This window comes from Colias philodice, chromosome 7 (genome assembly GCF_061535455.1).
Source record: "Colias philodice isolate Cphi_HAF_F1 chromosome 7, ilColPhil1 Martin Lab GWU primary, whole genome shotgun sequence".
Taxonomy (NCBI): Eukaryota; Metazoa; Arthropoda; class Insecta; order Lepidoptera; family Pieridae; genus Colias; species Colias philodice.
The window spans coordinates 5734928-5795875 of record NC_143092.1 but is presented as its reverse complement, the minus strand read 5'-3'; the positions used below and the strand labels follow the sequence as shown (position 1 = coordinate 5795875).

Genomic DNA, 60948 nt, shown 5'->3' with positions numbered 1-60948 from the left:
ATGATATACCTAAAAAACAAGGATATTTCTTAAAATATTAGTTTTGAAAATTACCTTCGGCAAAACTCAAAAAGGTCAATGTACTGCAAATTAAAAGCATCTCCTGGTATAACGCCATAATGGTTGAGTCCTCTTATGGACCGCTACGAAATGGGCCTTGTTCACACCAGGAAGATTATCTGTTAGAAAATGTATATAGAAAAACGTTATTAATATTTTCATTTCAGGTATTTTCGGGTACCTAACTACACGGTTTTACTCCTAGATTAAGTTTTAAATAATTTTCCAAAATGAGCTTTAAGCGTATGAAATGGCATTGATTCTTTATGATTTATTATTTAATGAGCCAAAATAATATCTCAATAATTATAAAGTATTTATTTGTCGTACATAATCTAATATTCAATATACAAATAATTATTACGAATAAATATAGTGACCAACCACTTGAAAAAACAAAATCGATGCGTGCAAACCCGCGGATATATGCTTGTACTAAATAAAACAGGAATTCTTATATATAAATACTTCTCGTCCAGCAAGAAAGGTTTCCTGTACATGACACCTGGAAAAATCTATACATATAATAAATCTGTAGAAGGGTCAATTCTGTACATTGAAAATATTGAAAAAATAAATAGCAGGGGGTGTTACTGGATCGATACCTAACCCAAATATGTGATTAAAAAAATTTTTGTCTGTCTGTCTGTCTGTCTGTCTGTCTGTCTGTATGTGAAGACATCACGTGAAAACTAACGGTTCGATTTCGATGAAACTTGGTATAATTATACCTTATTATCCTGGGCGTAAAATAGGATACTTTTTATTCTGAAAAAATACGAAGAAAAAAAAATAATCTTAATTTTTCAGTTTTATCCATAGACGTTGTTCTGTAGAACAGCGAACACACGTTGGGTATTATTATAGGCCTAGCAGTATTTGAGTCCAATAGATATTTATAAGATGTTACTGTCAGAGTTACTCAAAATGGAGAAATAAACCATCCACGCGAAGACCGACATCCGCGCGGACGGAGTCGCGGGCGGAAGCTAGTGTTACATAAACTTTAATATAAAACATTACAAGTAAGTACCACTTACTTTATTTGCAATTAATACAATAATTTATTAATTACAATTACGACCGGTTTCGAGTTTCGATGCATCATCGTCAAAACTTCAGGATGATTTATGAAAGTCGATTTTGTAATTAATAAATTATTGCAATTTATTTCAAACGAAATTAGTAAAAGCAGTATGGCATGTTTTTTTTCTCTATTTGCAAATATGTAGAGCAAACTTTTTTACTATTAATTATAAAGTTGAATGTTACACATGTTTGTTTGTGATTTAAAACTGATCTCTATCAAGTTTCGGATGCTATTATGAATATCACCGTCAAAAAAAAATTACGAATGTGCAAAAAAAATATTTTCAATACAAGACCTAATTGCCTTACAATATGTAAAATTAATAATTATTTTATAACAGAATGATTGAATATATTATGTACTAGCGGTTCGCCCCGGCTTCGCCCGTGGTACATAATATTTACGTTTTTTCTACATAAAAACCATCCTCGTACTTCAAGGAATATAATAAAAAAAGAATTATCGAAATCGGTTCAGCCGTTCTCTAGTTATGCGCTTACCAACACATTTTGCGATTCATTTTTATATATAAGATTAAAAATAAAGAGTTGCTAACCCTTACAGCTGTTTTTCTAATGCCCATTATGGCGTTTTCAAAACATGCGGATATTAGCGGACAACTCTTTTTGCATTTTGTATTCCAGTATATATTCCAGTTTAGCCATGTAAAGAAATATATAGTTTAGCTGAGGTTGCAGTACAGCATTCCTGACAAGGCAGACGATGTTCGTTGCTCCGGCTTGCTTCAAAGAAATAAGAATACACCTTTAGACGTCAGTTTGAAAGTATACTTACGCTCGTCCGGACGCCGGCTATCGTAAGACCGACGCGCACTCTTCGGCTACAGTTCCAAATTTAAAATTTTATTTTTTTAATTTTTTTATTAGTGGACAGTGTGGACGGAAAAAAACTGTTTTGTGATTTTGACTTTTAATTGGATCAACTATTGGACACTGATTGGATTGTTAATTATGTACGTATACATTTTGAATGTATAATATTAGTATAAGATATGATGATATCTTTGCACACACTATAGTAACATTTCATAAGAATATACAGCTAAGTTCTAATGAAAATACCGTAAATAATTGTACATATTTTATAGATTAAGACAAGAATTCAATTTAAACAGTGATAAATATAATCATTTGTTAATAGCACTTTAATTAAATTTGCAATTACTCTATCACTGCATATTATTATTTTAGACTTTCAATGCAAGGTGTTTTTGATTGGACAGCGATGCATAATTATTATCTTTTCTTTTTTTATAAATCTTGACGAGGCAGATGTTTGAACCAGCTTTAGTATTTAAGTTATTGACTGCAGTCGAACCTTTTTGGGGTATAATGAAGTTTTTTTATCTTTTTTAGTTTTATATTTAACGTGAAGTGATATGTAAATTTAAATAAATACATATAAATTATAGATATGTATAGGTAACCAGTATAAAAAAGCAGTAATATAGTTATAAAATTGGTTTAGGTTTATCTAGCTTACATTATTTTAGAATAAATTAAATGAATACAAATTATTTATTATAATATGTATTAATTTTGTATATTAATTTATAACATAATAAGATTTTGTGAAAAATAAATCCTGAAAAATGTGTGAAAAATAATGAAAATACCGTAAATAATTGTACATATTTTATAGATTAAGACAAGAATTCAATTTAAACAGTGATAAATATAATCATTTGTTAATAGCACTTTAATTAAATTTGCAATTACTCTATCACTGCATATTATTATTTTAGACTTTCAATGCAAGGTGTTTTTGATTGGACAGCGATGCATAATTATTATCTTTTCTTTTTTTATAAATCTTGACGAGGCAGATGTTTGAACCAGCTTTAGTATTTAAGTTATTGACTGCAGTCGAACCTTTTTGGGGTATAATGAAGTTTTTTTATCTTTTTTAGTTTTATATTTAACGTGAAGTGATATGTAAATTTAAATAAATACATATAAATTATAGATATGTATAGGTAACCAGTATAAAAAAGCAGTAATATAGTTATAAAATTGGTTTAGGTTTATCTAGCTTACATTATTTTAGAATAAATTAAATGAATACAAATTATTTATTATAATATGTATTAATTTTGTATATTAATTTATAACATAATAAGATTTTGTGAAAAATAAATCCCACACTAGGCACAATCATAAAAAAAACATTCTATGAAATTTTCTCTACAGAGCAAAATATCTTATTTATATCTCCGTATCTTATAAAAAAGGAAATGCCTGAATATTATTCTTCCATCATCCAGGTACGTGTATTTTCTTAAACATGATTAAAAAAAAAGAAACATTTCAAATAAAGAACAATCACACTCACATTTTAATCCTTAATTTTTTCTTTTTAAAAACACATTCTGTAAAAAGCAAAGAATATATTTTATCCATGGCAATACCCATAACATTCGTCTTAACTCTATAGTCTATGTCTATTTCCCGCATTCCCAAAGTTTTGCATGCCATTAAATCTGTTTACAAAAGCGATTTCTCGCGGACGATCGGCCTACATGCGGTTTAAACATGCAACTGTGAAAATGTATCGTGAAAATTGCTGGCGTATCATGTTATAGAAGCGCTTTACTAGTGAATTTGAATAACCTACATTCTATGTGTATACAGAATTCCAAACAGGTTTATATGCCAGATGATGTTGATATAGGGACCGTCGTAAATCATTCGATACATCGTTTAGATTCAGAACATCGTCTTTGATACATCACAAAATAACTGAAAAAGTATGTCGTATAAACATAATTTTAAACGCCTGTTTTATGTAAACGTCTCACGTGATGTAACCAGAGCAAAATATTTTGAATTCATTTTCAAATTCGTACTTTCAGTATTTTGCAAGTTATCTATAAATATTTACCACAAATTGTATAATACCTACCTATACTTAGCAGCATGATTGTGACTCAATCTATTTTTTCATAAATTTAACGATATCATAAAAAACACACTTATTCAGGTAAGTTATTAAATAATCTCGTTTACAATGTAGTCGAAGTGTAACAAAAAAATTACAATACATTCAACAGATGTTTGTAAAATTTGGCATAATTGCAGCGATTATGTTTAAATGGTCAAGGGAAGTTTTTACACAAAAACATGTACGATTAAAAAGATTAATCAAGCACGTTCACTAATTAGTTAATTGTATGTATAGCTTTCTAATATTCACAAGACTGGCTTGTCGTGTTCTGTTATATACTTTAGAAGTTAGTGGGTACGAACGGTTTCCAATGAAGTTATGCGGAACGAATAAACTCAGTGAATGTTAGTTATCTATCACGAAATACAAAGTAGACACTCGATATGTTAGGAAAAGTGTAAATTTTACGCATTCGGTTCCTGAGAATGCCACTTGTTTTCCATGTCAATAGATAAATTGTTATTAATATGGATGTTTATTTCTGCAGCATTCTTCGTATTGTATTGGTCGTGTGAATCTTTTTATTGTTGAGTGATTTAAATTAATTGTTTATTTATTCTTGACTCACTAATAGTTGTCACATTATGTATATCATGCGTCAGTTTACAATTTAATTAAAGGAATTAATCTATACTTAATATTATAAAGCTGAAGAGTTTGTTTGTTTGAAAGCGCTAATCTCAAGAACTACTGGTCCGATTTGAAAAATTATTTCGGTGTTGGATAGCCCATTTATCGAGGAAGGCTATGGGCAGACCAACAGAAGCGGAGCCACGCGGGTGAAACCGCGGAGCGCAGCTAGTATAAATATACTATATCCAAGTGAGCTCTACATCTACTTAGTGTAGACATATTATTATAATAAAAAATGGAGTAAATAATTTATTGTTATCAAAGAAATACAATAAAGTATAATTCGTTAATAAACACACCACATAATTATAAATGTAAAGCTCATCACAAAACATAATCAAAGCATGATGCCACATGAATATGATGTCACTCAACGATTATAGCTGATCCTTATGATATTATACATATCGTTAGTAATATTATATCGTAACCACTTACAAAGTAATGATTATGCAATTAGCGAATATTTTTTCAATATGAAACCAGAAAAATCATTTTTACTCATATTATAAAGCTGAAGAGTTTGTTTGTTTGAACGCGCTGATCTCGGAAACTGCCGGTCCGATTTGAAAAATTCTTTCGGTGTTAGATAGTTCATTTATCGAGGAAGGCTATAGGCTATATATCATCTCAGTAAGACCAACAGGAGCAGAGCACACCTAGTAAATAATAAAGAATAACGCTATGTAATAAAAAATTAAGTTTATTCCACATGTACTATAAATGATAACCTCTATGATTATAATATCAAGAAAAAATGTTTTTAAAGAGTTTTCTCTGATTCAAAAAGTCACCAGAATTATTTGTGTCGTCACCTAACGGCTTAAAATTATCATACTTACAATATAAAATTAGCACTTATGCTGTGCTCTACAGATTTGTGTACAGGATGTGAATTAACTGTACTCCTCTCATAGACTCACATTTAAAACAAAATAAACAATACCATACCTTATCCTTAACAATACTATACCTTATCACCAATACCATACCTCTCAATATTTCAACAATATGCTTATAAATATGATCTTTATATTTTAAAGTGCTTATATATAAATTTGAAATAGTTAAGTTTTACTCAATTTTGATAGAGACAATAGCATTCGTTAACAATTCTTTTTTACAGTATATTGCAAAACAAAACGTTACTTATTTTCAAATAATCCAAGCTCGTTAGTACATTAGTAAATTTGAGAACAATACCTTCTATATTCATTACACGCCTCTCCGTAAGTTGTGCGTTACGACTTATGTAAGTACCACCTATTTCCTGTTTCCACTTAATGCCTAAGAAACTATCCGCTGCATTTCGTATTTATTATATAATGGATGCAAATTAAAAAAGTCCGAAACGATGTAGTGAATACTGCTTTTAGTATAGTTAAATAAATATTGAAACGCATATATCATAATTAGTAGTAATTACCTAAAACATGTTTTATTTCGCATATGTATTTCCTTTACAAAGTTTTTAACTCCTAAATGTGTGTTTATATACGTGTGTTATATATATAAGGATACAATTAAGTAAAATAAATAGTTTTTTAACCACTTAATAGTTTCTTGTGACATTTAAGAAGTCAGCCATTTTGAATTTCAATTTGTAACCAAACAGTTTAAGTTTGGCAATAAATTTTACATATCAACAAGTTTTTGTGGACCATGATGTAATGGACTTTTTATTAACTTTACTTGTCTTTAACATGTTTTCCTCACGATAAATATTATATATATATATATATATATATATATATATATATATATATATATATATATATATGTAATAATGTACCTACTCTACTTAATATTTAAGTATTACGTTTTACGAAATACATATTAAACAAGTTTGTCAACTTAAATTATGTTTTTTATCATCCCTCCTTAACAGGTCAATTAATTATCTGTTATTCAATAAGAAGATATGTATATTAGTTATATTAATTAAACTAAATATCAAGAAAATTTATTTTAAAATAATTTGATAAAAATTAATTAAATTTATTAGTAAAAAACCATTTTAAAATGTCTTAGATAAATGTTTTTCAGAATTTACATCACAGTTACTTACATCAATTTTCGTATTATTTATTTGTTACAGTATTCGATTGGATAATTTTTAAACTTTTGTAATCAATACGATGGATTCATGTAACAAAATAAATAAAAACGAAAGGTGAACGAACTCGGCTAAAGTATCGTATAGTAATGCAATGGCAATAATTGACAACATTTCTAAGTTTTCTTTTTTGCAGTAATGATTTCGTAACTCAGGTTTAGCTTTCGTTGTATAAGTGAGTGGTATTTTGTTAAAATATTTCCTGTAACGTGACTTTAAGATTTATCTATAAAAATATACTATTTTACAATATTAAAACGTTAACAAATAATTTAACTTCTTACAAAATTGTGTTCTTACAACTTGTGACACATGAAATTTCTTTTTTTGGAAAGTTGTCAATTAAAAATATAGCGTCACTTTTGTAGTTAATAATGAGTGAATAGCTAAATTGCTAAAAATATAATATTTACTTATTATTTGAAATCATAGCTTTAAAATATTTTTGTCATAGCCATTTTCAGAAACATACCTACAAGATACGAAACATAAATACAGCGGTATTTTCCAGTGTTTAAGGAAACAAATGAAAATGTTAGCTTTGTAAATTCGGGGGTATTGTGGTTTTTAGTCACGAATCACGATACGTATACCTACCACATTCGGTGTAGCGGCCAAACAATAGAAGCCTGACGATGTTGTGTTTTCGCCCAATAAATACATCCCGTGTTTAGAAACATTTCGCATTGACACTTTGGTAGAAATAAATGGTTTATACCGTCTTTTAAGGAAGAAATTTGAGTTTTATAATTCGTTAAACTCTTATAAACCTACCTACTAATATTGTAGAGATTTTGACCAATAGGAAATGCCGAAATGCAGGGTTAGAAAATGACTTGTATCTACCATAGATCATTTATCTTATATAAATAGTAGTAAGTAGTTGAAAAAAAGTATAAAAAATCCCTTCATATTACAATATCTGTGTACAACATTGTCAAATTGCAATGCACTGCAATTAAACAATTCAACCATAAAACTTTCACTATCGTCAATATTTACCAGTTGTTTCACAACTTTTTTGTATTCACTAACATCCTCGGTTTCAAAACAGTGTAACACCATTCATTAGCCGTGCACGGTTCATTAAGAACCGACAGAATGGTCACGGCCTTTAAAACAACGCTTCTGGCTCGAACAAGGCGTGACTGGTGTACAAATTTAGTGTTTTTTTTTTTTGAAAACCATTTAAACGGTACCGCAATCCTGTCAATGTTTACTTGAACACCGTGGAATGAAGTGAGTGTAAAAGTTCAAATAACTTTAAGTAACAACAAAAAAAGAGCGTGTGTACCGAGCACACGTGTCAGAAGTGAAACTTTTTTGACAAAATTCAAAGTTACACAAAATCGTCGCCTTACTCCATGACGTGACGGTATTGTTATGACGCGACCTTGAAATTTTACACTCAACACGCCTAAAAAGTTTCACTTCAAAATGTTCTTTACTAACGAGTCATTCTTCATTTTTTGTTGACAACTTTAATATAATTCTGAAAACAGTGATGCAAGCACATTTTAATCTTGTACAAATATTTGAACTTTCACAAATAACGTTTATACTAAGAAACGAATAAGAGACAATTTTATCTACTTTAAATTAAATCATATGTATAAAACTAGTAACATAGGTAATTAGATTTTAAGTATACTTTAAATTGGGTAAAGTAGGCCAAGGCAAAAATAAAGTAATCCACTGCTTCATTTTTAATCGCGAAATATTAATTTGCATGAAATTACTTGGTAAATCTCTCAATTATTTTATTAGTGTATAATTGCGAATTTACAACATAAATATATTCTGTTAAAATTGAGAAAGAATTGAGGAACCATCTTAATTTCACACACCGAAAAAATGTAATTAACAAACACACAATCAAGCAAAAAGTTAAGGATACATAAACACGCATGATTGAAAATCTCTTACTAAAAGACATCGCTCCCGTCATCATCGTGTGAAACATTCGCAAAGAAAGCCAGATAAAATGCAATATCAAGGACGGTTAATCTTTTTTCGGCTATCCAACTACCGCTTAACGACGCGAACGAACAGTTTTTCGGTTCATAAAACATTTGCCGTGAGAACTCTCCTTTTAACGTCATGTTAGAAATTGACATTGCAAAAATCGTGTTTAGTTTACGAGAGAAAATGGTTTTATTTTTATTACAATGTTTAGTATGGTTTCACCAACATTTTAACGCACGCGTGTTGCATTACAAATTCACATAAAGCTCTACAAACTGTAGTTATCTGTCACTGTAGAGAAATTAGCAAAAGAATAAATGCACAAATGAATTGAGGAAATGCTCATGTTTACACATTGTAGAATGCGCGATCTAGATAATCTAAATACATAAATCTTTAGTCGTCTTTCCAAGGAAAGTAATAATTTCAACCACGTAGAGACTAGAGTGTTAGATTCTATATGAACGTTAGGGTCAATAAAAAGCTCAAATTTCATTTCAACTATACACTCTCAAAACATCAGACTAGATGTAAGTAGGTATACAAAACAAAAAACGATCTAGAAATAATTAAATTTTAAATTTCTCCTTTATATTAAGTATTATTTTATTTTATCTTTAAAATGTTTATGTATTGTTTAAAATTATTATTTACATATTTTGTGTCAGAAACATTTTATTAAAACCAACAACAATCTCAAAGCTTATTACGTAATCGCTCAATGAGGTATCGATAGCGGTAAGCGTGGAATGTTTACAGTCGAGAAAGCGGAAAAGTTGTCACCGCGAACTGCGAAGCGAGCCTTATTGGACGTGATGCCGTTCAGGATGTTACTGCGAAAATTGTCTATGCGTAGAGTGCCATAGATACTGGAGTTGTACTTTTAAAAAAGAATTCTGTAGATTGGTGATATTGTCTATGCTAGATTAGCTTTTTAAATAGAGTATCGTGTTTTTTTTTTTTCATTTATGCCAGTGAATCGTGTTCAATAGCCCGGTTTACACGCACGCTCTTTCGCGCGCGATTCGGCTTTCACGCGGGAAAGAGCGAGCATTTAAACGATGACAGAGAGAACGAGATTGCGCGTCGAGTTGCGCGTCCACTCCGCACACACTCCAACGCGCCACGCTTTCCTTCGTTCAATCGCGCGCGATTATCGTTTACACGCACAATCTTTCCTCTTTCCTCAAAAACGCACGAATAATCGCGCGCGAAGGAATAAGTGCACAAAAAAACGTGACAAAACAATCCCTCGCGATTGCGCGCGCGTGCTTTCCCGCGTTCAATCCCGCGCACTCAATCACGCGGTAAAGAGTGTGCGTGTAAACCGGGCTAATAGGTGACATTGTCTGCGTTAAGCATAGATTAAACTATAGTCTATAGTTGTGAATAAGATAATTAAAAATTATGCAATTTATTAGTTGGCTTTCACTTGTTTAGATCTAGATAAGATGTCTATTGATTAAAAATCATTCATATTAATTTATGACATTACATAATGTATATGTGTATGGTAATAAATGTAATGTTTGACGCTAAAGATATATTTTGGTTTTAAAACTTTTTTTTTACTTGCAAAGTACCAGAATATTTTGAAATATTTAACCTGCAGAACATTTAAATAGTAATGTACAGAACTTTCAAGTTCAAGTATTAATAGAACCTTCGATTATAATTAACATCATACAAGTTTACACTTTAAAGAATAAATAATTACAAATAAAATCGAAACTAACACAAACCACGCCAAAATAAATTTCCATCTAAATAGGTATGTACAATTCAATTCACATCAAGTATCCATAACATACCCGGTTACAACATTACGGAAATGAGCAAGGAAATCCACTTGGAAAACGCAACTAGAAAATTAATATTTCAAACATATATATGCTGATATGCGAAGTAGACCAAAACTTTACCGCGGTTCAATGAATCTCAATATCATATTTTTTTCTTTCATCTGTCAATCGCCTGTACAGGATTTGCATTTTTTCTATCATTTTTTTATAGAATTTAAATTTTTTCTATTCAAATCAAGGCAGTTTATTACAAATATTGTATATTCAGTATTCATAACATATCACGTATTGTAACATTTATTCGCCTTCAAATAATAACATTGCAAAATATAACGGCCAAGGTTACGCATATAATATTTATGAAACAAAAAGGTGCGTAGCTAATAAATATAATACTGCATTCCATGCATATTGTACGTTAGATATTTCAGTCGAAACAGAATTAATAAAAACAATATTCTTAAATACGAACAGCGTTTCTTTTCTATAGCATTTTGAACAGTAGGTACCTACTACCTACCAACTTAAAAGTTTGCACACCACGTGCGTCTTTTGCTAGTTTTTCAAACAAGAACTGCTAGCAATAGAACCTTCATTTATGATCATCAAATAATATTTAATAATAAAATATCCACTCATTAGATAATCTCATTAATTTTACACGCAAAACCTCTGAATATCGTTAAGAAAATTTCAGTGGGACCGAGAGAGCGGAACAAACAAGAAAACAGACTTTCTTATTTAATAATTGTGATTAGCTTAATTAATTATCTGCCGGCTAATATAGTGAACATAAATAAAAGGAAATAGTGAACATTACGCTAGACATACATGGAGTTAAGAAAGGAAATACGTTTTAAACCTCTATAAAACGTGCCTCGATAACTGACGAAGAACAAATCCTGTTATTCAAATAACCCCACCCATATCATGAATATTAATTTTGTGTATTTATTAATAGGACGGCCGTTTATTTTTATTGCATTCTACTTTTGTTAAAGAAACTAATTTAAGCTATTTTATTATATAAAAAATGAAAGAGTTAAAATTGAATTACGTAAATTCAGTTTGTTAACAATATAATTTAAAATATAGAGCAAAAATCTTATATCATAATTTGAATTGAGAAAGTGATATAAAAGTAACTGAATTTTTTATTACTTGCTTCTCGTATCGCACTTTACAACATACATATTAATAATCAGACTATAATTTTTAAATAAGATTGAATTAAATATGAAAATTCAATATTGTTCAATATGGATTTTTCATTTCGTTTTCTTGTCTGTCTTTTACACTCGCAAATATAAACTGAAACAACGTTATATTCTTCAGCTATATAAATGAAGGGGATTTCTTAAAAATAAAAATAATAGACTAAACATTATCTGTGTACCAATTAAATCCGGACATAGGTAAGTATCTATAGCATTTGAAAGCCCAGATTTTTAAACGAAAAAGCATTCTAGGCCAGCCTGTTCGTAAGTCGCACAGTTCAACCGTGGTGACAGTAATGGCTTGATACCGTCTGAACGTGACTGCAATACGCATCGAGTAATCCTGTGCATTCAACCGTAAAGTCTAGTCAATGTAAGTACTTAGTACCTACTTATACCTGCAGTTGTAAGCCGCTGGGTTCCGCTTTTGTCTGGCCTGATTATTTTTTATGACAGTTTAGGTGTTATTTTGCTTGGATATTAGAAATCGACCAATATTTCTGAGATGTTGAAATAATAGGGAAAGTACGAATTACTGGATAATATTTAACTCAGCTCTTAGAAAAATTGTGCAACCTTTATCTGCTCTGGTGACTGAAAACTAAGGTTTTAACTTGTATAGATATTAATGAATATTAAAACAATTTTAATGTACCCCCATTTGAGGTAGATATGTGTATTGTCTTTATGTTCATGAATATGCAATTACATATGAATATTAACTCCCTCGTGCCCTTTTACAGATAGAGCATAATTTTCATAGCAATTAGGAAATTAGGCCTGTTCAACTGAAATCGACTTTACATAGCCTCTACCAGACTGTAACGTTCATATAAATGCTTTTATGAGTTTAATAAAGAATATTTTTATACACATAGCTTACTATGTATTATTATGTCGTATACTTATTTAAATCTATGTAGACTTAAATGAATAAAAAATGATAGAATAGAGAATATAGAAAAGAACTAAAATAAATATTATAGGATAGAATAAATCAACTTACATTAAATGAGTCGCTTTTCCCCAACCTGTAGGTATTTCTATTTTTGGATTGTAGATTGGAGCAAGTTCAATTTAATTTACCATATTTTTATAAATAACTGAATCTTCTTCATTTTAAAACTTGCTTTTAAAATTAGTTAATTGTGTGCCTAAGCTTGCGTTTTTATATAAACTTCCTAAGAAACAGTTTAAAAAATATATTGATTCCTAAATGTTAGCGACGTCTAGGTACGATAGAGCCTTTATACTAAAATTGTCCAGACAAAAAATCGCAAGGTATTAGAAAGAAAAACGAACACACTTTCGCATTTGTAACATTTATAGTTTCGTAAACCATATAAATTGAAGTCGTGATTTATGTCTATTGAAAATGTTTTTCACTTGTAGGAAAGCATTCCACTATCATTAGTACGTAACGCAAATTGCAGTAGATACCTATATGTAAATACTTACGCAAAATTTCGTGCCGACTGATGCTCAGCTAAGATTGTGTTAGGCAACGCCTAACAACGATTAGTTCTTATTATTGCGTAATTGTATTAATTATTTTTGCAAGCGGTTGAATCAAAAGCTGAGAATTAATTAGTATAATGAATAATCATGAATCTATTTAAAAATGTTCACTCCTTTTTACTAAATACTAATTTATTTTTTGCGTAATAGGTACATTCTTTCAAATTTTCGGAAATCAAATGTTACCTACTCTATTAATGGTTAAAAAAAATCAACACACTATATAGGTATATTATATATTTTTTCTTTATTACCACCTACTCAAATGTATTTAATTTTAATATTTTCCGCAGGAAACTAGTAAAATAAAACGCATTTATGACTTGGTCTCCAACAGATTTTTGTCTCAAAACGTATCAATTGATATTTAAATTTATCATACTATCAGTCTATCAATACAATACATATACATACATAGAACGCGTGATGAATTCACTGCGTGCCGCAAGCAATTTATCTTAAACAAAAGACAACCCACGTGCTTCTAAAGATTCACGCTTCAAAGACTGGATTAAGTGACTCATCACAATACGGTATGCGTTTCATGAATAAATGATCTTAAATTATTCCATTGCTTATGTGTATTAAAATATTTCACGCTATTTGTTCGTTCGTGCGTTCAAGGTATTTTTATTTAATATTTGTGTTTTTCATTTTCGAATGATTGACGACAAATTGTTGACAAATCAATCGGAGTGGACGTGTTACAATGTTTTCCATTTACAATTATTATGAATTTGTAGTGAACAGAGAAACTTTTATTCATTGATTATAATAGGTACGCAATGGTACCTATACCAAAATATTTACAGGCTACACTTATATTCTCCAAACGAACTTAGCACTGCTCATAACCCATGACCCTTTCTATGCATAAATATTCTGAATACGCTTTTATAGCGTTTCCACTTTCCAGTCTAATAAACAAGTTATATTTTCGAAAATTCATTTATTGAGACCAGAATTGAGACGCTAAAAAGATGTCATTGAATTAAAAATTGCATCAAGAATTTATAAGTTCAGAAGCAATATTAGAAAGTTATGAAAGGAATTTTGAACCAATGTCCTATTAGGTATAATACCGCTAAGTATACCAAACATATTAATATCTAATGCTTTATACAGTTTTTCAACTGGCACACTTATTTTTCCAGAACATTCTCTTTAAACATCAAAGTCAAACATGTTTGGAACACGCACGCAAGCCAGACTAACTCGTTTTCATTTTAACCGACGTTCATGAAGTTAAATCATAATAATATAATCACGCAAGTGTTAATTTAATTGCATAAAATCACATTAACAGGTTGTTAAAGCCCTTGTTATTTCAACAAAATTGCTTGCTTGTTAAGTTCAGAAATGATTGAGAAACCAGGGATCTGAAGTAATCGTTTTTAATTGCTTGCTATTTCGATATTTTATATTAAGTTTTCGAACCATTCAAGTTTTCAGCACCACACATATGACACAAGAAATTAGTTTTCTTGAGCATCTTTCATTAGATTTGTTTTGTAAACTTAAATTAAAAAAAATTCTCTATTACTAGCTTTCCGCCTGCGGCTTCGCCCGCGTTTTCAAAAAAAAACCCGCATAGTTCCCGTTCCCGTGGGATTTCCGGGATAAAACCTAGCCTATGTCACTCAGAAATGATGTAGCTTTCCAACAGTGAAAGAGTTTTTCAAATCTGCCAAGTAGTTTCGGAGCCTATTCAATTCATACAAACAAACAAACAAACAAAAAATCAAACCTTTCCTCTTTATAATATTTGTATAGATAAGCTTTACGGCAATTATAAGCTTTAAGCTTTGCGGTTTCTGTAATAAATATTAAGGTAATTTCATAAAATGTTCAGTCTATATATTAAATCAACGGTTTAAACTACACATTTAACAATACAGCAATAAAGAAGAGAAATAATATAAAATGTAGAGTCATATCTTGAATCATGCATGTATTGATTTGAGTGAAAATTTTAAGTTAAAAAAAAGTTTAAATAGCTTACTTTCAACATATCATGTCCACCATAAATATATGATAGGGATATAGGTATTTTTAAACTCATAGCTAGCTATTATTTACTAACACAAAGTCAAAACTGGGTCAATCGTGATGTCTTGTGTATAATTTTACTGTACGTTAAAACTCACACTAATAAAACTTTTTATGTACCTACCATACATATAACACACACAACATCTTACATTTTATCAAAAAAAATTACAGATGAAGTAAAAAGGCATAGCTTCTCCCAAGAAAGGGGCTTTCTGAAAAGAAGTACATAGTACATAAGTCAAATGAAAAATATAGTATATTTAATTTTTATTCAGTCGTTTTCTAATATTACTGATTCTGTGCCAAATTAATAATTTTATGATTTCATTTCATGATAGCTAGCCAAAGATTTTAAGGAGAAGCGACACATAATGTTTAATTCTTTAAATAATCTTTGAATTTTAAAGATAACTAAATCGTATTCCTAAGAACTAAGAAAAACAGTTACCTTTGTTATTATAATTTAAAAACACTATGACCTTCCTTGACCGCTACGCTCCAAGGAAGACGGGCATGTATTTATCTCTACTAATGATCTCATTGGATTAAAATAACAAAAACACACCATTATCCTCACACCAAAAAGTTCACACATTTAAAACGTTTAAGAAAGGTTCGTCTTCATTTTAAAATATTCGTCTCATTTCAATACTTATTTAAATAAAAAACTACGTTGTAGATATTTGAAAAGCTTTTGAGCACATATTTGTAGTTATAAATAAAAGTAATGATACTATTATCAACTTGCCCCAGCCTTGCCTTAAGCAATAAGCAAAATCTGACTTTCGATGATCATTGAAACATCACATATTTTAGAATTATAATTAAAATCACACTACTCAAATTAATTACACCCTACCTGACGTAAACGACTGTTAACAACTATTATTTTTCGTGTTCAATCCACTTAAATGTTATTTATATTTTCAGTGTACAATATAATAACATCCACCAACCAAACGCATAATTATCCACTTTAACAATGGCATTAATCAGGTTTCGCTATTAATACAATAATTACCGAAAAACTACACAGCGGATGCAATTTAATTTAATTGGCCGAAAATTTGGTTTACGTAACCACATGAAATACAATACAGTACATTTTAACATTCTTCGACAATTGCCTACTGCTAAAATTTGTTTTAGAACATTTCATCATTGTACGATTACGATGGTGCAATCTAATTAAATGTTCTAAAGCTAATTCTATTATAGTGTAATTACGTAAAACATTTTGCAGGAAATTTACATTTTTCAGTAGCGGCAGTACTTATTTTTAATACAATATACAAAAACAATACTGCTGTTAACTGATAGTGGTGTTGAAATATTGAAATTTCAAATCAATATTGGTATTTATATTGAAAGATGAATTGAATGTAACCCAATTTTTTATTATTTACTCAATAAATTTTGATCCTGTATGAAGATATATATGTATGAAGAAAATGATGTAAGTGTGCATATTTCACTCTAAAGATTTAAGTATTCGTGAACAATTAGGTACTATTGGCTACGTCCATTTAACTTCATCTTCTAATGTTAGGCATTAAAAGAATAGCTTTTAAACTCTTGCTTGCTTCACTCTTGATTTACCGTCGATAAGAATAGGCATCAGCATCTAGCTGAAACTAAGGCTATAAACGCTCAAAATAGACGAGTGAGCATGCAGAATTCCTTTTGACTCATTGCCTGGATAAATGAGACGATATTCCAAGTGATTGGGGATCGATGTAATGCGATTTCATCCTTACCCCTTCGCAGCACATTGCATAATAGAACCAGCAACTGTAATGAATGTCTATTTTCATCGTTTGGCGAATAATTGACACGGTCCACAAATTACTGAGCTAAAACGTAACTTGTTACGAAATATCTATGTGTAATACTTGTAATCATACAGTGATAGTTTTATATTAAATTTCAAAGATGAAGATTTGTTTTATTAAAAAGGAGAAATTTAAACGTGCATGCAGTGTACGTGGTTTATCTATAAGTAATTTTATCGTCGTAAAGTAGAAAATCATCAATACGAAAGTCGATTTCTTATCTGCAAATAGAGTCGCATAAAATTGTTAATTCTAAATTTAAAATTAAATTCTGATTCTAACTCTTTAATATTTTTGTTAAACCACCTGATTGAATTTATTTTAATTTGTACACAGTAAAAACAAACAGTCATGTTCATTATATGTTCAAGATGAAAACTTTTTTCATCTAGTAACAATTTTTAAAGATGTCTATTAGCAATAATGAGTTGATTTAATTAAAACTGCGTTCCAATTTAAACTGATTTGATCGACAAATCTCAAAGGTCCAACGTCTTATTAATTGATAAGCAATGGCCTTCTTAACTCAATGGCTGCTATGTGATCGGGTTTATTGTGAATAACAATGTCTACAATCCCATTGTTATGCATAGTAAGCATTCGGCATTGTATCAGACCATTTGTGATTTGCTGAAATAATAACGAAGGTATGTAGATTCATTTCTGATTAATTAGTCAAATAAATTACTAGACTATATTAAACATTCAAAGTTTATGTCTTTGACCGACTGACTTTAAAAAAGGACATTTTCATTTTTAGAAATGTGTGATATGTAGCATTACTGTAGTCACAAGACAGTTTGGTGTTATCCTAATTAAATCGTAGATTAGTTTTTTACATATCTAAATTCAATCTATCTTCCTTGATTTATTTGTACTGCATACAGAAAAGACAATATGTTCAACAACAAAACCATCGTAATAATTTATAAGTCAATAAAATCGTCCTTAACTGTCGATGAATTTATTAAATAAGATTGATATTTTATATGTACTTATCGCATTCATTGATTAAAGAGGTCGTGCATGGTAAGTCAAGTTTCAGCTCCATAATAACGTACCTGAATTTTTTTTACAAATTAAAATTTTATTTGGCATTTTATAATAGGTACGAATAACACATCATAAACCTTTTATTTCTTAACGCACTAATAGGCACTACTTATAAAAAATATCTCAGAGCATTGATGTAAAAAAAATAGCGGTTTCAGAGACAAAAAATACACTCAATTGTTCCGTTGCATGTAGTTTTTCGCTTGATTAAAATTGCTAGCAATTTCGTTCGACCCCATGTCATGACTCATGACAATCAACATTTTATGCCCGAAGCGACAGGTTATACTTGATTTGTAATGATATCCAAGTACATGTGTTGTAATATATTAAAGGGTTTATTGCGTATATACTACAATTGGTAATTCGGACAAGGTCTTGAATTTGCATATCAATCTTAGATCTCAATTGGTATTTCGCTGATTAGGACGAGTCGAGATGAGTCTGAGAGATTGAATTAATTATAAACTCATCTATTTAAAGGATCGTTTATTTTTTCTCCAAATAAAATATCAGTTTGATTATATGTAGTCGAATAAAAGGATTGAACTGACGCGCAATTTTTTTCTGTCATTTCCCTGATTTTGCAAAATAAGTCGAGTTGCGTAGTGCTATGAATAAGACAGGATTATTTAAAATATATTGTAAGTTCCTATTTAATTCAGTGATTTCTTAAGAAAACTTATTTCACCGAAAACTATACTGGCATTAGGCATAAAACATAAAACATTGAACTAAGTAAATTAACTCTCAGTAAATCAAAGAATATGTTTTTAAAAATTAAATCAGTTATGAATAGGCGAGACCTTTAGGAAAATATCTACCTATAATCGTTGCGGTGTGAAGGTTTTACAAACGTGTGTTGATTATTACAGGCCTTGCCTTCAGCTTTTTGATGATTTAACAAGGCTTACATAACGCACATTGCTATGTTTATTTCTAACACCAATATTTATTTAATGAAGACGTGATAATATATATTAATAAATTATAATTCTTCGAGTGCTACATAATAATATACATTTTTAAAAGCTTGTTATATCAATTGTATAACAGCAAAATACTAGGAACTAGAAAGGAAAATTTACGAAACGAGGAAAAGCACGCAACATGTAATTTCCTTTCAGCAAATTGGAAGGTGGCGACACTCAACGTTTACCGTTTCGTGACTTTTACCCCAGGAAATAATAACTGTTATATCATTTTATTATCGGATATATTAATAACACTGTTGATATTTTTGTGAAAACAACACGATGTTTGTTTTACAAGCTAATTATTTTATCCATACTGCGCTAACAGGTTATTTGGAAATTATTGATTTATCTGAGTAATTTTCGAGGCTTTTATTATACCCATTTCAAGTTGTATTTCGTTTAAAAATGTAAATAAGACATATTTGGACCCAGTTATAATTATAATGAAATTACGGAAACAGGTTTTTTAACATTTTCCTAAGAAATTTTTAACGTTCTTGAAATTGAACTCGTTGCTTCCCGTGATAGGTATTATTCGCATTTGTCTAATATTTGTACAAGTAAAGTTGTCAAACATTATACAAAGCGTGCTACCATTAAAATAACACATGCAGTCGGTTTCACACAATTATTTCGCATTCAAATTGAAGCACTTTTTCTTACTTTCAAAGTATTATACATTTGTGCATTTGTGAAATTATCATGAAAATAAGTCCCAAATGTTAACGCTAAATTTAACTTTTTATCGTGTTTTCAGCATTTGCCCTAAACTTATTTGGAATGATTAATTTACATGTAAGTAGGTAGCACATATAGAAAAAAATAATCCATCCGATTTTTTCTCTTTGTAAATATACACTATACTAGCATAATAAACTCACATTGAAAATGTATTTTATAAATAAATTTCTAAACGATTTCTCAAATGATTGCAAGATTGAGTTATAATAATAATCGCCATTAGGATGCTGTCAGTAAAAGAAAATCCTATCTATAAATGTCATTTAGTTTCTTGAGATTGAGGTCGAATAAATGCCTTGCTCTTAACAAGTAATCACTACTAAATTATCTGCAGAAGTTATGAAGTTTTAGGTTCAGTTAATGTCACGAGTCATAAGTTCGTTCTTAATGTTAAAATAATTACCTACACGTGAGTGAAAAGTGAAAATAATAATTATTTATTTAATGTAAAGACTTGTTAATAGTATGTACTTTCATGTCGTTTCTTTTAGAAATTATTTAAAAGCAAAGATTTTGTCAAAAGGCTCTTCGAGTGTATCGTAAAATTGTTATCAAGGGAGCAATACCATCTTACGTCCGTGTTATAAATATCTAAAGGTAAATGTAGAGTCTCAAAGAAAATTAAATAAAATTTTCATCCTTTTTCTAATTGCGTTTTTTGTTAGTGTAAATGAAATTTAATTTATAAGCCTCATACACATGTATACCTGCCATAAACATTGTATACACTTTGTCACAAGAAAAATTGCTTTCCGTCATTGCAATGCAGAACGCTTGCAACGCAATCAAAATCTTGTACAGTGCATTGATACCATCAGCGGATGCAATTAGCCCTCCTCACACATAGTGCGTATGAGCACAGATTAGATGGTAGGTATGAGTAACTGTATGGCCTTGACTCCATATTTATAATAATTATAATTACACATAACCTCCCACGAGTTATAGCGGTTACAATATTACTACGGTCGTTAATATGTATGAATTTGGTCTATTATCGTCACGAAATAGAATGTAATTGTTGCATGCTGCGGTCAATTGTCTTTTTAAAACGCATTTACTTATAGTCCAACCTCGGACGTAAATTAATATTTTCCTGTGTGATTTCATATGCTTCTTGCTGAATAGATAACGACTACGAGTCAAGTACGATATCAGTATGTGAAGGCAGTTCTCTACTATATCACAGGCAGTTATAATATATCTTTCTTTTTGTTTGTCATAAAATATTTCGTTTATTTAAGATAGAAATCGAGAGTAGGTACTAAATTTTAACTGAAATGTGAATGTTTATTACAAACTAGAAACTAGAAAGTGGTACCAAATTACAATTTAATTCCACATTAAATTATAATACAATATTATATTGCAAATTATTTCCAAGTTGTGTGAATTGAATATAAAATCGTTTCTCCGTTCATAATCTATCACTTGATGGGAAATCTTGTAATAAACTTAATTAAATACAATTCAATTCTAATACAAGCTTAGCTTCGCTTGAAATCTGTTTTCTTTCCTCTTAAAAACTATGCTTATAAAAACAGACTTCGCGACATTCCAAAGTTTTTTTACTTATATTAGGAAAATTGACGGACGTGAGTGTGCGGTTGTCTGACTTATGACCTGAAATGACACAAAAAACATTGTATCTGCTATCTCCCATCTATCTACACAAAAAGGCCACATGATTGACTATTTAAAACACAAAGGCCGCGAGTGTAACGGTAACTATGTCAATAAAAACAAGCCGTTATTATTTCCTCCAGCGCCCACGCACTTTTATATTCATGTTGGACCTACATAGCTTTATTTGCTATGGATTAGGTCCAAACAAGTTGCCAAGTTCAGTCGAGAATTTCTCTCCAAAACAATTCCCAATCCGATACTGCTATTGAGTCATCGAGACTGGACTATGATTGTATGTACTTAGTTGCTGAGGAAAAGATAGTGTATCCAACAGCATAATTTTAATAGAATTCTAGCTTGTTACAATTGTGATTACCGTTTTTTTTTTCTGAATAATATACATAGCAATAAATTTTTACAAATCTATTTCATTCTTCATCTACAAGTATATATTGGGGGTTAGGTTTTATATTATTATCTAATTATATAATATATTGAATTATTCTCTAAAATATGCTCTCTTTTCTATAAAAGGAACTTCGACCTAAAAATCTGTATATTGGTGATGGTAATATGATAAAGATGAAAGTAAACATGTAAACCAATACCATAACGATTCGACTAGATGCCTTTCTGTTTGCATACTCAATACTCAAATATATAAGTACCTATTTGCATATTTTAATGAATTGCGCTTCATTTGAAAAGTGTTTTATAGGTAATTATATTTAGAATATTTTACAAAATCTTATTTTAATACATAATTAAATAAGCTTCGGCGTATAGTATAAAACGTTGAGTACTGGAGAGTAGATAGGGGAGACCGAGGGGAGTTGAAACAATTTTCACGTTTTGTTTAATATAACTCAAACTATAATCAGAAATCTTGAGGTACTAGTACCAATCGATAGGTTATTCTATACACTTGCGAATGGTTAGCAAAAAGAAACTGTAAGCCTTAAAAAATGTGGTGAAAAATCGATTTAACCGTAACAAGTCAACTTGTTTCAACTCTCCTCATACCGAGGTAAGATGAAACAGAGGTCGAGGAGAGTTGAAACATTACGATTTTGGGCAGTAATGGGAGCTGCAAAATAAAAATGATTATTTGATTTAAAGGTTTTAATTAAAATCAATCTTTTCAAGTAATCAATAACCTTTTTAGTAATATTTTAATGACATATCAGTCAAGTAGGTCTAATACAAATAATAAACTCGTTAATTACTAAAAATTAACATGACGCCTTTATGCGTAACATCAATTATAATCAGTCGAATCAACAAAATGTTTTATTGCAATCTTATATAACTAAATCTTTGACATAAAATAGTTATTAACTATCAGTAATTTTTTTAAGTATTACAATCAGTGCTATAAATTATTTAAGTAAAAATACTCGAAAAAAATGTCAAAGATCAACTGGAAACACATTAATCTGACAAGTAGTTTGAATATGGCTCCATACAGCAAATGCAGCAGGATTAATCCTCTTCTCCTTCATCACCTTCTTCGTTTCCTCTCTTTTTTTGAGAACCTTAACCTTTTTAGTTTTACTGCCTGGTTTTAATCTTTTTCTTGCTTTAGTTTCTTCAGTAGGGATGTTGAAACAAATAAACACATTAAATCAACAATAAAATGCATTAATCCTTGTACTTTTTATTTCTTAGCTATAATCAGATGTTAAAAAACCGAGGAGAGTTGAAACAGTCTGTTTCAAAACACCTCAGTGAGAAAAAACCTCCCAATTTTTATTCAAATCACGATCAAGCAGTAAATACACAGAAATCAAATTTACCAAGTATATTTCATGAATCTATAGATAATGAGATTTCAAAACGTATATAACTCAACCCAAAATACAAAACCACTAATAAAGTACGAGCATCGTAAAAATTCGTGAAATACTTACTTTTAGCGATTTTCGGCACATGTCATTCAGAACTACACAACTGCATAACTGACGTCATCGGCGTAAACTGACGCGATAGCGGGTTGTGGGAGGTGGTTATAAAAAACGATTCCAGATCGCTAACGGTTTTAGGTTCCGAGAAATCGGGACTGTTTCAACTCACCTTTGTTTCAAAACCCCTCGGTCTCCCCTACATATTTTCTCGAACCAAAAATTGATTTATTTTTATTTTTTTTACATTAGGATTAAAAGCACGATTGGTATAATACATTAACACATCAATGTACAAGCGCCAAAAACAAAAGCTCAATATGTTAAAAATCACTTTTTTATACAAGTACTATCATTTTACATAAGCAATAAGCATAGTGCTGACAAATGTAAGCAGATAGTACATCGCAGCACTTTCACAGTGACAAAAATAATACTTTCTAAAGATTGTTAGTCGTCCCGCAGACCCAAGGCACGTAGCGCTTACAAAATATCCAATAAATTCACTTGGAACGAAACGGCGGAACAATTTTATCACATAATTCCACAGATTATGGTTAAATAATAGCTTTTCCAATACTTTAAATTGTTTAAAAGAAGAGCGGGTACTGGAGAGATGATTACAGATTACACTTTTCAAAATATGATTTGAATAATACTGTTTGTACAAGAAGAATAATAATCAATGAATCGATAAAAATAACAACAGAGTAACTATTATTATATATATGTATATAGTATGTGTAACTCTTTTAACTGGTTCAAAGCATAATACATTCGCGCATTTCAATAATTTATGCATTTTAGTAAATTTGGTTTTATATAATCCATAATTAACCTTGTTTTAGAAGTATTAGCATTTAGCAGTCTATTACATTATTAATTAAACAAATAAACTAATAGTAATGGGACACTAACAATTATATTAAATGCATTTAGACATGAACTTGAATCCGGTATGCAAATTTAATTATTGCTTTGCAAATACCATGTTTTGTGATGACTAACTACAAATCTATTTTGCAACAACTCTATTACCAAGTCAAACAAAGTTGGTCTATCAAGTGACATTTAGTTGAATAGTGTTAACACTTAACTTGTTGTTTATGAGCTATGATAATATATTACAACAACTCTGGCACATTATACGAAAACTAAGTACTTAGTGCACTATGAAAACTTTGTTTATTTGTGCGATACCAGAGTTTTCAGTAATAATTTGTACAAGTTTTAAGAGTCTATAAGAAATACTTTTATATACACTAAAGTGAAACTTCTCTCTATAAAATGATCATAATTAAACACTTACATAAGCACTAAAATAAAATATTATTACATGTAGAAATATAAATTCGAAATTATTACATTTTATTTCTTAAATTAAAATATATGTTAGGCAGTTCGTTATTTTTATTTGATTATTATATAATAGACATAAATCATAACATCGCTACTTTCACCGAACGGTACTCTTGAATAGTTTTTGTGTTCACATCTACTATGTATAATTAAAATGGCCTAACTGGTATAATATGTTATAAGTTATTATATCATTGTAATATAACAGTTATTTGTTGACCGTTATTAGATATTAATTAAAATCGATCAATTAAGAGATGCAATATTCGTTTAGATTAATTAAGTATCAACATTAATATTTATTACTACCAGCTGTAGAGTTGTCTTAAATATAATTATGAAACAGGCTTGCAATACGAATGCCGCAAACTCAATGTGGGGTCTCCAATTGGTAATTTGAAGCTTTATGATTAAAACTACTTTCTTTTAGCACACGATTTATGAAAATATTTCACTATATCATATTGGCTCTATATTTTCCTCAGATAACTACAATAATGTTATAAATACGAGAACATTATAAGAACTCAGTAAATTAGTTCTCAAATACTCAAAGATAGAGATTATATAATACCTACCACATTTCCATAACAGGCATAATCAATTCTATTATCCATTTAACATATAAAAGCGCCAATAAAAACAACCTAGCAGTTCTCCTTCTGTATGTATGTCATGCGAGCATTTGGAATGCTAGGAGTGGCAGAAGCAAACAGTTCACTCACGAATTCCATTAGATATATAATGTCTCAGCATATTAACCACGTTAACACTTAACATCAGTTATATTGCTATGATTCGATTTGGTTGCGTATAACATGTTGCTAACTGTAATAGCGTTCTATTTCGCCGAAATTTGTGTTTATTTTGATAGAGCAAAAGTTACGAATCTTACTTTTCGTATTTGATTCTGATAATTAGTAGATAATTGAATATAACATACAAAATGAAAGCAATGAAATACTCGTAAATTGCCATTCATATATTGTTATTTCTATGGTGCCGCTAACTAATAACAATTAAAAATATTTTTGTTAAAACTAACCTTGTATATTATTACGCACAGAAACGTTGAAAATAAACATGCAATCATTGAAGCATTTGTTTCCTTTACCAATTGTTTATTAAATGCGTTAGTACAATAAACATCAACGATTAAAATAAATAAACTTGACGGTTTCTATTTAATTTGTTGTTTCCCGTATTATATAGATATTATACTAAGGTCACAGACAAAAAGGTCGATTAAACTATTTTAATTACAATAGTTTCAGCATAACCAAGTATGTAATTGATATAAACCAAATTACTTTTAAATCTAACATCAAAAAATGGATAATATAACAATTAACAACCATTTAAAGATCACACTAATTAACATGGTTTAAATGTAAAAAGAATAACATTAGTTTGAATGTTGTTATTCTTCTCAGAAGTTCCCTCTAGTTGTTAAAAATGCGTAAAATTAAGTACTTAAACTTATCCTTTGCCCGCCAAACTAGAATTCACATTGACAAATTATAATTAAATTTAAGTTAACAAGACACACCGCACACGTGACGTGAATTACAGGGTTGATTTAATTTCATTGTTATAAGGAAAGGAGAAATCCTATAAACATGGTAAATAATTGAGTCAGTCATGTTGCCTAGAAAGCGTTTAATATACAGAGTCGTATTATTGATTTTGATTTATTAGATCTGTAATAAATTTTTACATAATTAATACCGATATTATTCCCTAAACAAGAAATAATAGAAGTGAAATAAAAAAAAATAAAAAAATATTATATAGCTGTTATGATCGCAAAGTGTTATGTATGTTTTTTTGTTTTAAATCCAAATACTTTGTAGTGTATTCTTTACTCGAATCATTAAACTGTTGAATTGTCCACCGCCCGCAGGTGATTCGCGTCAAATAATACGTCTGTAGCATTTTAATTACAATTCGTGACTGGGTGTGGCATATATCTAGAGGCAGTATTTGAATGAGTTGTTTTTAAATAAATAAATAAAATAAATAAATAAATAAATCGTTTATTTGCAAGTAAACATGGTATACACAGGTGTTAAGAATAAGATACATTATTTCAGCATGTTTAAGCCTCATCTTTATATAGTTTAGGGATCCAATATTTAGAAACATTTATTAAGTAATTTGAACTTATTTATAGTGATGAAAATATGTCAAATTTTCATCATATTCGACCATAGGGCAAACATGAAATTTTTTAAACTTGTAGACTAATATTTTTATTTAAATCTATAATATATTATGTATATCACAGCTTACTTCAAAGATTTTTAATATAATAAAATTACAAAATCATCATGTCACAAGCCTTATCGGAACATAACAATTTACAGTTGATTGTACCAGATTTGCTACAGTTTGTTAATACCACAAACGGCCTTCAAGGTGAGAATTAATTCGAATACGGCCCTGTTTTTATAGCGTAGATCTTGCTTGACTGGATCATTATGCGCCTACGATACACCACAATTTCATGGTGTTTGAACTCAATCGTATGGCAGGAAAGCGATGTTAGTTTACCCAGTAATGTTCATGGTTGGAACTTATTGGCTTACATTATGTTATGCGTGAAAATTGTGTGGATGTGTTGTGATTTGCATGAACGGGACATTGTAGGAGAGGGTAGAAACACCTTTAACAAACATAGGGTAAATCAAGAAAATGTAGAGTCTTATTTGAGACGTTCAGTTAATCCCATCTATGTATTTATTCGTTTTTGAATATGTATAATCTGTGATGAAATAATAAAATAATAATATATCTACTAAGCAATATTTTTAGGCTGTTAGAACACCATACCCTTTATATATTTGAAAGAAACAAAACACCATCTTCTTTTTACTTTTAAGTGGGGAAATCTTGAAATACTACTTTATTTTACACTGGCTTCTGAGAACTAAGTAAAACTAAATTTAACTTAAATTCAGTAGCAGTGCCTGGGCTTACATTACTCGTATAAATTAATCTAAAGCATTTGTAAGCAATTAGCAAAGGTCTAACCGTAATTGGCTATAAATGGAGATGGTTAAGATTTGCTAATTGAGTATTTGAATAAAAAAAAATTATTGATTTTTTTATGTATTTTGAAACTTTATTATTAATAATATTGATATTTAATGCAAATAACTTCAAAAAATTTTTTTTCCGTTAATTATAAGCAATTAAAAATTGATGAAATTTAAGTTAGAATCACGTGACTAAAAACGCGCCATGACTGGTCACCACAGTTGTGACGTCATAATGTTATAGCTATTATTAACTGCAGTACATAGCGTTTACATACGATTTGTTAGTTGGTTCCGAATTAGTTAGTTAGTTACGAATAATATTCTTGATGTTGATATATTTATGATCACCGATTTTTGTCAGGAGTTGCCTTTGTAGTATTCGTACATAATGGTACAAAACGATAACTTTTGAGGTTCGCCATTTTTAATATAAATTTAAATAATATAATTAACAATTAATATAATTAATATGTAATTTAATAATGACAACAAAATTAAATAGATCAAAACACTGTATTTATTATTAACACGCTTTTATTAGCTTCACCTGTATGTTTGTATGTAACCGACTCCTTTCGAAGTTTCGACTCGATTTTGACCCACTTAAAACCGACGGATTTTGTTCAAATTTTGAACACTTATCAAGGTCCGATGACAATACAATAATATCATAAATTCATCCTGATAAGGATCGCCAGGATCAGCTTAAAACATATGTTTGTAAGTAACCAATTCTCCTTTCGATTCGATTTAGACCCACTATAAACCGACGGATTTAATTTAAATTTTGTATACTTATAAAAACCCGGTAACAATACAATAATTTCATGAATTTATCTTTTTATCCTGTTTATTTTTTCAAACTATATTTAATTTTCTATCAACTGCAATGAGTGAAAACTAACATTATGATTTATGACGTCACACGCGCTCGGGTGACGCTTCGGGAGTTGTCGGCGTGTCTTCGGTACTGGATTCAAAGACTAATTTTTATTTTGAAATAACTTTTGAATTATTACAAAAAAAATAAAAATAAAAACAGTTTTGTTATAAAACTAATATATAATCTTTCCATTTATCACAAAAAAAAATTTAATTCAAATACTCAATTGCTCATTCGTTAAAATTACTTTCTGTATCTTTATTTTACTACAGAATTAGACTGAACTAATGTGCTTGGAAAACATTTAATTTATTAATATATGAATTATTTATTGAAGTTATCTTATGATGTCTTTGAACGTTATGTTTTAATAGGTACATAAATGTAATTAATTGTACATATTCACTACCATTCAAACAGAAAAGGGGAAAGTTTGAAAAGAACTATATAAAGTTGTTAAGGAAGTCATAATCGTTATGCTGATTAACATATAGAACATCCTTTTCTACTCACTTTGATCTGATTGTAGCGTCGGGGGTTTTAATACCAATTTAGGATCTTTGTACTCATACTTTGTATCATGGTAAAAATAAATCAAACATAACTTTTATGGAATAAAAAAAAGTAAACACTGCAGTAAAGCTTTCGTTATAGGGACTAAAAAATTACTTACACAACTAACAATCGCTTATTACAATACTCATTCTAAAATATATATCCAAAAAACTCAAACAACGAAAATATAACCATTTCTTACATTCAAAAAACCTCAAGAAAAGTCCAAGTGCTCTTATCTCAATGAACAATAAAGTATAGCTAATACAAGCTATTCAATTCTCGATTGCTTCCTCTCATTCTTTGAACACGCCCAGAGGACAATTACCTCGCCAAGGTCTTCGTACTGTATATTATTGTTAAACTAAGCTTGGTTAAAATTTGTTAACACTCTCGTTCTACAAAGAATAATTGTCATACATAATATTCATTATGGTAACATGTTTTTCACATCACGATGGACAGCGTTTTTGGTTAAAAGATTTAGACAATCTGAATCCTCAAGTCAAATATAACACATAAGGATGATAGTGGAGGATACTATTTAAACCTTAGAGTATGTATTAGTATCTACTCTTTCAATAGATACCTTGTTGAGTAGCCAATGGCACTTGATTATAGACTATAGTTTTAAACTTGCATAATTATTATAAGTTATTTTTAAAATTTTGTGTATGTAACTGTTCGTTATAAGAATGTTTTACATATATTCAAATAGTACATTCGGAAGTTCACTTCATTAATCCGGCTAATATATTCTATTTTACGATCCGGATATGACAGAGTTTGTGCCACCGAATATGAACAGCACCTTATAAATAACATGATAATAAATTAGTAAGTTCTTTGAATAAATTCACGTCCATCAACAAGACTGTATAAATTTGAAAGTATTAACCAAAATTATTCTTACAATAGCAAGTCTATTGACAGGTTAATTCGACATTTACTTTAATATATTGGTAACTAGCTTTCCACCCGCGGCTTCGCCCGCGCTGTCAAAGAAAAACCCGCATAGTTCCCGTTCCCGTGGGATTTCCGGAATAAAACCTATCCTATGTCCCGGGGTAAAAAGTAGCCCATATGTCCTTTTTCTATACCAAATTTCATGCAAATTGGTTCAGTAGTTATGGCGTGATTGAGTAACAGACAGACAGACAGAGTTACTTTCTCATTTATAATATTAGTATGGATTACCCTATTTTAAAAGGCTCTAATTCTCTGAATCAGTTTTTAAAAGTTCTATAATTAGCATGTATTATGAAACTTTTTATTAATGTCTTTTGTAAAAACCATACTCATGTACTTACATGAAATATAATAATGATATGCATTTATTTAAATAAGAGACAATAAAAATGAGTAGCCAATAGACAGGTCACTTTCCACTTTCACCAATCAAACACTTTGTTGGTGTAAAATAAATAAACCACAGAACAGTAAAAACATATAGAAGTGCTGTAATGTCTAATTAGTATGAAAACCAGTGTCGCCATACCCACACATTTAAACCGATAGTTATACAGTACACTACAAGTAAACTATGCCTTTGATTGGACAGCTTAATTTGAGTAAAAACTGACTTAGGTTATAAATTCAGCATTTCAATATGTACCCTAACGCACCATGTTACGGTTTATTTTAGTATAACATCCCTAGGTATATTAGCTGTTTTGTTTCTCATTGCACAGAAATTCCAAATTCGAAAACATTCAGCTACTCCACAACAGAGGGCGTTAGTTTTCGATAGATATAAATTTGAAACGCAACACATAGAGATAAGGTTGAAATTTGTGTCACTCAACATTAATGACATTAACTTGATATTTATCTGATGCTATGCTCTGAGGGATGTCAGCCTTGTTATCGATAATTCACAAATAAATATTTTTTGTGTATTTTTTTTTCTTTCTTATATGAGTATAGTATAATGCGTCACATTTTGGAGTATGTTTATTACTACTAAGTACGTCTTTTTATATTATTATTATTAAATAAAAAACGGAATAGAATAGTATTAATCTATATTTACAAAATACAAACAGAAAATATGCATTATTTTAAATCTTGGAACTGCAGTAGGTTTGCTGTATCGGTGGCCTTTGTAAGACTGCTTAGTGATGTTCGGCATCCAGTTAACTCGTCACGTTGCATTTATCCATTTCTCTTTTAAATTAGCCTCTTTGAGAAATCTATAAATAAATTGGACAAATGAAAGCTAAGGAAAAATAAATAAAATTTAACATTTATAATGTTTGTCTTTTCTAAAGTATCGATACTGTCGATATGCGGCATAAGCATCACTAAAGCGACATTCGTTTGTTTATTGCAATAATATTCCAGAAAGTCTTGTTTGCTGTTCAATCTATAATAGTACTAATTTCTTACGAATTAAGGTTTATTTTGACTAGATATTTGTATACAATTTTGACAATTTACGACAAGCGAAGTTATAACATAAAATATAATTAAAATAAATAAAAATAAGACTTACCGATGGTATGAAATGCCTCCATTGCTGATATTATTTCGTCTGCTATCATTTTTGCACTCTAATACCGAACAACACGTCCTAATTAATGAATAAATATGGAAAAAAGGTTTGACAGCTGACAACCGACTCGAATATTTTTCTGCGCATAACTGAGAGCAAGTTAGGTGATCTTACCTAAAAGGCTTATTACACTACGCGGTATTCAGACAGTCTTACTAAGACTGTCTTAAAATCTAACTAGACAAGCTCGCTATTACACTGTGCTGAATATCGCATGCTAACTCATTTGCAAGGCGTACGTAGTCGGTGACGGTTGTCGCGCGATGGGAAAACTTTCAAAGCACCAGAAAATCGCCATAGCTCTTCATCATCATTCATCTATTAATTTAAATACAAAAAAGAAAAGAAAAATATGGGTGAAAGAGTATTTACTTTTACGAGAAAAATTATCAAATATGCAAATACTGAGTTGTTAGAATTTGGTTGGTGTTAGAAATTAGGTTGATTAGAATAATCTTTATGACTTTTCTGCCATAAATATGGCATGTCTCGGTACAAATCGAGTACATTAAAAAGCACTTCTTTCTCTTTCGAACAAGCCATGGTGCACGCGGCCACAGCAAACAAACATACGATCGACTTTGCTCTGCGGCTGCCACGCGCTGACTGAACGGTCTAAGCGTGCTAAGTCTTATTACACTACGCGGTATTCAGCAAGCAAGCAAGTAAGAATGGTCGAACCCATTCGGTCGGTCTAATTAGACAGGCTAACTTGCTAACTCTTATTACATTATGCTAAATCTTAGTAAGACTGTCTGAATACCGCGTAGTGTAATAAGCCTTTTACTAGTGACACGTGGGCCACGCCCACATCACACTTCTATCTACTTTACTGTTCTGTGAAATAAACAATGGCATTGCGTCATGCATAATCATTACCGAACGATATTACGCGGCAAAACATTTTGATTGACAGTTGATTGGGAGAATATATTATTATGCGACCAATTTCGGAAGTGCAATTTCTATGAATTCAGAAAGATTAGGTAGTATTGCAATTTGCATGGCAATTAAAGAGAAAGTACAATTTCTTTGATAATGATGTAATTTTTATATTATTACAAAAGAAAATACCTAAAATACAAACACACATGTTCAGTAATCTTGTCTGAAGCATGCACTGCAAAAAACAAACTTCACCTTTATTTTATAACATTTTATTTCAGTGCTTCTTTTCAGCAATCACCGCCTACTATTATAATGATAATTTAATTATCTGATATAAATTTAAACTTTGAATAGAAAATAATGACGTGAACTCAACTCTTATTGTGAATGTACCTACGATAGATCCAAAACATCTGCAACTGCAACCTTAATTATTTCATAACCATCTAAATCCTAATTATCTATTACATCATACATACTTACATCACTTTAAACATTATGATAATTGCCAATACTAATGATTACTTTTTACATCAAAGCTATCGGATTATTACATCTAATAAAGTTTAATGGCGTCTTCGCTTTCCAACTTTACGCTCTTCAAACATAAAACAAACAAATAGGTATACTAGATTTGGTTCGTTAGCACGCATCACACGAAGCGATTATGTATTGTTGAGAAATATTATCATTTAAATAAATGCAAGGCATCATAATCGATGTATGTAATAGGCATAATAAGTAACGTAATTATCCTTTGATGGCATAATATTTAATTTAATACATTGCAAATGCCGATAATTATAAGATTGGGAATCACATTTGTTTCGGTCTGTGACCTTTTTTATATTCTATCACTTGTAATAGTTTATTTTCACAACAACGTTAATTTTTTGGTTCGACCTTGAAAGTTCATAATCGAACATTTTTGGATATTTTCTTTTACACTGATCTGATCTGAGTAAGGTCGGTTAAAATGGGAGACATTTGTTCCAACCCAGCTACCTATATTATAATATCGAAAGATTAGCATTTGCTAATAATCCTTACTTCTTTTATTAAAAATTAAACATTTTGATTTATCAGTTTTTGTTGTGTTAAACAGAGTGCGAAATAATTAAAACGGGTTAATTAAAGCTATTAACTTATCATAATAATATGCTCTTAACATGCAAATTAGATAATATAAATACTGCAAATTATACAATCTAGGTTGAACATGCTTCTTGCATATCGATACCTCCCGGAGCATCTTGTTTGTATATCAATTTATAAGCGACAGCTGTTATTCAATGTATTGGCTATCGATAGAACGTAAGTACAACCTACATTTAAGTTGTGTAATGTGTTAAAATTCAGCCATGATAATAAATAATAATAATTTATAACCACATTTCGTATGCGAATGATTTGCTATCCGACAATTCAACAACGACATAATATAGAGCTGTTCACGAAGTAGATACAATTGAGACTTATCTTTGATGCCTTTAAAACGACAAAAATTAATACGACTATCTGTTTCACGTCCACCAATCCTTCCACTTTCATTTCTCAAGTATGTACGTTTTATTTCTAGACCCCAGCGGAATAAACTGGCCGTAAATCATGTCATTAACAAGAACAAAGAATAGATAAATAGTATGATATTTATATACCACATAACACATATTTCTATTCGCTTTACATAAAAAAGCTTATGTCTTGCACCCGATTATCCAATATCAGCACACGGCCATCGTTGAGCAACGGTGATTTGTCTATATCGAAACGTTGGTAACGCTCGGCTGGCGCACTGTTAATTATTACATACAATATAAACTACACGTAAACTGTTCATTGAATATTCCTTGATATTAATTACATTTTACATTGTATAAAAATCTTAATCACGTACTCAGTAGTTTATTAAAAGATTAGATAGTTTAAAGCAGAATTTTATATGTGAGACAAAACGTTATTTAGTAGATTATTTACACTCTCCATATTGAGAAATTTTACTAGAGTTTAAAGTTTAAACTCTAGTAAAATAATCTACAAAAAATCTACTAAATAACGTTTTATCTCACATATAAAATTCTGCTGTTACGTAAGTTGCCATACTCTGATATTCTACTATCTTGTATACGGTAGGTCTGAGAATAGGCTGTAAAGTTTGTTTTTATCCCAGAGTATCTTTTTCCGGATGTAGAGTCAACTGTCTTCATTGTTTCAAAATAATTGTCCATTCATTTTAACCCTTCTATCAAAAACACCTCCAAGTCAATATTCACGCATTTTAAACCCTTTATAAAAATAACCAATATTTTGTTTTACAACATTTCTGATTTAAATACTTAAACTTGAATGACAAAAGTTAACATTCGCCTTTGGCCGTGATCTTGCTTTGTTTATCTGCATAACAATACCTCATAAAACATTGTGTTCACACGTTTTTGCCAGTGTGTGAATTTTATCTCGATTGACGACGATATTTTAATTGTTTACATCCGATTTTTCAAATTGAAAAACTTTATTTATGCTCTATTGTGTGTTAATATTGTAAAGATTTCTGTGGTGATTCAGAACTAATAGGATATCTAATGCTATATTTTGGGAATAAATTTTGATGTTTTTTTTAAATCATGAAATCTAATTGTATTTTAATTTAAAACTCACTATCTATTGAGCGAGGTATCTAAAATGTAGTTAGGTTTGTCTCTTCAATATAATAACAGTATCATATTGTTTCCTAAATGAATGAAATGAAAATACCAGTGCTGTGATTAATTATGTTGAAGTACTTGGATAAAATCATTTCATTAGCTTAAATTGTCATAAAATAAGAGGAATAAGTATTGCGAATTTCACGCTTTCCTTCATTTAGCGTCAACTAAAAGGACTTTCTTTCTGAATTGCATCAATTGCGAATAGAAATTTGCTTCACTGCGCGGTGGAATAATGATGATTGACGCTCTATTTTAAATTGAAGTCGAATAATTAATATTATTTCTATTGAGAACTGGGTTTTCAAATCTACATGCGGTTATTTTAAAATGACTATTGAACTTACAATGAACTTACAATTACATATTATCATTCGTGAAATAAAACACAAAATCGTCTTTGGTTTCCAAAAAATTGGCTCCTTAACTTCAAAGTACCATGACCATTGACCATGACTACCTTATTTAATAATGTTTCTAGAATGCAATCAGATGTTTTAATGTTGAACAAACTAGGTACGCATTAGGTATGTTAGTCTTATATTAGTATTAACAGTAGATACCAGGCGCGATTCTTTGTCACGTTGCATGTTTATGTTATCAAATATCAATCCATTGAGCTATTTAGTAGCTATTGTGGTCTTTGTTTATTGAAACTCATCCGTCCCCAGATATTGTTAACAAACGAGTTCGATCGTCAGTAGAATTGACAATTGCAGTTGAGTTTTACTGAAGATTAGTGGTTCAAATGGTTTTGTTTATAGGAAAAAGTTAGGAGGTACACTGCTAAGGTACACTATCACTATGCTCATACAGGTGAGGCGTGAAAGCTGTTAGAATTAATTATTCCATGTAACATAATAATGACAAAGCGCTACACATGAGATTATAAGTATGGTTTTATACCGCTGTGTTACAAACGTATCTCTTGAAATATATCAAGCTTCCGCACTTCTGCAATTATCATAAAGTCTAAAGATTGTAGGCCTTAACAACATGCCTTATCGCGAACACTTACTTTTTAATTATTAAAACAGGTTTCTTTAATCTTTTAAATCGCCAGCAATCATCATTCACCGTGCTTAGTTGTTATACCTCTTTAGTAGGTAAAGCGGTACCTACTTATGTAACTATAATTTAATTAGTTTATTCAGCCTTATTTTGTATTCAACGAGTTTAATCTAACTAACTATCTTTGAATTGATTTATCAGATAAAATCGCAGAGGTATCTCTCAATGTGCTCCCACCGTGAAAATCAATGGCGCGATGTTATTTATATCCTAGATATTATCATGGTATCTAAGAGAAATGCAAAATAATTGATTCATTCTGTTCGAAATGCGCTTGATGAGTTTATTAACATATTAAATTAGTTTGCTAATTGATTTTAAAGATAAATTATTTGGTTAGTTTTCCGTCAACGTATGTTGCATCATGGTTGCATCTCTCCATTTCATATTATGAGATATTAAAACAAGCTTTTACAATTAATAACAATCTTTTATTTAATAATTTATTAATAAAAAGATCACAACATTCGCAATATACAAAATCATTCCCTAACATATTGAACCGCTGCCGATTTCAGAAAAAAAAAACTAAACATTTTTTTTCCACAGACGCAAAATAATGCACAGCCAGTAATGGATCCCCTCACTTGGTTGTCGTTGGGGCTGCAGCTAGCAGCTCTGTGCTCGATCGTGGGCGCGTTGCTTCTCTACCTGCTGAGGAAGGTGAAGGTTGGGGAGGTGCTGCCGGTGGACAGCGCGAAGACGGTGCTCGTCACCTCGGTGGATTCGGCACTTGGACTGCAGGTTAGTTGAGTTTACGCAAATTCGATGTTATTATTACTGTTGATGTTATACTATTATTGTGATTACAATGAACATAAATGTATAGTAGGTGCAGATTTTATTAGTAAAGTAAATATTTAAGTCCTAAGGAGGCAATCTCTCCTTCGTTTTATGTGCAGACTGCAGGGTAATGATCATTCAAGATAAATCATGAACAAGTTTATGTAGTAAGTTGGACATTGGTTAGTTATGCTCTTCTAATTTAAGCGTACTGTATTTTGTACACTATTTGACATAGGTAAGTCTAATACGTAAGATAAAATATATGTTACAAACTTTCGCATTTATAATATAAGTAGGATAGGATAGGTACCTCATTATAACAAATAACATGTTGATAATAATCTACGAATACCTTTTTATCCATCCACAGATAGCGACATACCTCAGCAGCCGCGGCTGGCGGGTGATAGCGGGTTGCCGGCAAGGCGGGCTTGGCGCGCGGCTCGCGGAATCCTGGCTGCAGAACCACGTCGCGGCCACGCCGGAGGACCAGCCGCCGCCGAGACTGGCCACACTCGAGCTGGACGTGGCTAGAGAGGATCTGTTGGAAGAAGCCGCTAGAGCGACTGCACAGCACTTGCCGGCTGGTGAACATGGTACGTTTATTGAAATATCCATAGATAGTGACATACCCGTGACGTGACGTGACGTGACGTGAGAAGCCGTGACTGGTGCGTCATAACATGGAAAGAATGTACTTAAATTTTAATTTCTATGTTATACTATTATTGTATCAGAAAATGGCAGAGTTCAAAATGTATGAAAAAAAACATAAAATGATTTAATGTTACTGCAGAAACTCGCTTAAAAAGTGAAAATACATAAAATACCTCTAGTAGTCATAACGGCACGTATTAAGGATAGATAAATAAGAACAATCAGGAAATTAAAAAAAGAAAAATATTCATGCACTGCCCGGGAATCGAACCCGGGTCGCAAGAATGGGAATCTTGCATGATACCACTACACCAGCAGTGCTTGCTGACGTGGTAACAAAAATTGATACGATATGTAGTATACTAAGCTACAAAATTATAAATTGTTAAATAACTTATAATTCTAATTGCTTAAATAATTAAAACAACTATTGGTTACAAAACCTTTTACAGTATCTTCCCATACAATAAAGTTTTATTGTATCTTTCCTTGGGTAGCAACGCCATCTATCGTGACTTAAGTACATTGATAATTCACAACCATAATGGGAAAACAAAGGTAGCACGTATTGTCAGCATTATTGCGACAGATGTCACTTTAGCTTATTATAACGATGATTAAATGCATAAAACTTGCGTATTCAGTTTAGATCAGCTCATTGCTTTTTACTGTCTCCATAACAAAATATATGATGATCCAATTGGACGCCAATAAAATTATAGTACCTAAGTTTTTTCCATGCTTTCCTCATTAGAATATTACCATTGTTACAATAGAAATAACTTATAAGTTATAACACTTCGCTATTATCATAGACAAATGTAATGAATAGATGTTTAATGATAAAAACAGTACAAAAAACACAATTACAAGCTTGGTGTACAAACTTGTAATTATTTAAAGCACTATTTAATTGAATGTATTTCATTGTTAGTCATTAATTAATTAATTTTATTCCAGGTGTATGGGCAGTAATAAACACAGCGGGTAGCAGCGGTCGCGGCGGCGCGGCGTGCTGGGAAGCCGCGCTGCGAGGCAACGTGCTCGGTGCGCTGCGGGTCGCGAGGACGTTCGCGCCTTTGCTCGCTGCTGCTGCGGCTGACCATCCTTATGCGGGCAGATTGTTTTATATAGGTTTGTTTTTATCCTACTAATTTAAATGCGAAAGTTTTTAACAATTAATGGATATTGGATGTATGTTTGTTACTTTTTCATGAGAAAACTACGAAACGAATTTAGATTACTGGTACGTTACCGACGTACCAGAATATAACATAATTACATAAGCTATAGAAATGCTTTGTACACGGTGAAAGCGCGCGACAAGTAATATAAGAGTACGGAGTAAGCTTTTGAATTTATTAAACAAAGTCGATTTTATGGCCTCATCAGACAAGAAAATATGTATTAAGTATACTTTTATATTTTTTATCGATTACTGTGTGTGTATCATGCAACCTAACAAATTCGTGAATGTTTTTAAATACCGTCATTATATCTACAGGGCTAACATCAGACACGGCATGCGAAAGCCTCTCCCGCATGGAAGGTTCAGGCGAGAGCTTTGCGGGCGCAGCAGCCGTCCGCTGGGGCACCTGGGGGGTGGCACGCGCTCTACGCGCCTCGCTACGGGCCAGCCGCTTGCACGTCGTACTGCTACACGCACCCGATCTATCTGCTACGGAGATATACTCGCCGCCCGCGCTCTTGACTCCTTCTAGTCAACCCGCCAGGTAACTTACAGACTACATAGTGCTAAGACAGATTAGATACAAAGTGCAGTGGTGCTACGAGCCAGCCGCTTGCACGGACGCACCTGATCTATCCGCTACGCAAATGTAGTCAACCCACCTGGTAAAGTACAGACTACAATCTATATAATATTAAATGTTAAGACAGATTAGATACATAGTAGTGCTACGAGCCAGCCGCTTGCACGTCATACTGCTACACGCACCCGATCTATCCGCTACGGAGATATAGGTACTCCCACCCGCGCTCTTGACACCGTCTAGTCAACCCGCCAGGTATTCTCTTGAGCCTAAACTATATAGTTTATCAAATTATTAGATTGCATTTTGGGTGGTACTATTATTGCTTTAAGCATTGACTGACAGTAGCCATCACAAGTACTCAAATATATAAATTAAATAGTATTAGGCATTGCGACGGCTCTACGACGTTTTCTCACGTATTAGGAATTATTAGGAAAATTTTGCGAAGATTTAGAAAAATGGTGTAGTGATATTCGATGTGACTTGTGTAATATTTTAATTATAACATTCCAGCCGCCCAGAAACCCCGAGTTCCGATGTAAGTTCGACAACAGCGACTTGCGCGGTCACGATGCCGGGGGAAGCAGCGGAATACAGCGCTAAGGTTCTCCCCACCGCAGCACTAAAGGTTCTAGAAGACGCCCTCACCTGTCCCTCCCCAAGAGACTCCTACTATCTGAAGATGAAACAAGATTCATGGTTCACAAGAATGCCGTCTTTGAGAGTCGCGGCATGAACTTCTAATTCATTGCTATGATTGGTGGACGATCTTGATGCAAATTTTTTAAATTCCGAATATTTTAGCCCGATTTAGAAATTAGTCTAACGACCGCCTCCAGGACAAAAAAACACACTTTATTATCTGTATTTGGATACATTTTTAGATATCTACATATTGTAAATACAGCCTTTTAATGGAAGAAATACGTTCAGTAATTAATATTCGTATTAATATATTATCATATATTAAGAGGTTATATAAACGGAATTATTCTTTCAGTCTTAAGTCCTAACAATAAAGTTTGGTTGATAAAATGCGTTACTTGAAGTCACAACTAAATGCGCCTATCTACCTACTTAAGAATATTATTATAAGCACACTATTTTCAATACATTAAGGATGAACGGAGATAAACTAAAACCTAATGTATTTCTTTAAGTCACAAATTTATATCATCATTATATTTATTCGTATATTGTGTTAACCCTTGTAGTTCTTAGTTTTAAGTTCGTTATATTATCGATAATATAGATTTTATCGACCTGCTTGTCCCTTCACGACGGCACGGGGAAGTGGATGATATGTGCCAAATATATTTAAAGATATTGATTTTGAAACGACATATTATAATATGATATGTAATTGTAAATGTAAGAAGCGTTAAGAGTCGACAACGAAATCGATATTACTGTATTTTCTAAGCAAATTATTATATTATATTCCTATGCACTGCCATATTCACAATAACAGCGCTAGACTATGAAATAATTTGAGCTAAGCACCTACGGTGATCGTCAATCTTATTGGGACTAAAATATCGGTATAATTTTAAACATAAGCCAAAATAATTATAACAAAAATAATGATAACTGCCAAGAAGATTGACGATTTCTGTAAGTACCTAGTAAAGTTTAAGAAGTCATTTTGCACATTCACGCAATAAGAAAGAGATCAATATGTGTGTCATACGAATTAAAATGGAAGCTAAATTATATGCAAGGAAGTTGTACGGGAATCACGTACAAGTCCAGTGATGCTTTATTTTGCGGTTTTTCTGAGTGTATTATCAATGTACATGCTTGTAACATTACATAATATTAAATGAGTTTAATAAGCAATGTTATAAGCGAATGTTTGTAAATAAAATTGTTGTATAATAAAGTAATTCGTAAATAATAAACTATTGTTTTATTTTAATGCTGTCTGTTGCCTAATGAACGCTGCTTATCATTTAGAAAACCATAATTTTGAAGTAAGGTAGTTAGTCACTACTAATTGAACCAATAAATTTAAAAATTCTTAACTACTGCTGTCTAGGAACTAATCTTACGTACGCGGTACGTTTATTAGAAAAACATTCCGTATCACAAACTATACGTCTATAGGTAGAGTTTATTATGACTATACGTCTACATCACTATACGTCTATAGGTAAAGTTTATTGTGAAATAAAAAAAACGAATAACAATTAGGCTCTTTTATTTTGAAATTATCGAACGCCCACCACACTTTATAATCATGTATACACAGCAGATGTCCCCCGACTCCTCTCGTATCTTCTTTATCTAAATCACTGATGCAAGTCCAATATTGTATGGGACCGGAGCCTCTCTTTTGCCAATGAGCTGCTGTGCTCACAGCAAACCTCATACGGTCTGTCATGTTGTGGAAATAAAACACGCGGTCGGGATCGTGTTGTTTAAGTGATATGTTCTCTATATTGCGCACACTGTAATAAATAAAGAACTGTAATAAATTGGTGGTGATGTATCTGAAGAAAAGTGCACTAATTTTTGGGGAAAAAAAAGTTAGTATCAATTATAGAGAGATTGAAACAACTATAGGTACTTAAACTTATATAGACCGAGTTAGTTTCCTGAAAACTTATTCCTTTCTGTATATTCGCTACTTAAGCCACATCCTTTTTTTGGAAAGTAAAAATCGATGTCTATAACTAAAAATCTTCTCAACTAATTATTAGTAAATAATTGCATACTTTATCTTTTACTAAAAAGAGACATAGTTACATTTAGAAATCTTACCCAAAACTTTGCGCACATACAGTAGTCAAATAATCACTTTCAGACTGTCCATACACGTCGAGTATGATATGTTTCGCCCTCGCAAAGCTTCTGTAAAGGCACTGTTGGTCCCCTGGCCGTCTTACATGCAACTCAGATTGAAGGCTCTTGCCTTTTGTGGTAAATGTGAGAGGTTTTAGTCGTGATCTTAAATGTTTACATGAAATGTTAAAACACGACTGCGAGTTAAAGCTCTGTTGTTAAATATCTATGAAAAATTCAAATAGATAACAATTGAATAGCACAAACAAATATTTTATGTTATCAACATAATAGACGAACAATAAGTTGCGAAATTCATTCATCAGAAAGTAGAGCTACTATTATATATTCTGTGGTAGAGTATCAACAGACAAATAAATTTTATAGGAGTATACAAAACCAAATTAAAAAACTTACACGGTCAAGGGAGGTTGTTGAAAACTCCATTCAGGAAGATACTTTATCAACGTCTCTGGTATTTGAATATGGGTGAAATGCGGCGATGTATGGGAAAGATATCTTGCAATCAGGTTTATTGTTTCTAAATCAACTGATAAACACATAAGTAGATGCCCATTTGCAGTTTCTTCCTCAGGAAATAATGGACGTTCACCTGAAAACATTGTTCGAAAATAGATTTTTGATATTTGTTCATACCACCAAACTAACAAAGAGATATTTTGGCCTAATTGGGATACATCCTTCCAATATTTCGCATTTATTATAACTAGGATAAATGATCAATAATTATCACTTGTGCGTTATAATCTCTACTTACGTTTAAAATTAATAAGGTCTGGGACGGTATGGCCGATCCACACACCTCCGACTTCATCAGCCATGAGCACTCCATGTGCTGCAGAACCCAAGTTTTTACTATCCTTTTTTCTATCATATATTGCTAAAGCTATGTGATCTGAATATGTCGGCTGAAATATAGAAACAAATCTTAACTATCGAGTTATACAACCTTCTTAATGTGCATTAACTTTTTCTACTTAGCCCACATTAATTCCTAAGATTATAAAAATGTAACAATAAGGCATATTTAAAAAATGCGATGTTACCTAGGCGTATTGTAGTTCACTTTTTTATGATAATATTAACTATAAAAAAGTCAACTACAATAAGCCCAAAAATTTAGCATATAAAAATAAACAAATCCAGCATTTAACGTTAGTAAATTTATGTTCAAATCAAAACTTACCCTAAAAATAGGCGATAAAGTATGTTGCAATAGAGAATTGGAATTAATATTAGTATGTGGGAACGACGCGCGCCATCTGCCGGGCTCGTCTGAAGTTATAAACGTAAAGTTTTTACCCAATCGAGTGTATGGTATTATTTCGGTCGGCGGTTTGTAAATGAACCACCTAGAAATAGTTTTTAGTTTAAACATAAATGATGGATTTTTTCAAAAAGTGTTTTTATGTAAACTTGCAATGCATTAAATAGTACCATTTTCACAGATAACACACACACAAAATATACATTACACAATACACATAACCAGGCAATATCCATATTTCTAAATCAATATATGTATCTCATAATATTATCTCGTAAATAAAATATTTTCTATAACTTAAATAGTGCTCAATAAGTAGTAGAAATATAATGTATAAAACCTTTAGTAAGTTTAGTTCATGAATAGCGCAACATTAGTGTGAATCTTAAATTAATAAAATGTTATAAAAATGATAATAATACTTTTATAACTTACCAATCAATGGGTATATTATCATTATCTCTACAATGTAGGTTTAAATAATTCCATCCTTCTACATCCAAACCATACGTTAAGTTACAGCAATAAATTGAAATAACTAAATAAATACCAAAGAAATACAACTTGTTCATGATTTTACAAAACAGTTTTTTATTTAAGAATATTTCATTTTTATGGAACTATAAACTGTAAAATAATTTTATGCTTGCGCTTGCTTTTGAAATTATTGGTATAATGGCATTTTGTTGAAACATTAAAAAACGTATTGTAGAGAAGTTAAATTTATTTACTTAAAAATCAATATAAAATACAAAAGATATAAAGCATATACATACATATACATATAAGTAAGTATGGTAAAATCATTGAAGTTTGAGCATTACATGAAAAACAATAAAGCCATATAAACAGAATTAGATAATATTTCTTAACCTAGATCAGAAAAAGCCTTATTAAATTTAAGTAAATTTCATCTTGACTGTATACATAAACATATTTTGTATTTTACCGCATTTATTTTTCAACATAATTATATCGATATGGAATGTCATTTAAGTTTGCAATGATAATGATGTTTTACTACTCGAGGAAGTATTATTTGCGACAAATATCACATTATTCTATCAAAACGTTCTTAAGTCATTATAACATATATTTACAACTGCTTAATCTATATTTATCACAGTAAATCTTAAATTAGAATAGCTTATAAACTAATTACAAGTTTGCACAGATTCAATAAGATGTGCGAAATTTCCCCACAGAATTGGTCCAGAAGTACACACCGTACCACCACCCCGTGATTCTTGTGGTAACTGTAAATAATAATTATTTATTAACAAAAATCTAATTGCAATTCCATTTTTGTTGTTGTTTTTCATAATTATTATAAAAATATGATGACATGAATATATATTTCCGTTTTTGTAAAATAAAATAAAAATAATGAAGTATAACAGCTTCATATATTTTGCACATTGTTTTAGTTGACGAAATAAATGACGAAACTCGAGAATGCCTTCGACATTATATTTTATTAAGTATTTAAACTAAAAATGCGTAAATTAATGGCTTTTAAAAATGCATTGCACTAATCAAAGCCTGTTGTTACTTTAATAACATGATAAATTCCTGCTTACATTATTTCTATAATAAAAAAAAAATTGAAAATAAGTATAAATAAAACCTCATACACGTTATTATATCTTACCGCTCGATTAATATCTCCCACGCAGACCCAATAGTCAGCGACTTTAGTATCTTGACTGTTGTGCATTTTGTGTGCGACCGCTACCGTCCATTTTGAGTGGTCATTATGAGATGTGAACGACATTTTGGCGATTGGAAACTTGAGACGCTCTATGTTTCTTACTCTGTGGAAAAAAAATTAAACGATCAGTACAGATGTTTAAACATTGAAGAAAACTTTGCAGAAAGACGGCAAAATTGCCTAAAAATTGCTTAAAATAACTAAACCTTGAGAAATAAATATGTGAGAATTTTTATTTTTGAATGGAAATTATGTTTACTACTACTACTTACCACTTTGATTAAATATAAAGATGGTTCAATTCATACACGCAAAAGAAAAAAATATTGACATAACCATTATGCAGTTGAACAAGCTTTTAAAAGTTTGTATAAATATTATAGTAGCTTAAATAAAGATGCGTTACAACAAATACTCACTGAAAGTTCCTATTGCATTCTGAGTCCAAAGTCCCCGGTCCATTCGTCCAAGACTCAACGAGTAAATCTGACTGCAATACTTCAGCTACTAACCCACTATATAAATCATCATTGAACATTGCACTCTTTGCAAAAGAGAGAAATTTACGACCGACAAGCGTTTCAAAACTTTCTATGTGATACCTGAAAACATTATTGTATGTCCATTTGTTTTTCCAAATAATGCCTTTATATTTTATTTATGAGTATTAAAGCATAGATATAACAAAAAATAATTATTTATCACTCAGCTCTGTATACATAAAATCATCAGTGGTGCATGACTCCCTTCAGTTGACCTTATCAATTATGGCATTAGTTATAATAATTTTTTAAGCATTATTTTTTGTATTGTTTCCTTTGTTACTGCTAGAAGCAAGTCCTATAATTTATCGAATATTTCCGTTAAAATTACTATTTTTATGCTACAAATAATATTAGTAGTGCTTACCATGGAGAAGAGTCAACAGTTTTATTTCTTATAACATCAACTAAATTTGGTAGTTCACTTTCAAATTCCTGTGGTATTCTATGAAATACGATCAAAGGCTCATTGTATTTCAACTGGGTGCCGATTTGGTTCAGTGTGGAGGTTTGGACAGACACACAGAGAAATGACTGGCCATACTTCATACCAGTCGCTGGGTAGCTGTATGAGCTTACATTGAGCCCATTCACTGGAAAATAAGTAAAAAAATTGATCAAATCGTAAGATATGGAAGACAATTCACCATTCGCTAATATTAGCAAAGACCCATAAATTTTAATACTGACCATACATTTTCAATGTCATATTTAAAATATTTACCTCAAAGCTTCTCAAAAAAATTAAACTAATTTCAATTGATTGATGACTCAATATTTGTAAAATTTAAAAATAAAATACCACAGTATACAGGGTGTGTATAATGATTTTTGTTCTTTTTTTTTATTCAAAATTGTTTATTTTTGGACCAAGGGTACATATATTATTTTATTTATTTTATTAGCATTATTAAATGGGTAAAACTTACTATCAGGTATAGGTGGAAAACGAGGTACGGAATGAACAAGCCACAGAGAAGTAAATTTATCTCCAAGTATAACACCTTTTGTGTGACCATTCTCAACTCTGTTTTTCATAAACTTTGAATGCATTTTACACATTTCTGCTAAATCATAGTCATCATAATATTTGTCACCAAGCTTAAACTTCTTGTACTTTCTGATAGTTGATTGTTTCTGCTGTCCTGAAAATAAGGGCAATTTTTAAAAAACACAAATGTTTTTAATGCAAAACTGATTCTCTAACTTTGACCATTTAATTATTATTCAATAATTTTTCCTTTTAACATGGCTTGGACCTCAAACCTAGCAAAAAATTAATAATCCTAACCACTACAATGAGGCAGGAAAATCTTAGCTATAATTATTGAACGCATAACAATCACTATTCACGTAATGTAAATGTAAAAATAATAATTACCTTTCTTGCTCCTGGAATACATCTCTGCAACTGTTTGCAATATATCTGGTTGGTGTTCAGTAGCAGGTGGCTGATCATTGTACACTAAGGAAATTATGTTCTTATCCTGAAAATATATGATGATTTTATCATTTATTTCATTTAGGGCCAATTTTTCAATGCTTGGATAAAACTTATCCGTCCAATAAAGTATTACACGATAATATTAAAATGTCACGTAAACTGTCAAATACGGGCAATTGGAATACGTTTTTAAAATGGTAGTTTTATACATTATTCGACGAATTAGTTTTATCCAAGCATTGAAAAATCGGCGCTTAAATACATTATTAATAATGGAAAATATTAAATAGAAATTTTGTTTTTAGTCTTATTCTAAATTTACCTGGTATAATGGTGCCAGAGTTTTCCCAACCATAGATCTTGGGTCACCAATAGCCAAATCAGACATTATCCAGCCCCCTCTCAATTTTGATGGTGTTAAATGCATGTAAGCTACTCCTCTTCTAACTAGAGGATTTAAGTGGTTCTTCTCTCTGGGTAATTTGTACACATAGAACCTATAAATCAGAGTTATTATGATTGAATATGAAAACATCAATTCATATTGTTTTTCATTTTTAATACTACATACCTACAAGTATTTAACTTTTTTATATAAATATTAAATGCAATGTTTGTATAAATAAAAAAAATCTCTGTGGATTTAGTTTTCATTAAAGAGTAGTTTTAATAGAATTAAAAAGATTACATATTATTATCATTTATTAAATTAGCAAAAAAATAAATAGTAACTTGATATTTAGCCAGATATATAAAAGCTATATATTTATTTAGTCTTAAATCAAGTTATAACTATTGCTCATGCTGCTAATAACCATTTTATCATAAACATTATGATTCATTTAATAATTATGTTGTACAAATGATTTCCTTATACTTAACACAATTGTAATATAGAAATATATATACTGGTATTTAAAAGTTAAAACCCCGATTCTTCATCTAGGTATAGGAATATTACAAGGAATCTAGGACCAAGGTTGAAGCACTTACCAATCCACTGGTTCACCTCGTTCATTTCGGCACTGCGGTGTTAAAGCTAAAGTGCTAGATGCAAATAATGCAAACACTAAACTCGACCAACTAAAAACGAAACGTGTTGATTCCATCGTTTCCACTGACAAAGTAATAGGAGCCAAAGGAAACTCAAATTGCTACTTGTTTGTGATGTCATGTGTTACGACGCCTTACGCTTGCGTTTCGTCAAAACAATGAAAAGTTTACAAACATTGCAAATTAATTGGTGCCGAATCTACCACTTATTATAAACATCAGAATGAAATCATTGTATGTAACGAATATGAAGATTTTTGTTTACAATCAAAACAAAGCTGTTGTTTATTTTCATGATGCCAAACAAAACAACAATGAAAATTCAAATTTCAAAATTGACGCTTGTCAAACTCGGCTTGCCAGTTTTTCAATGTCACAGTGATGCGCAGGAGTTTATTTAAAATGATATAATTAAATTTTAAACATGATATTAGGATTTTTTTATTAATTGATTATGATCTTATGATTTATTATCAATAATATATGTATTATGATTAATTTTATATTCATATGAGTTACTACGCTCTGCGTCCAACCCTGGTTTAATATGCTTAATTTATAATAATAAGTCTTCCCAACGAAATATTGTGGCATTTATACTGAAAACAACATTTGTTTGTTTTGTTTCGTTACTATACTTATTCCATTTTATCACCTTAGATATAAAAAGAAAAATGGATTGTGTTGTGCTACAAATCCTCGCTACAGATAGCTGTGGATCGTGTCCAATTTTGTAAATGTTACCTATACCAGTATTTGTGCAAATAAAAAAGTCAATTTATAAATATTATTTATTTCAAAATAGAAGTATTAAGCTTGATAAAAATAGAATGCATATAACAATCACAGTTTATGGAAGACGCAGCGATAACAATAAAAACAATAAAAAATAAAAACAAACATTAATAAATGCTTTATGACACTTTTTCTTATATGATTTCATATTTAAACGACTATATTTTCTTAAACCTAGGTGGGAGAAATTCGTATGAATGTATTACATATTATATTATGCATTATTATTGTTGAGTAGGCATAGACACAGCTGCTTTAGCGTGGGATACATCGCTTTGCCTCCAGAAAGAGACAACCGTTTTCAATTCAGTGTAGAAGTCGAGCCCTTGCTTGCCGCAGAAGTGGTTTGTTCCCAGGAAACTTCCACGAGTTCCCGTGAAAGAGAACATAGACAACGGGACAGGGATGGGCACATTCACACCGACTTGTCCGACGTCGATTTCTGAGGCAAACTTCCTGGCGGTTGCTCCATTTGTGGTGAACACAGCTGTTCCATTTCCGTAGGGATTCGCGTTAACCAATTGAATAGCTTCATCCAGAGTATCCACAAAGAGGCACACTAGAACTGGGCCGAATATTTCTTCCTTGTAACATTCCATGTTAGGTTTGACATGTGTCAGAATTGTCGGACCGACGAAGTTGCCCTTTTCGAAACCGGGCACCGTGACTTTACGGCCATCGAGAACTAATTGAGCGCCTTCTTTCACTCCTGCAAGAATTTTATTCGATATAATTAAAATCAAGAATTTTTCATAGAAAGCAAAATTATTTGGACGACATAGTGTTGTGCAAGTCTTGAGAATTATTAAAACATGTTATAAATAAAGCTAACACAATTTTTTACATGGATCAAATTTAACAAAATACATACCTGATTCAATGAGTTTCAGAATTCTTTCCTTGGCCTTCACGGATATAACGGGTCCAACATCAGTGCCGGGAACATGTCCTGCGTTCACTTTCAGGGCCTTTGCACGTTCAACCAAGTCAGGAATCCATTCTTTCGCTTCACCTGAGAACAAAGTTTTTCTATAAGGCAAGTTCAATATGGGACATTTTCAGTTTCATCTTTGCTAGTTTTTTGTGATACTTTTACACACAAAAAAGTACATAAAATAACATATATGTATTGATGAAGTGATTCATATTTCCAACCTGCAACTGAATACTACATAGACCATTGTACATAAGTCACCTACTTAAGATGCTCTTTGTAAATCTAAGAAATATTATGTAATTCCATTTACAAATAAAAAAGAAAAGATGTTTTTTTTAATTTGAATTTTTTACAGCCTTCGAAACCTACCTAAACGAGGAATTTAAACACAAAAGAAACACGTTTATTTAAGAACTTATTACTTACTAGCTTTCCACCCGCGGCTTCGCCCGCTTTGTCTAAAACCTAATAAATTATATACTAAAAGCTTTCTCTTGAATCACTATTAAAAAAACCGCATCAAAATCCATTGCGTTTTAAGGATTTAAGCATACATAGGGATATAGGAACAGAAAAAGCGACTTTGTTTTATACTATGTCACACCCCGGGCACTCCATACAAAATTATCGTTTTGACAGTCACACTGTAGAGACTGCAAATGTGTGTGTTAACGCTTTATGGTTGGCACATCTTTGACTAGCGTAAAAAAAATTCGCGTTTTTCTGATGAAATACATCCGTAAACAGCATAATATCTAACAATCTTCTACGAAAAACGATAATCACAAATCCAAAATAATAAAATTACTTTAAGTCAATTTGATTAATGGTAATCTTCGTTGCGTATCGTCCCTGTAGAAAAATGTGGACCATTTTTAGACTGATCGTGCGGGGTGAGGTAAGTGTTTAATTTTGGCGGGAGGCGGAGAGTGTCCGTTCTGTAGCGTTTAGCTACTACATATTATGTATTCTGTGACTATGTAGTGATGTTACATACCCACAAACACAGCAGTACTGAGCGCCATGCAGCGCTGTCCGGCCGCACCGAACGCGGCGCCGGCGAGCTGGTTCAGCGTGTGCTCCTTGTTCGCGTCCGGCATCACCACGCCGTGGTTCTTAGCGCCCATGTTGCTTTGCACGCGCTTGCCTTTAAAAAAAACACATATAGTTGAATAATGTGTAAGAAGTTATGGAAAAAAAACTGTGCAGAAGAAGTGTTGTAATTCGATTGTGATTATGCTTTTTAATTTTTGTAATTTTTTGTATTTTTTATTGTGTCCTATAGTGTATAAAAATATCATTGTGTTCTTTCGTTGCAATAAATCTTTGTTGTATTGTATTGTATCGTATTGCGCAGATTTTGCTGATTAAAGCAGTATCTGCCAATGAAAGAAGTCATTGAATCTGTGTTATATGTATAAAACAATATATCGCGTTAAGCATGTATTTGAAAATTATTTTTGTAATTGAGATTGCTTCTTCAAATATAGATTAGTCTTGTTCATGTTTACATTATGAAGTGAAACTCCTTTATTGGGGTTGGAAAAAAATTTAGTGTAACATTTTTCCGTTACGCGCCATCTTTTTCTTATCCTTACCACGCGTGATTTGACGTATTTCTGTAAAGTTTCATATAGTAAATTATTTTTTGAAAAATAAGGTCATAAAGATGTTTCACTTCTTACGTGTGTATACTAGTACACGCACACATTTTTGTTATTTTTTTATAGCATTCAAATACTGCATAAAAATTTATACAAGTTTCTAATAACGGACTGTTTTTTTCAAATAATTATAAATAGAATACCTGCAGCAGAAGCTCTTGAATAAATATGTTTGCCGGCAGCATCTCCACCCACAAATGAGACCGCTTTGATGTCGGGATTGTCGCAGAAGAAGTTAACCGTGTCGTGTGTACCGTGGACAACCTATAATATTCATAGACCATTATTTATTATAGAAAACGTCGCTTGATCGTTAAAGAAATGGTTTTGTAAAAAAACAATGAAAAATAGGACATCAACCAATAATTTCAAACAACCAATAAGAATTTCATAATAATTTATTATTATTTGTTTACGTAAGATGCATCTACTTTTGTATGAGCAAACTGCCATGTGCACAATAAATGGAGTAAAAACAAAACAACACACAACATTTTGCAATATTGACATTTGACAGTAATCGAACAAAGATTTTAAAAATTGTAAACAAAATATATATAGAAAATAATTAAAAAATACTTACATTGACAATACCAGGTGGCGCTCCAGCCTCCTGGAGCAGTTCCATCATCATGACCGTCGCTCCAGGGTCTTGTTCCGAAGGTTTGATCAGACAAGTGTTGCCAGTCACGATCGCAGGTGGGAACATCCATAGTGGGATCATTACGGGGAAGTTGAATGCGGCAACACCTGAATAGATTAAATTTTATAAGGGTAATGATGAAGTGATAACAAATATTATGTATTATGATTGATAACAATATTTTTGTATAGAGAAACTGAAGCAAATACAAGCCATTATACGAAAAACTGACATTTGAACTTCTTTAATTTAGCTTAAAAAACGTTTTCCAACTGAATCTTGCCTTTTTTGATACACAAAAGTATTTTTTTTTTATCTACTTACCACCAACCACACCGAGAGGCACTTTATAGCTGTGTGTATCCATGTCCTTAGAAATGTTCTGTATGCAGTCACCAAGTTGTAGAGATGTTATACTGCAGCAATGTTCAACCGATTCTGAAATAGGGAAACTGATAAAAGATTTTTTGTACATGTATGTTTTATGGTAATCTGTATCGTGTTCATAATACATTTTATAACTAAGGAATAATTATTAAATTTGGTACAAGTTTTATAACTGATTTTTACTTATATAATATTTGACGACGACAGGATGTATAAGCATTTATTAAAAAAGTATAGAAAAACAAATTCGTTTGAATTCTTAATTTGTTGTTTAAAATTGCCTTTGAGTCTTGCATTTTTAATATTTCTGCATTATAATACTGTAGTAATCTAAGTATATAGATATATCTAAGAAAGACGCATTTTTTATGTTTTTTTTTTTCAATACTTACGTATTCCGCGAAGGACGTCACCTTCAGCATCAGCAATGGTCTTGCCTTGTTCTTCTGTGATTTTGGCAGCCAGTTTAGATTGGTTCTCTCGAAGTAAACGCGCAAACCTTTAGCAATGATTTTCATTGAGGAATCTTATTAATTACTCCAAAGAGAGCTTCATTATAAAAGTAAGTAAAAAGTTATAGATTTGATTTTCTGTGGAAAACAAACAAGCAAAGTATGCATCTGCCCTATATGGACATAGGACTACAGTTTAAAAAATACTTAAATCCTTCATAATTTAGATAACAAGGCAGTTACATCACAGTAAAAATATAAAATTCCATCTTTTAAAACAGAGATCAACCATAATAAACAATATTCAATTTTTTTTTATTTACTTGAACATAAGTTGCTGACGTGTCATAATAGTACTTTGGCTCCATGATTTGTATGCCCTTTTAGCTGCGTTGAGAGCTGTGTTCAATTCATCTTGTGTGGTCTCTGGAACTCTGTAAAAATCAAATAATAAAGTTAATTTAATATAGGCCACGTTTTTTATAACTTTTTAAAACACCAAATTATTCTATATTTTTGTTTCTCAGTTGATAAAAATTAAAATCTAGCCAACTTATTAAGTTGTAGACAAAGCAGGCGAAGCTGCTTAAGGAAAGTATGATATGAGATAGTATAGAAATATGTATAGTGTGACGTAAACACATTTACATTTACACTAGCGGTCCGCCCCGGCTTTGCCCGTGGTACATGTTTACGTTTTCTCTACATAAGAACCATCCTCGTACTTCAAGGAATATAATAAAAAAAGAATTATCGAAATCGGTTCAGCCGTTCTCGAGATATGTGCTTACCAACAAATTTTGCGATTCATTTTTATATATAAGATGAATATTTATCTTATAATTTAAATGTTTCATAATGTTAATATGTAAAAAGAGGATGAGTTCTACAAAATGACTTGGTATCAGATAATAAGATAAATTTGTGTTGTTTACCTTAGCAACAAGGTCGAGATTACAAATTAATGTATTATTTGCTAAATAAACATTACTGATATAAAGACACAATTTAAATAGTTATATAATAAGATCATTTGACCTGGTACATCTGATTAACAATAAAATATAATTTTTGAGCTGAACTTTTATAGACATAACAAATAATAATAATTGATAATTGATATAAAAAATATAGAATGACATGTAAGTTAATTTTTCTCTTATTCTTTTATAATTGTACATCATGTTGAACCCTATATAAACTTAAAGAAATCAAATTAGAAAATTATTATCAAGATTGTTAAAATGGATAGGTATCCAGAGTTTAATTTGACATTGTGACACTCAATCTCGATATCACCATAAATTTACATGAATACATTAAAGATTAAAACATGATTTATTCATTCACATTATTAACCCAATTCAACTCATATAAAGTTCACTTTCAAAATGTTTAATAATTGAAACAATTGTGCACAGTCCAATAAAAAATCTTTTTATCATGTGAACAATAAAAATATTGTATCCACAAAAATTCCACTTATCAAGGAAAATTGTGTACCTACTATCAGTTCATATCTACAATGAATGTAAAGCCTTTTTACCCGTTTAAATGAAACATATTTTAATGAATGAAGGAAAGTTTAAAACCCTTGTATTCACCTTCCAATTACTTCATTAGTCGCAGGGTTTGTTAGTTCTATCCATTGGCTAGTTTTCGAGTCTACAAATTGTCCGTCAATGTACAATTTTGTGGTTGGCGCAGCACTGCTGTAGTTTTTACGTAGGAATATTTGAGACTGAAACAGAAGTTAAATAATAATGTAGTTATGTTATTGATTGTGTTATTTATCTCAATAGAATGATGCAAAGATAAGAATTGTCAATATGTTATTGCAAATACAGTTTATCTGCATATGAAATTATGTATTAAATATAACCAAATATGATCAATAATTTTTGTAGATTTGATAAAAGTTTTAATTTGGTTCAAATAATTGAAACTAAATCACAAAAAAAAATATAGAGTAACATCTAAAACTTATCCTTACAATAAATTATGTGCCTACAAATTCTATACCACAACAACATGTGAATTATTGATTGAAAAATGATGAAACTTTCAGAGAAAAATATTCAACTACGCAGTAAGGTACAGGCGCAGTATCATGAATTATTTACTTAATGTTTTAAATTCCAAATTATTTGAATGATGTATCAAGACCTTTGTTATTTTACATTTTTAGTAACAGGATACTTGTAAAATCAAGAAACCATTTATCACAAAATATTATTAACAACTTGTTATATTAAAATGTGGTTCCAAAACCAGCATGTCATGGAATAAATTATAATAAAGCAACATTTTAATAAACACAAATTTAAAAGTTATCAAATATATTTTGTGTTATGATTATTATTAATTAACAGAAGAAAATACAAAAACTACACTTACCTCTGATTTGAGTAATTTTATCATTGTGGAAGCCATGGCTACGAAATATTTCTCCGAAGAAGAGTAATCTTGCGCCGGTGGTTATGTGACTAGGGGGGCCTGGCCGACTGATTAAATTACAAAGTGATATCGTGACCTTGTGGCTTGAATTGATTTAACTAAATTATTCTGACTCGTTTGTCGTCAGCAACAGCTATGTTTACAATATATGCGAATAAATTCCATCTCTATATTTTGAGAATTCCGATTCTTTATACATAATGTTCTGCGTCGTGGAAAACTAGTTTCTTGTTGTGTAAAAAATAAAAATAGTTTCTTGTTTTTTGCAGTTTTTTGCTTCGTAAATAAAATAATTAGCCGTAAAATGAAATCTAAATACAATGTCACTGTCAACTGTCACATGACAAGCAGCTGATAGCTCGGATAGCTGTCAAATTTTAAGTGACACACGGTCATAGACTAGTTTTTAATTGATTTTGGTGTGATTTTGGTTAGATTTAATAAGGTTTTACATAACTATACTAGACTACGTGATATCGGTCAATTAAGGAAAGCTGGCATGTTCACAGTACTCACACTTATGCAATTTCACTTACAGTATGTTCAAAAATAAATGCGACTCTAGTTTCATTTTAGACTTAAATTGTAAAATGGGTGCGTTGTAGATAAATATATGCAAATATAATTACATACTTATGAAAGCTCTCATAATTTACCTGTAAAATTATAATTTAAAAGTAACTCAATTGATGAAGTTAATTATTTATTCTAATAATAATCAATTGGATAAAAGTATTAATAATCATTCAATTATCAAATAATAATTAAATTTCAGGTCATAAAAACAATACAAATAACACGTGCGCTTACTCCCAACACACGGATGGTTGTTTTTGATAATGATTTAAATAACGGGCGTTTTTTTAATAATATGATAACTCTGATTATTAATTAGTAATTTGATTTTTGAAAAAAAAAAATGCCGATTTTAGTCAAAATTTATATTTTTCTAACAAGATCCTTATCATTGAAATTTCCACCTTAGTGAGAAAAATTGACATTTCTAATGAAAATGAACAAAAAATTAAATGATTTTATTAAATACTGTAAAATAGTCTATAATTCTTCCATTTACTGTATCACAAAATTCTTCATAGATTTTTAGATATTCGTACTACACCAATTACATCACCCTGTATTTATAAACAATTGCAAAATATGACACATACATAGGCCGGGAGATACTGACACAAAATTTCGGGTCATTTGTAACAGAATGGCGGTTCTACAGAGGTCTTATTACGCAATGACTAAAAGAAAAATGATGGTTAGAGCTCAGAACGCTGGTACCGGTGGACTAGTCGCGTGGGCGTTAGTCGAACTCGTCGGAGATATAGCGAAAGTCAAACGATTTGTAACACAAAAATTTTAGAATTCACCGATAGCCCATAAAAAAGATGTAGGCGGTAGTGTCATACTTTTCCGGTGTAACTTACAGCCCCCCATACCGACGCGATGCGTTGATTAAAAAAAAAAAACAATTCAAACATTTGTACCAGGCTAACTTTTGCACAGGTAATCATCATCGTGCAGACATTTACGAAAATCACCATGCCATACTTTTCGGACGATTCCAAATGGCCACCATACCGCCGAAAATCTGCAAAAAAAAAAATTTTTTCGCCAAACAATTTGCAACACTGGTAAGTGTTGCATTTGGATTTTTGGAGAGTATTTGATAAAATGTGACCATTATTATATTTGCCATACTTCTAGTAGGGGGAAAAAGTGCTGCCATACTTGAAAATTAATTTATTCGTCACGTTTCAAAAATACGACTGTACAATACGTAAAATAATTTTTTACAGTATGGGATCATTATATTCTGTTTGTTTGTATACAATTCTACCTAGAAAAAAATATCGCAGATTGCAAACATGGGGCGGATGATTGTAAGACTTAAGCCAAAACGTAAAAAAAAATGAAAAGAATTGGCGATTTGTACCAGTACGGCATTTTTGGAAAGTATATGATGCAACGTGACCATTATTATATTTGCCATACTTTTAATAGAGGGAAAAAATAGTGCCATACTGCTACAAATCGTTCAAACTACGAATAAAATCTTACAATAAGAAAAAATCTTATACACATTCGCCACCTCCCACAGGTATGGCATTATCACACTTCTATTTATAATCATTCATGAGTTGTTGAAAAAAAAATGTAGGGTGGTACAAATCGTTTGGCGAGAAAAAAAAAAATTCAAAAATTTGCAGATTTTCCGCGGTATGGCGACCATTTGGAATCGTCCGAAAAGTATGGCATGGCGATTTTAGTAAATGGCTGCACGACGATGGTTACCTGTGCAAAAGTGAGCCCGGTACAAATGGTTGAATTGTTTTTTTTTAAATAACTAAATCAAATCATCAATAAATCAACGCATTCACGTCGGTATGGCGGACTGTACAGTCACATCGTAAAAGTATGGCATGACACTACCGCCTACATCTTTTTTAAGGGCTATCGGTAAATTCTAAAATTTTTGTGTTACAAATCGTTGGACTTTCGCTATTTATCCGACGAGTGTGACTAACGCCCACGCGACTAGTCCGCCGGTACCAGCGTTCTGACCATCATTTTTCTTTTTGTCATTGCGTACTAAGACCCCTCTAGACCGCCATCCTGTTACAAATGACCCGAAATTTTGTGTCAGTATCTCCCGGCCTAACATGTGCAATGTGTAAATGTGTTGACGTTCCAGCTCTTCTTAATATACCTATAATACACATTTGTTTCATTATTAAATAGAGTTTCTTTCGGTACAATTACAATTTACAACCATTTAATGATAATCGCTCACTAAAGACTGTATTTATTTTTTATTCTATTTAAATATAAATAATATACATAGGCCGTACAATAAATACATAATAACACTTCATTGTGCTAAGAACGTTATCTGCGTCGTCTTGCTTTCTATTCAACATTTCACTCTTTTCGTCTCAATATATATATATTTTTTCAATATATTTTAGGCGCAAAACCACAGACGCAAAACACAGCAACAACATGTTTGCCACTCTAAATTCAAAAGTTAAGAATCATTCGCCAAGTTCATGAAGTAGGTTCATTCATCATTCGGCAAGTTTTATGTGGGAGTCGAAGGTGCTTTGACACAAATGGGGACAACTCGCATTCGGGTAGGTAGGTATTATACACAGGTATTATACCATTACAGAAGACCCGACCGGCCGCGGCGCGGCGTGTGGTGTGTGGCGGAGCCGAAGGCGCGTATCCTTTTCCTTACTCAGTCCTTTCCTTTATTTCCCTCATCAACCTTTCCCTTATCTTTTAAAGTCGGCAATTTATTTGCGGAGGCGTAAGACCTGTTCATGGGGGACGAAACCATCAGGCGACATAAAATAAAATAAAAAAAAAGGATATGTAAGAACAAATATATGTATTTATTTATTTATTTATGGTCACAATTCGTAGACTTTATAATGTTTTCGTATTGGTATTTCGGCCATGCCAACAATTAATTTTGAGCTCATTTGTCTTAGTATTTCCCAGGTGGTCGAATCTTCGAATGGAAGCATGGTTAGTTATTACAGTTGGTTTATCTACTATTTATTATATTTACCAACATTATACCGAGTTTATCATAATGATACTTGTGCCATAAAGAGAAATAAACTTATAATATATAAACGACTCGGATCAGCGGACATCGTTCACAAAGACCCCGTTGATGGCTCATACAGCGAACACACTGTATTGATAAGTCCACACTTGATCAAACATAAGTCGATTTAAACGACCACATAAATGGAATATTTCTATACAAGTTTTATATGTACCTACACGTTATGTGAGTAACAATAATAAGGAAATGTAAATAGATACAGACGGTATTTATCAGCGACCTAGAAAGGCACTAACTTTTATAACTTTGTTTAATTATTTTATGATGTTTTCTGGAATGGTTTGTTTGTTTATTTATTAAGGTACACTTTAGTATATTATATGAGAAGATACTTCATAATAATTATTATATCCTGTCCTATCCTTTCATCACTTACTAGTTTTTCATTCGATGCAACAGAGAAAACTACACACCTTTGCAGTCACGTCGTGGAGTATGGCGACAGTTTTTAATTTTTATATATGTATTATGTGAATCTTGCCAAAGAAGTTTCACTTCTGACACGTGTGCTCGGCACATATCCTCTTTTTTATTCCAGCATTGAGTGCTAATAAATATAAAATAACAATTAAACCACATCGAATCAGACCCTGAAAAATGAAAGGGTTCTATTCCTGAGCATACTCAAGCGTAAGAGAAAAAAAAAGACTCGATTAGTAAAGTATTTCGGTCGCTATCGTGTTAACAAGAAAAAGGATCCGCACATACAGACACACGGACGTCCAAGACAGAACTTTTTTAAACTGTTTTTTAACTAGTTTAAATAACAAAAATGACATCAAAAATATCATGAACGTTAAAAATAGTGTTTTTTCTTAATATGTGTGTGTATGTATTATCTTACAAGTGCAATGTATGATACATAAAGACATTTTAAGTTTGAAAAATCAGATGTTTTGCGCAGTAGTACCCACCTCAACGCTTCGCATATGAGGCGTGCAAAAATATATGAAAGAATAGAGGTGATTCCACACTCTATGGGTGAATGGTGATTCAATCCCACTGTTGATCGAACTTTTTCTATTCTTTAATTTTTTTCCATAATAATTTCGTCAATTTCTATACTTTTAGCCTACGATTAATTAAAATTGTTTGTTTATCATCACCATGCGGTAGAGCCACGGTCAGTATCTCAAATAATATAATATTAATTATTAATGATAATGTATGTATCTAGTTTGACGCCTCAAATTATATAGGTAATTGCGTATACATGAATCAGCTTACAGCCCTCTTATCGTCTTAAACCTGAATGGAAAGTATAATATTAGTCATTGTGTAAAGGATGTGAATTAGTGTAGAACTGAAGCACTGAAACAAG

General features: G+C 31.1%; 4 protein-coding genes and 1 non-coding gene across 5 annotated transcripts; 1 reads left to right on the top strand and 4 right to left on the bottom strand.

Annotated features, from left to right (window-relative positions):
* The first annotated feature begins 1914 nt into the window (after positions 1 to 1914).
* On the top strand, positions 1915 to 41722 carry LOC149487078 (uncharacterized). Its single transcript, XM_089697302.1, has 6 exons — positions 1915 to 2123; positions 37153 to 37347; positions 37760 to 37985; positions 39007 to 39180; positions 39551 to 39779; positions 40335 to 41722. The coding sequence occupies exons 2-6, from the start codon at positions 37177 to 37179 to the stop codon at positions 40555 to 40557; spliced, it is 1023 nt and encodes a 340-aa protein (XP_089553428.1). The 5' UTR covers positions 1915 to 2123; positions 37153 to 37176; the 3' UTR covers positions 40558 to 41722.
* TRNAG-CCC (transfer RNA glycine (anticodon CCC)) lies at positions 38297 to 38367 on the bottom strand. The gene has a single exon. It is a non-coding gene; the product is annotated as a tRNA-Gly (tRNA).
* A 245-nt stretch (positions 41723 to 41967) lies between the features above and the next one.
* LOC149487077 (deoxyribonuclease-2-alpha-like) lies at positions 41968 to 44129 on the bottom strand. The gene is made up of 6 exons (XM_089697354.1): positions 44116 to 44129; positions 43813 to 43978; positions 43384 to 43534; positions 43023 to 43218; positions 42585 to 42770; positions 41968 to 42271 (listed from the first exon to the last, which is right to left on the bottom strand). Exons 1-6 carry the CDS (start codon positions 44127 to 44129, stop codon positions 41968 to 41970), a joined length of 1017 nt encoding a protein of 338 aa, XP_089553480.1.
* A 476-nt stretch (positions 44130 to 44605) lies between these two features.
* LOC149487076 (deoxyribonuclease-2-alpha-like) lies at positions 44606 to 48977 on the bottom strand. Its single transcript, XM_089697301.1, has 8 exons — positions 48584 to 48977; positions 47913 to 48087; positions 47528 to 47633; positions 47076 to 47291; positions 46514 to 46739; positions 46024 to 46206; positions 45545 to 45707; positions 44606 to 45149 (listed from the first exon to the last, which is right to left on the bottom strand). Exons 1-8 carry the CDS (start codon positions 48697 to 48699, stop codon positions 45048 to 45050), a joined length of 1287 nt encoding a protein of 428 aa, XP_089553427.1. The 5' UTR covers positions 48700 to 48977; the 3' UTR covers positions 44606 to 45047.
* A 445-nt stretch (positions 48978 to 49422) lies between these two features.
* Positions 49423 to 56310, bottom strand: LOC149487075 (putative methylmalonate-semialdehyde/malonate-semialdehyde dehydrogenase [acylating], mitochondrial). The gene is made up of 10 exons (XM_089697299.1): positions 55919 to 56310; positions 55126 to 55262; positions 53845 to 53955; positions 53462 to 53568; positions 53007 to 53120; positions 52623 to 52789; positions 52183 to 52303; positions 51373 to 51522; positions 50310 to 50450; positions 49423 to 50147 (listed from the first exon to the last, which is right to left on the bottom strand). Exons 1-10 carry the CDS (start codon positions 55952 to 55954, stop codon positions 49663 to 49665), a joined length of 1569 nt encoding a protein of 522 aa, XP_089553425.1. The 5' UTR covers positions 55955 to 56310; the 3' UTR covers positions 49423 to 49662.
* Positions 56311 to 60948: the final 4638 nt, after the last annotated feature.

What these genes read in the sequence shown, in the direction of transcription:
- LOC149487077 (XM_089697354.1), bottom strand. An exon ending in AGACCTTATTAATTTTAAAC is followed by an intron (nt 43,219 to 43,383) that starts GTAAGTAGAGAT and finishes CAATGTTTTCAG; the next exon opens with GTGAACGTCCATTATTTCCT. An exon ending in GTATGTGCGCAAAGTTTTGG is followed by an intron (nt 42,272 to 42,584) that starts GTAAGATTTCTA and finishes TATTTATTACAG; the next exon opens with TGTGCGCAATATAGAGAACA.
- LOC149487075 (XM_089697299.1), bottom strand. Translation starts at nt 55,954, where the DNA reads ATGGCTTCCACAATGATAAAATTACTCAAATCAGAG. An exon ending in TGACGTCCTTCGCGGAATAC is followed by an intron (nt 53,121 to 53,461) that starts GTAAGTATTGAA and finishes TCCCTATTTCAG; the next exon opens with AATCGGTTGAACATTGCTGC. An exon ending in CGCCACCTGGTATTGTCAAT is followed by an intron (nt 52,304 to 52,622) that starts GTAAGTATTTTT and finishes TGAATATTATAG; the next exon opens with GTTGTCCACGGTACACACGA.
- LOC149487076 (XM_089697301.1), bottom strand. Translation starts at nt 48,699, where the DNA reads ATGGAATCAACACGTTTCGTTTTTAGTTGGTCGAGTTTAGTGTTTGCA. An exon ending in CGAGGTGAACCAGTGGATTG is followed by an intron (nt 48,088 to 48,583) that starts GTAAGTGCTTCA and finishes TCTGATTTATAG; the next exon opens with GTTCTATGTGTACAAATTAC. An exon ending in TGGGAGATATTAATCGAGCG is followed by an intron (nt 45,150 to 45,544) that starts GTAAGATATAAT and finishes TATTATTTACAG; the next exon opens with TTACCACAAGAATCACGGGG.
- LOC149487078 (XM_089697302.1), top strand. Translation starts at nt 37,177, where the DNA reads ATGGATCCCCTCACTTGGTTGTCGTTGGGGCTGCAGCTAGCAGCTCTG. An exon ending in ATTCGGCACTTGGACTGCAG is followed by an intron (nt 37,348 to 37,759) that starts GTTAGTTGAGTT and finishes ATCCATCCACAG; the next exon opens with ATAGCGACATACCTCAGCAG. An exon ending in CCTTCTAGTCAACCCGCCAG is followed by an intron (nt 39,780 to 40,334) that starts GTAACTTACAGA and finishes ATAACATTCCAG; the next exon opens with CCGCCCAGAAACCCCGAGTT.